General features: G+C 43.3%; 2 protein-coding genes and 1 pseudogene across 3 annotated transcripts; 2 read left to right on the top strand and 1 right to left on the bottom strand.

The window, feature by feature from the left end:
* The first annotated feature begins 16,993 nt into the window (after positions 1–16,993).
* LOC133930385 (putative BPI/LBP family protein At1g04970) lies at positions 16,994–21,065 on the top strand. Its single transcript, XM_062377022.1, has 6 exons — positions 16,994–17,495; positions 18,652–18,791; positions 19,455–19,800; positions 19,902–20,150; positions 20,394–20,519; positions 20,689–21,065. Exons 1-6 carry the CDS (start codon positions 17,088–17,090, stop codon positions 20,884–20,886), a joined length of 1,467 nt encoding a protein of 488 aa, XP_062233006.1. The 5' UTR covers positions 16,994–17,087; the 3' UTR covers positions 20,887–21,065.
* A 1,098-nt stretch (positions 21,066–22,163) lies between these two features.
* LOC133930386 (uncharacterized) lies at positions 22,164–28,187 on the top strand (annotated as a pseudogene).
* Positions 28,188–34,028: 5,841 nt separating this feature from the next.
* Positions 34,029–46,848, bottom strand: LOC133930387 (protein HOMOLOG OF MAMMALIAN LYST-INTERACTING PROTEIN 5-like). Of its 2 annotated transcripts, none has more exons than XM_062377025.1 (7): positions 46,513–46,848; positions 46,316–46,416; positions 43,794–43,903; positions 43,624–43,699; positions 43,319–43,432; positions 35,292–35,363; positions 34,029–35,180 (listed from the first exon to the last, which is right to left on the bottom strand). In XM_062377025.1, exons 1-7 carry the CDS (start codon positions 46,604–46,606, stop codon positions 34,350–34,352), a joined length of 1,398 nt encoding a protein of 465 aa, XP_062233009.1. In that variant the 5' UTR covers positions 46,607–46,848; the 3' UTR covers positions 34,029–34,349. The 2 variants fall into 2 exon arrangements, with proteins under 2 accessions (XP_062233009.1, XP_062233008.1); XM_062377024.1 differs by having other exon boundaries at positions 43,295–43,432; positions 46,513–46,847.
* Positions 46,849–72,089: the final 25,241 nt, after the last annotated feature.

Consider the following 72,089-nt stretch of genomic DNA (forward strand, 5'->3'; position numbering starts at 1 on the left):
TCCTTTATAATGCTCATTTACATACTTCATTTATATACTTACAAAGGAACTTACTTTTTCACTATATAATTTAGGGCTTGAAATAATTTTAAAAATTAGTCCATCACATAAGAAGAATATTAGTGATTTTTTTCTAGATTTTTAGGATTTTATTTGAGGCACTAATAATTGTTAGGTGTTATAAAAATAGTCTTTTTAGAGAATTTTATTTTACATTCTACATAATTTTTAGGTGAATCTAATTAAAATGGGTCGTACATGGATTATAGAACACATACAAGAAGTTCTAGAATTTTTCGAGAAATATAAATATTTTTTAAAATAAATTCAATTAAAATTAGGTTTTGTGTAAAACTGATGCATAATATTTGTAGTTTTATATTACTATACACAATACTTATAGTTTTATGTTATAAATGGTATAATATTTGTAGTTTTATGCAATTAAAATTTTATGTGTGTTCATAAAATCCTAGCGAACAGGTGAAGAAGATGTAACACCAACATTTTGTTGACGAAGAAGTAGCATCAATCAACATGCTGAAATCACGGAAGACTTCCGTAGACGAAGTCCACGCAGCAACGCCACCATAAGTAGAGACAGAGGTCCAACTCAACTATAGGATATTATTGGGCTCCGCATCCGCTATCCACCTTGTGTACAGGATAAGAGTCCTAGACATCAGATGGCTTTGGCCGCTGGTGAATATAATCCAGCCAAACAACCAAAGCAGGTAGGTCTCCAGGTGCTTCGAGACCGAGTACAAGCCGACCACTGAGTGCATGTATGTAGGCTACAAGTAATGCAAATAATGATGAGTAAAATATCAGAAAATTATGAAATAATTGGGAAGTTAAATTGGAAGGTACCTAAAACTGTAGGATCCACTTCTTCGTGGGCCCTCATGGATCTGACAGGAACTCGAGCGCGTAGGCAGGTGCGTCGTCAGTCTGTGAACAGGGGAGAACAGCTGATACATGATGTTCATCTAGTCTGCATCCATGTCAACGACTCCAACGGCAGCTCCGGCGCAAGGTAAGCCTAACAGGTAAGCTACGTTTTGTAACGTTGGAGCCATCTCGCCGCAGGGGAGGTGGAAAGTATGGGTCTCAGGTCTCCATCGGTCAACTAGAGTAGCGATTAGCGAGTGGTCAAAATGGAATTGTCTCACCGCTGCCTTAGGGTTCTTTGTCGCTCGGGCATCCACCAAACGGCACAGTGATAGAGTTCAGGTGCTGCCAACCTGCACCATTAGGAATAAAACGTGAATGTGGGGCATGCAATACATAAATAAATCGGCACATACGTAGCTCCCCAGGGCCATGTGGTCGGAATACCCCTAACTCCGTCTGGTGAACGGCAGACAAGAAGCTGCGGTGCTTCTTGTCCACTGCAGAGTCAAGAAGCTCGGGGGTTAGAGGGTGCGTCATATCTGCATTGAAACCAAATGTACATGAATATATTACAACAAACAAGAAGAATATATATTGAATCCAAATATACATTGCAACTACATACACATAATTACGTGCACAGCATATAACATACACGTACGAAATGTTATATGAATATATTGCAACATGTAGGTACAAATGTAAGGTCCAAATGTAACGTAGGTAACAAAGGCTAAGACCGTACAAATATAACATCAAGATACACTAAATACATTCAATCTTAACCGCGGTCATGCCCCCACCTACACAACAGGTATATTTTTTGGACAATACTTGTATGAGTGACCTATTTCATTACACTTACTGCATCGCTTCACCCTTGGACCCGCCTCAGATTCATCCATATCATTTCGAATCCGGTGAGTTTGTCAACGTCCCGGTGTGTTCTTCATCCTTTTGAAGTCTGGCACATAGATTCATGAGGGACCTGGATTACTTGTAAATGTATTAACAATGTCGTAGCCATACAACTCATGGTTCCATATGTTCAGTATCTGATTCTTCATAAAGTACTTAGAAACATATTGCCTGGGAAGCATATTGTGCTCCGCACATGCAGCTATGACATGTGTATATGGCTTGTGTAGCAATTGTGGCCTCTAGCATATAGATGCATGATCCACTCCTAAGTACGCACTCTTGCACATGCCGCTCACGTCTTCCACCCCTACGACCCTTATCTCGGCACAGGACACTGAACCTGTGCTCCGCAGTCCCCCCTTGATTAGCGCGGTGCATATGTGCCTTCTTTGTGGCCTTCTCCATATACTCACATAGCATCAATCCATACAGCATACGTTTATCTTCCATTGCCTTCGAAGCAGTTGCGTAGCGATCAATAAAATATCTGCAAGTCCCATGCATAATACCTTCTACAATTCCAACAAGTGGGAGGGACCTCATACCTCGCATGACCCAGTTGTAGATCTCAACAAGATTAGTTGTCATTATCCCATACCTTGCCCCACCACTCTCATACATCAAAGCCCATTTTTTTTGGCTCATTTTGTATCCACTATGAAAAGTTCCTGATAACTGACCCTGACCTCCTTACTATCTGAGAAGTATCTGTTGGGAGAGGTCCAAGAGCAATCGGTTCATCACCTGTGGCTGCTAGCTCAGCTATCTGCTTCATGGTTAGTACGTCTAGTCTTGCACACAGGGCATTGAACTTTCTCTGCTGGTTCTGACTGCACAATTTCTTGAAAAGCTTCATCAAGTCTTTATTTTTTAATTATCGCTAAAAGTTTGCACCCATATGCCGCATGCACCACCTGCTCTTCAAGTCGGGTCACTTTGCTGTAACACACCGTCGAACACTCCCATATTGCATATGTAGCAAAGCCTACAACAACCCCGCGTATCTATCATGAATCAAACAAATATTTGGCCGGTCCAGAACAATAGCATGCTTCACTTGCTCAAGGAACCAATAGCAGCTATCCCTGTTCTCACGCTCCATGAAGGCAAACCCCAGTGCCAGGACTTGGTTGTTCTCGTCGACCTCAATTGCAGACAATATCTGTCCTTTATACTTCCCAGTGAGGAACGTCCTGTCCAGGCAAATGATGGGTCGACAGTGCTAAATGCTTTGATGGTTGCCACAAATGCAAAGAAATCACGCTGCAATACTCGTTTCCCGCTATACTTCACATCAGTTGAGGGGTAATGCTTGATGTTATAGTAACTTCTAGGGTTTCTTGCACATATTGTGGCTAATTGACGCGGTAGATTATGACATGAATCTTCATATATCCTAAACCTCATCTCAATAGTCTTCTGTTTCGCCCTCCATGCCTTCGCATAGTTTATTGTATACTGAAACGTTTCCTCAATAGCACGGATTATTGATCATGACTCATACTTCAGGTTGTCCACAATCTACTCATACATAATATTAGTAACAAAAGCAAATGACAGGTTCTGGTGAGAGAACTCTATTTCCTCAATGTGATAATTATGCTCCCTTACTATTGAGCACTGCTAGTAGTCAACCAACTTCTTCCTGAATACGTGCACCCGCCAAGGACAATCAGGCATCAAACACTTCATGTCGTACTCCTTTTTACTTGACTTCACAACCTTGAACTGCCTCCGAAGAGACAGTGACCAGAATTTAACTGCATCAATAACAGACTACTTAGTAGGGTACATAGCACCCTGAGACACCTCATTCTCATGATACTCCCATGGTGTCCGATTAGCCTCACTAACCACTAGCTTCGAAAATTCCTGATTCCTCCACTCTACAGGAACAGGAGTATTTCCCTCCTCGTCAGATGAATCCTTATCGGCACGGCTTCCTCCAGCTCTTGATCCTCCATCTCTTCAATTATGCTAGGGATGTGCTCCCCCTCATTGGCTACACCCATCGGTTGCATCTCACGCATATCCCTAACATCTTGCTTGTCCTCGACATTTACCGGGTCTAATTCATCTACCACTATCTGACTTGTTCCCGCTACTGCTTCAGTAAAATTCTATCTAGCTCTGCGTTGATCACATTGAATAGAACCAACAGAGACATGTGTTGGGTCAATGATGGACGATTATACATCAGGAGGCATAACGGCACGGTGATTGTCAGACATCTCATGCCTAACGGCCAAAAGGGTTCTGAAGTCCTAGTCTCCTCGTGTGTGCTCTCTATCGAGTTCATGTTTATGTGCTGATTGAATGCGTAACTTGATAAAAGTTCGTAGAAAATCCGATATGCTCTAAGCCCTATATTAGCCTTTTTGCTTACTATTATGGTCTTCTCGGGTACTTAAGGGCCGCTGTCGGTGGATGAACACCGCAAGCAGGGATCCTGAGGGACCCCCTTTGAGATTCAGCCGGGGGCCTGATTCTGGATCTACCTCGTACGTGGATTTAATATGAATATATGAGATCTAGGCGGGACGGATGATCGTCGGCTGGTGAGAGAAAATGCTCAAGGGATTTAGACAGGTTCGGGTCGCACGGAGCGTAATACCCTACTCCTGTGTGTATGATATGCTATTAATGCTTTGGAATGCCTTTCTCTGGATCTCTGTATTACAAGGTTTTTTGTCTAAGTCTTGAGCTTCGGTCTTGCTTCGAGTCACCCTGTCTAAAGCTTGACCTCTATCAGTCGTCGTCCTCTTCGAAGTGCTCTCCCCCCCCCCTTTATCCTATCGGGGGAGGCTCGGCGTGCCCAGAACGGGGGCACGAGTTCCCATGAGCCATAAATGGAAAGCAACCGTCATGGGGCTACAATTTGATGTTATCGGAGTTGAAAATGCACCTTTGACCGGTCCCGTCGCCCATTACGCCCAACTTTAGCAGGTGCAGGGGGCCCACCGGGCAGCCACCGAACTGGCCCGCATGCCCGCTCGGTCAGAGCAGATCTGACACAGTAGGGGCGCAGGCGATACACCTCGAGCCCAGCGACGATATCTCCAAGCCGTTTCCCTTATGGGCCCCGCAGGATGACGTGCGATGGGACCCGTCGCATTAAATGTCCCTATGCCTTCCTGCCAGGCGGTGGCAGGGACTGACGTACTCAGTACAACAGGCATGGGGGGAGTGGTTGGATGTGACCGGCCACGCTCCCTCTTAAATGCAGCATCGGACCTCCCACCGATTGACACCTCACTGTGGAGCTTTGTGGGGTCCACCGGCAAGGGGCTTCTCGGGTCCTTGGGGAACTATGGGTGCTCGGGGGCCAACTGTTCATGGCCTCGAGCACCCCTCCCAGAACTGCCTCTTCTCGGGTCCTCGGGGAACTCTGGGTACTCGGGGACCACTGTTCATGGCCCCAAGCACCCCTCCCGAAACTGGCTCTTCTCAGGTCCTTAGGGAACTCTGGGTACTCGGGGACTATTGTTCATGGCCCTGAGCACCCCTCCCAGAACTGCCTCTTCTCGGGTTCTTGGGGAACTCTGGATACTCGGGGACCACTGTTCATGGCCCCGAGCACTTCTCCCGGAATTGGCTCTTCTCGGCCCCTGGGGAGATGGTCCCCGGGGAAAGGCACCACGTGGCATTCTGCTATCCTGGCCTTGGGACTCGGGGACCCCTGGTCCCCATGTCACCGACAGCTGCGCATCTAATGACTTATCTAGCTATGATTTCAGGTATCATAGTATACCATTGATCGATCTCAAGAATAACGATAGCACGCTCTGATCAGTTTTGCATCTATTCGTGCTAAACTCTATTTCATAGATAAGGAAATAGCAGTGGTAGCATATTAGATAGGAAAATATCTTCAGTGCCTCTAGTACAATTATCAAACAAGAAGAAGCCTATTACATATTTAATGGAAAAGCTTAGGAGATATCCACCTACAAGAACACCACTTAAAATTCCCTTCAAGGGATTTGACTGTCCTGGAAACAACGTCGGGGTGCGAAATCTCAAGCACCGAGTATCCATCCTAGTCGTAAGCTGGACTTGTCTGACAGAAGCCCAGAGTTCAACCAGGGTTGGTAATCCCTGGTACTGGAGGGACTACCTTAGAGGTCAAGCCCAACAGAACGGTTTGTCCTTCATCCAGGGGATAACTTTCCAGTCGAGAGGATACCAAATGTCATAATTCAAAGCATGAATGGAAACTAGTGTCTGAGCATTGTGTTCAGCAGGATCATCAATTTGGTCACCCCAAGATTACAAGAAAAATACGTGAGTCTCGTCCAAGATATGTCGAGTGCCCTCCAGACCAGGCTACCAGAGTTCGAACTCTGTCATCGACTTTTCCAATGCTGCAATGACTCTAGATGGATCCCCTGAAGCAACCCCATCTAGGAAATCAGCAATGCACCACCAGAATTTGCTACTGGAGATTTGGAACCACTGCAGTGGACCATCGACAAGAAACACATGCACACCCCTTATCATCTGAAGATGGAAACATGTCATCCTTGGGCAAACAATGACGAATAGCATTTCATCCTTTCGCACCATACATCCCTCCAGGCTTACCCAAAACGCATCATAAGAAAGTGGTGGAAGGTCGGACAACCATCCTATCACTAGGTTGATCACTCTGCCCTTGATCTGGCGCCCTCTCTCGATGACGATCAAGAGCCCACTTGAGCCCCCCCCCCCCCCCCCCGACTATCTCCCAACTGTCACCGATTAAACCTTGGAAATGAAGATTGAAAATTGCTTCGCTCCCCAGACGATGCACCCTGATAGATGAGCCCATGGCTCCTTCGGATATGATCAATACCAACAATAATCCTCAAATCATACAAGGTCCAATTACAAGAGCACGTGCATGATAATTAGACCACCAGGTGAACTCGTTTCTCAGTGTTCATGTTTCCTTGGATGGATTACTACTAAATTCTTGTGATATTTTATTGCTTAGAAATATGGGAGAAGCACTATAACCTTTCCCAGATGTCACCCTCGAAGGCCAAGTCTATTCGGACTCGAGGCTGAGCTCTAGTCGAAGTCGTGGTCATAGTCGAGTCTTAAGACAGCACGTCAGCAAAACAGGCATAACTCTCTCATACGAAATCCATTTTAGGCATTCTTGGACTTGCTGGAAAGCTTATGATGAACCCTTTCCAATGGATCTATGCTCAACAAAATATTCCTTATAGTTTATTTAGAGTCAAAGGAATAAGGTGTTGCATCACCGTTCTGGACCGTGTCGGGTTTTGTAATCATATCGAGGTTGGAGTCCAAGTTGTGCACGCCTCTTTCCATGGCTGCACAACCCTAGGTTGACTCCCTCATGTCCCCTATAAATATACGGTAGCCATCATAGTTTAGGCTAGAGTTTAGCTTAGATTATTCTATTTTAGACAGTTTCCGTTTATCGGTTTGTTGAACCCCAAACTCGAGTACTTCACTAGTAATTAGCAATATTCAAATTGTATCTACCTGTTCTTGCTTGTATTCTTGATTCGCTTGCAGGAAAAGCCTTCTTGGCGAAGTCAACCGCGTCTTGGCACGGTTGATAACCACGGAGTAGTGGTGTAGTGGTTACGAGGGTTCTCGATCTGTTCTGTTCGGAGCCTTTGGATCATCAACGTCGAAGCTCCACCAATCGACTTATCATATTACCTTTCGGAAGATCGGGTAAACGCGCATCAAGTAGTATCAGAGCCTCGGTTGCCCGTTAGGTAATCTCAGTTATCCCCTTTGTTTAGTTTTGTTCCATTACCTAGAGTCCAGAAAAATTGCCAGACAAAAATATTTAGATCATAGTTTTTTCACTGTCCAAACCACTTTGAGCTTTTCGCAATTTTGTTTCTAGTTTTTGCGTTGTTGAGTATGAGTCCATCATCGGTGTCTTTGTTGCTGGTTGAGTCATCGTATTCTAGTTTCTAGTGTCAAGTCTTTGCTGTCTTAGTCGTCGTGTATCTCGATTTGCCCTTGTCTACTTTAGTCGAGATTGTGTCATAGGCCGTGTCGACCACTAGTCAAGTTCGACCATCAACTCGGGTTTAACTACTAGTTATGTTCGACCACCTACTCCGCTTCGACCACTGTCGGGTTTGACCATCAACTCAGGTTTGACCACTAGTTGTGTTTGATCACCTACTCGGATTCAACAATCTACTCGGGTTCGACCACTAGTCAAGTTGACCATCTACTCGGGTTTGATCACTAGTCACTCCGACCACCCACTCGGGGTTCCGACCAGTCACTCTGACCATCTACTCGGGGGTCCAACCAGGTACTCCACCCACCTTCTCGAATCCGACCACCACAACCGAAAGAGAGGTAGCCAAAGTTCAGAGAGAGAGAGAATATCTTTTTATTACCTTTATACCCCTGCTCTTCGAAAAAAGTTTGTGACCCATATACCTCTTTCTACTTAGAAAGGTCAGTAGAAGAGTTTTGAGTTTGTGTCACATTCGCAAAAAAAAAGGCAAGCAAGAAGCAAAAAGTGCCAAAAAAGAAAAAAAAAGAGAGTGCAAAAAGAGAGAATTAAAAAAAAAGAGAATCAGTTTGCATTGCGAAATTTTTATTCCATTATGCTTGTGTCTGATATAGTCTTTGGCTTGCTTGAGCTAGTTCTAGGAACGTTTGGGCCAACAACTGTGACAAGTACTGTGGACTTTTATTCAGCTTTGCTAATTTGATTTCATTAATTGCTATTCTTTGCTACTAAATATTGTTTGTCTAAGCTACATATTCTCTCGATCAGAACGGTATCTTCCCTTGCAACTACCTCACTTGCACCCGATAAGGTATTACGAACCAGCCACCAGTTGTGCCAACTGCGGTGATTGGTAAGAACACTTTCAAGAGCGTGGTAAGACGCTTGAGAGTGTGTGATTCCACATCCACCACCTAGTAGTCGATAGGGATAATTTATCTTTTGTTGTTTTCTATCTTCAACTAATCATGGTAGGAGAAGCATCGGATGCGAAAGAGTGTGTTTTGAGGGAAGAACTCACAATGTTGTTGGATGATCATCGACAAACTATTAATGATGATATCGACAAGAAGCTTGCGGGAACCAATACCGTATTGCAACGACTTAATGAAAACATTGCAATGCTCAATACACACTTTGATCGATTGGTTAATCTGCCACCAAACAATGGTCGAGTGGATACTCATGGTGCAGCCTATGAACAAGAGGAGTCTGTTGCGAATGATAAAATTTTGAGACAAGAACGTGACACCTTTAATGAACGACAAAGGAACCGATTGAACTTCAACCGTCAAGGTATGAGAGGTAATAATTTTCAACAACATAACCCACGTATTAATGATGATTCATTTCCTAAGGTTAAGTTTATTATACCATCTTTTGAGGGTGCTTATGATGCTGAAAGGTATTTAGATTGGGAGATGACGGTAGAATAGAAGTTTAATGCTCATTTAGTTCCTGAAGTGCGTAGAGTTAGGCAAGCCACTAGTGAATCTAAGCAATCATCTGGTGGAATAAGGTATGTATTAACGGATTAGCGCATACTATATGGAATGCTTTAAAGGTTGCTATGCGTAACAGTTTTGTTGCACCCTCTCGAGTAGGGCACGTTCAGTAGTACATTCGACACCGTCACACACTCCCGAGGTAAGCAAATCCGTAAGGGTGCAGGGTCCAGCAAAGAGTTCTTCTTCGATTGCCTCGACTGGTCGCACGACTGGGATTATTTACCACCGATGTAAAGGAATGGGCCATGTTATGAAGGTTTACCCAAGTCAGCACGCGTACATTGTAACAGAAGACGGTGGATATGTAGGTGCTAGTGATGTTGAGGATGAATATGCTCTTGTATCTAACCATGCTGGTGACGAGGATGGACGTGAGATGGATATCGATCATGAGGAAGTGTTCGATGCCACTGCCACGGAGGATTATTAGACCCTCATTGTGCAGCGAGTGTTAAGCACTCAAATGGAGCAAGCGAAATAGCTACAATGCCACAAGTTGTTTCAGATGTTCCTTATAGTCAAAGGTTATCGTGTTCGAGTCATTATTGATGGAGGAAGCTGCAATAACTTGGTAAGTTCAGATATGATCAAGAAGCTTGCTTTGCCAACAAGAAACCATCCTCACCCTTACCATATTCAATAGTTCAACAACAGTGGTAAGGTGAAGGTAATTCAAACAGCTAAGGTGCATTTTCTATTTGTTCATACCATGATTGTGCTGATTTCGATGTAGTGCCCATGCAAGCATGTTCACTTTTGTTAGGATGACCATGGGAGTTTGATACTAATGCAACAGATCATGGTAGAAGTAATAAGTACACCCTTATGCATCAAGGAAAGAAAATAACTTTTCTACCTTTAACCCCTGCTGAAATTGTGAAATGTGAACAAGAGATAACTGAAAAGAAGAGAAACGAGTTTGAGAATGAATCTGAAAATAAGCAAGTAGCGGAAAAAGTTTTTTCACTCAAAAAGGAGAAAGCAACAACAACTTCTAAGTTCAATGGAATTAGATTGAAAGGGTGTGTTATACTTGCTACTAAATCTGATCTTGCTGAAATTTATGTTAATAAGCTGTCATGCTATGCTTTGATATGCAAAGAGGCATTAGTTTCACTCGAGAATATATCTAGCTCTTTGCCTCCTGCTGTTGCTAACCTTTTGCATGAGTTTTTGGATGTATTTCCAGCTGAAGTTCCCCTAGGATTACCACCAATTCGAAGGATAGAACATCAAATTGATTTGATTCCGGGAGCAACTTTGTCAAACCGTGCTGCATATAGGACCAACCTGGAAGAGACTAAGGAAATTCAGCGATAAGTCTAAGACCTTTTGGATTGCGGGTACGTACGAGAAAGTCTTAGTACTTGTGTTGTTCATGTTCTTTTGGTTCCTAAGAAAGACGGTAGTTGACGTATGTGTGTTGATTGTAGAGCCATTAATAATATTACTATAAGATATCGTCATCCTATCCCTAGGTTAGATGATATGCTTATTGAGTTGAGTGGTTCTATAATTTTCACTAAAATTGACTTGCGAAGCGGATACCACCAAATTAGGATGAAACTTGGAGATGAATGGAAAACTACGTTTAAAACTAAGTTTGGCTTGTATGAGTGGTTATTAGTGCCTTTTGGGTTAACTGATGTACCTAGTACTTTCATGCGATTGATGAACGAAGTTTTACGTGCTTTCATTGGAAGATTTGTGGTGGTATATTTTGATGATATCTTGATTTATAGCCAGTCACATGAGTCGCACTTTGATCGTCTACGTGCTGTTTTTAATGCTTTGAGAGATACACTTTTGTTTGGTAACCTCGAAAAGTGCATCTTTTGCACGGATCGAGTTTCTTTTCTTGGCTATGTTGTTACTCCACAGGGAATAGAGGTGGATGAAGCAAAAAATGAAGCCATAAAGAGCTTGCCAACGCCTGAGACTGTTACTCAAGTGAGAAGCTTTCATGGTCTTGCGGGCTTCTATCAGCGCTTTGTGTAGGATTTCAGTATCATTACGAATTGACGAAAAAAGGAGTGGTTTTCAAATGAGGATCTATACAAGAAAAAATATTCAAGTTGTTGAAAGAGAAACTTAACTATGCTCCTTTACTCCAACTCACATATTTTGGTAAAACCTTTGAACTAGAATGTGATGCTAGTGGGATTGAAATTGGAGCTGTGTTAATTCAAGAAGGTAAATATGTTGCTTATTTCAGCGAGAAATTAAGTGGACCAAGTCTGAATTATTCTACCTATAATAAAGAATTGTATGCTTTAGTTCATGTGTTTAAAACTTGGCAATATTATCTATGGCCTAAAGAATTTGTTATACATTCTGATCATGAATCGTTGAAACATATTAGGAGTCAAGCTAAATTGAATAAACGACATGCTAAATGGGTCAAATTTATTGAGTCTTTTCCGTATGTCATAAAATATAAGAAAGGAAAGGACAATGTGATTCCTGATGCGCTTTCTAGGTGTTATACCATGTTATCTCAACTTGATCATAAGATTTTTGGTTTAGAGACCATTAAGGACTTATATGCTGCTGATTTGGATTTTAAAGAAGTGCTTGAACATTGTAAAGAAGGAAAAATATGGAATAAATATGTGCTGAATGAAGGATTGCTCTATTATGCTAACAAGCTATGCATTTCAGTTAGCTTCATTCGTCTTTTGTTGTTACAGGAGATGAATGGAGGAGGATTGATGGCACATTTTGGAGCAAAGAAGACTAAAGATGTGCTGGCTGCCCACTTCTTTTGGCCAAAGATGAGACGAGATATCGAACGCTATATGTCCCCATGCACCACTTGCAATAAAGCTAAGTCTCGCTTGAATCCATATGGTCTTTACATGCCTCTTCCTGTTCCTAGTGCACCATAGGAGGATATTTCTATGGATTTTATTTTAGGACTGCCTGGGACAATGAGAGGGAGGGATAGCATATTTGTAGTTGTGGATAGATTTTATAAAATGGCATATTTTATACTTTATCACAAGAGCAATGATGCTACAAACATAGCTGATTTGTTTTTCACGGAAATCGTTCGACTACATGAAGTGCCTAATACTATCGTCTCAGATCATGTCACAAAATTTTTGAGTCACTTTTGGAGATCACTTTAAAGAATAAATTAGGGACGAAGCTGTTGTTTTCTACTACGTGTCATCCCCAGACCGACGGTCAAATAGAGGTCGGTACACTTCACCACCAAGATTTGAAGCCCTACTTGGGAGAAGGAGATGAGCTTGAGTCGAGAACGACTCCAATTTAAGAGGGGGGATGATGAGCCCATAGCTCCTTTGGATACGATCAATACCACCAATAATCCTCAAATCATACAAGGTCCAATTACAAGAGCACATGCACGACAATTAGACCACCAGGTGAACTCGTTTCTCGCTGTTCATGTTTCCTTGGATGGATTACTACTAAATTCTTATGATCTTATATTGCTTAGGAATGCTGTAGAAGCACTATAACCTTACCCAAACGTCACCCCGCGAAGGCCAAGTCTACTTAGACTCGAGGCTGAGCTCTAGTTGAAGTCGTGGTCGTGGTCGAGTCTCAAGACAACACGTCAGTCAAACGGACATAACTCTCTCAAACGAAGTTCGTTTTAGGCGTTCTTGGACTTGCTGCAAAGCTTATAACGAGCTCTATCCAATGGATCTATGATCGACCAAATATTCCTTATAGTTTAGTCAGAGTCGAAGGAATAAGGTACTGTGTCACCGTTTTGGACCCTATCAGGTTTTGTAATCGTGTTGAGGTCGGAGTCCAGGTTATGCACGCCTCTTTCCACGGCTGCACAACCCTAGGTTGACCCCCTTATGTCCCCCTATAAATATATAGTAGACATCATAGTTTAGGCTCGGGTTTAACTTAAATTATTCTATTTTAGATAGTTTCACTGTTTTATCGGTTTATTGAACCCCAAACTTGAGTACTTCATTAGTAATTAGGAATATTTAGATTGCATCTACCTGTTCTTGCTTGTGTTCTCGATTTACTTGCAGGAAAAGCCTTCTTAGCGAGTTCAACCATGTCTTTGCAGGGTTGATAACCACAGAGTAGTGGTTTAGTGGTTACGAGGGTTCTCGATCTATTCTGCTCGGAGCCTTTGGATCATCAACGTCGAAGCTCCACCAATCGACTTATCATATTACCTTTCGGAAAATCAGGCAAACGCGCATCACAGATCAAGCCATCATTATGCACAAATGGTCCTTCATGATCCATGGCACAAACTCTGCCACCCTGTGTACTTCACGCCAAGAAGTGCAGACATAGCGAAAGAAAGCGAAATCCTCCGGGTGCAACAGCTTGTTGGAGATGATATCTAGTACTCCCAATGGCAGAGCAGCCCAATTGGGATTCTCGGCAATGAGACTCAAGGAGGGCGACAAAAATCCTTGAACAAAAGTAGATGATGCCAAAAAACTTTGGAGAGGAGATCTAAAGGCAAGGTTTTGGCAAAGGCGAAAAAGATGAAGGTCTCCGAGTAGAACGGAACAATGGTGGATGAGATCGAAGGGCAGGGTTGCAATGGATGTCATGAGAGTAGGACGATAGAGCTTTCTACTCAGATAAATAGGCTCTGCGTCAAGGTATGACACAGAAGACGTTTCCGCTTAGGAAAAGGAAGATTTACCATCTCTTCGACAACAACGCCCGTTTTTACCATGCTTCGACTGGCGTGAAAAGCAGTATGATGACGACGTGCGAATCTCTACATGCCCTTCTGCCCGCATTAAATGTGCCTACACCTGTCATTTCAAATTTTGAAAGGTTTTTTAACTCTACTCAGAATCGGGTGTTGATCAGTTGAGTTATTTAGTCTTTTCATTCAAGTCTCGAGTGCGGTTAGCCACATGGCGCTCGACCCGACTGAGCTTCCACTCGATACTCGAGTAAGGACCTGCCTATGCTCGATTTCTTCGACCATGAGACTGATCCACTTTACTCGACCAAGCTTAAACTTGGCGATACTCGAGTGGGCGCTTATGAAAACCTCTCCTCCTGAGTAGAGTTAGGGGGCTACTGTCAAATATCTAATTATGAGGTATATTTGTATAAGGAATATATCATATATGAACAGGGTATGTACAACACGTATTAAGAAGCTTTAGATATCACAGAACCGAATCAGCGGTACCTGATACACCTGGAATCACGAAAGTACATATCAGGAAGGTTTCGATTAGTTACCTAACTCAATGTGGTTAGTACTCAAAACAGATCTATCTACTTGAACACACACGGAAAACACAGGAAGAGAGAACTCGATGCAAGCATCAAGACTCTAGCAGAGAATGTACTCGGCGACCTTAGCGTTAGGTTAGATCAGATCTGGTAGACTCTCTGTAATAGATTTAGCCCCATTGCCTATACTCAAGTTCATCAATATATGGCAGAAACACCCCCCACAGGACGTAGGGTATTACTCCAATCGAAGGCCCAAACCTGTATACAACGATTGTCCCGTCTCGTGATTAATCCCTGCACTCGGAGGTACCCAGTCAATTTACGGACACATTGTCAGGAATTAATCTTCGTCAGCTTCCAACTTTGTTGTAGCTAAACTTAAACAATTCATCACAAAAAGTATGGTGAACAAAATAGCCACCGTATTCTGGTAAAGTTTAGTAAAATAATAAATCTATATATGGAGTAGATGGCTAGAAAAGTTTTACAAACTATAATTATAGCGTTAAACCAAACACATATTTAAGAATATTTGATATGCCTAAGATATGGTTAGCAACTAAACAGATCTTAGTTTGTGACTTTTGAGGCGCCTATAAACCAAGGAGAAGGTGAGTATAGAAACTAGGGAGTGACAAGGGTAGTACAAGCAACATGAGGAATTTTTGTTGCACTGTTGTGTTCCCCTATTAGCCTCCACCTCCTCCTCTCTCTCTCTAGCCTTTCACGTCAACAGTCACACGAGAAGCCTGCCACAAGGAGTAGTGAGGATACAGTAACACAATAGGTAGTGAGGATGCAAAAATAAGATCAGACATATGCACACTCCACCATATGAGACACACTTAAATCCCAGTTAAACTTACTAGTTTAACGACCCAACACTTTATTGGGTCCATGAGATATATGCACTTTCTTTCCTTAGATCATGTACATCTATTACCCCTAGCGAGTTGGGTGTTAAGGGTTGTTATCTAGCATCATCTCTTAGCAACTCGTACTTCCTTTATCTTTATAGATGCTAATATGGTTTAAAATATTTAATTGTATTACTAAAATAAGTTAGCACCGATAGCAAATCTTATTATTGATGTCATACATTCTAGCCTAAACACACATATCTACATCTCTTAGCACCAATTCTAATTCATTTCTCTATGGTTTAACTTCTTAGCAACCAATGGATGAACGTGCTATTAGAAGTATCAAGTAAATAATGTGCCTTTCTATAGTAAGTGAATAACTTTATTTACCAGTTTTAGCTGGCATATGTGAGAGTATATTTGCGGTGCGTTATTATATAAGGTGCAAATGTAGTTTACTGTTTAGCTTGATATGTCGGACGCATTTCGTATGTCGATCTTAGTTCCTCCTGGCTTCGTTAGGATTGACTAGACATTGAAGTTGGAGAAGCACATGTAGGCTCACTTGTATTGAGACAAAAGCCCAGATATTTCCTTGAAATTGGTATCATTTTGATATTACGCTCAAACCTAGCTAGGTCGATTCTTGGCCCCGAGATTGCAAAACCAAAAAAAAAAATATCACAATTTAGCGCTTGGTCAATCCCTGTACTTAGGCTCATGGACTAAAGATTGCCTAGCCTTGCAAGCTTCACTTCCGTGGGCTCATGGACTAAAGATTGCCTAGCCTTGCAAGCTTCACTTCCGTCGTACATGAAGACCAAGATTGTTGTTTATAAGTCCCAGTAAGTATAGAGAATGATTAACGCCAAGATTGTTCTTTATTCTAATTATGGATTTTAATCCTAAAAGCAAAAAGAAAAATAAATAATTATAATATAAAAGTTGATTCTCACAACCTATATTGTACTACGAAATTACACAATCCACGATCTGATAAGAAGATGATTCTCCATAAAATTCAGAATGTGATAATTCATAGAAAAAACAAATAAGATCTAACCCTTCAATAATACTTTGGTGATGTTAGCGTACAAAATGTGTTTGGAGCTCGTAGCTGGATATGGCCTTGCTCACAAAGCCACTAGCTGGATTTATATTTACCCATATAAATCTTTGCATCTTCATTATTGATCGTACTGTTTGTTTGTGTCCAATTCCAATAGAACCTTATCTCTAGGCTTCTAAAAGTCAAACAGACACAATCATTATCGCCATTCCAAGATACACGTTGAGATTATCTTTGCAACACTAACATCACGCAAAATAATTCGATACCTGCTGGAAACTGAGAAATACCGAACAGGAACTCATTTATATAGACAGGCTAACTCTTTTGTGCGCAACTCAAGATTTCAAAAATAAATGGTCTAAACAAATCAAAAATAAGCTCAACACTCAAAATACAAAACTTTATTGGAACAAGAAAAATACGTGGTATACGAATGTACAATACATGTTGCTGAACCGTATGTCCGTATATACCGCCTCGAAAAAATTCCAAATACTTAAACAAATATACATAGCCGTCGTCTCGACTCAATCAGTACCACCAGGCAGTACCAGCCTTCCTCCTCCCCTGCCCCTACCACCCTTCCACCGTCCGCCCCCACCCATTGACCCACCATGGCTCATCTCCATCTCCTTCCCCTCCTCCTCCTCCTCCTCTCCGCTGCCGCGGTGTCCGCTGCCGGCGACGAGGCGCACGTCTCCGCAGTGGTGGCGGAGACGGGCCTGGCCTTCGCTAAGGACGTGCTGATCGGGGAGGCGGTGCGGTCGCTGACCCCGCTCCGCCTCCCCGGGGTGGAGAAGGCCGTGCGCGTGCCCTTCCTCGGCGGCTTCCGCGTCGCCGCCTCCAACATCACGCTCTTCCACCTCGACGTGGGCGACAACTCCACTATCTACCCCGGATACTCGGGCCTCGTCGTCGTCGCCTCCGGCATCACCGCCAACCTCAGCATGCACTGGAGCTACTGCTACGATTCGTGGCTCTTTCCATTGGAGATCACCGACAGCGGGACCGCCTCGATCCTGGTAATTGGAGGGGGTTCTTTTCCTGGTTGTTGCTGGTTAGAAAGGTCGGATTTTTATGTGAATTGTGCTAGATTTGGATAGAGTTAACTTATAACCAATTGTAACTGTGGTTCTATGAATTGCTCTAGAATTGAATACTCACAAATCCTTGATCATCAGGACAGTTATATAGTAACTTTACTAATTCAGTGAACTGTTAAGTTTATTGCATTATGAATTAAAACCTCTCGGTCATTGCCTCAAGTAATGGGAAAAAATAAGCACAACTTTTCATCAATTAACGTTAATGTACATAGGATAGGAAGGGCATCATCTGGCTTCCATGCTTCTACTGAACCAAGCTGCTGGTCTTTCTTCCATGGACCTTCTTTTGTTTCCATATTTAGCTACTATACTTACCCGTCTTCCCGACAAGAATAGTTTTTTGATGAGGTGGTAACCCAAATGGTAAATGCTGCTTCCTTTTTAAAGTTAGAATGCTAGATCTCATTGCAAGTCTGCAAGTGTCTTATCTCATTGCAAGTCTGCAAGTGTCTTATTTGATTCAAAAATATGGATTGTCAACCAATTCTAGTCCTGTTTGTGTGGCTCAAACAAAGAACGTTATTTCACTGACCTGCTATGCAGACAACGATTTAAACAGTCATTAACTCATGAGATAAAACAGTCCTCAAGGTCAGGGTTTTTAAATCATTATTTGGACGGTCATTGTTGGACATTATTAGTTTTGTCTGTTTTCCGGTGGTAGGAAGGAACCATCTAGTGCCAAAATTGTAGTAAGTATTGTGGACAACTAATGATACGGTTGGCAATAACTCGAAACCATAACTATTGACTAGTTCTGGCTTATTTATGGTCGCTCCATACAATCTTCATTTTTTCTTAAATAACACTTCTTAGACAGTTTGACCCACCTTTTGGAAAAAAAAGTTCTTAAATCCTTTGAGTTTAAGCATCCTACTGTTAAAATCAACCCCCGATGGATAATATTCATCATTATTGAGGAAATTCCCTAGTTATGATTTATGGTACTCTACCATATCTGAATCATGTAACCTTGGCCGAATACACTATTTTAGATTTCTTTTTACTCTACTTTTTAGTTTTGACTTCTTTTGTTGTGCTCATTGAGAGGAACCCCTTTTATGATTGTAAGGTTCAAGGAATTGAAGTTGGGATAACCATGGCAATAAAGAACAGCAATGGGAGCTTAGCTCTGTCTGTTTCTCAATGTGGTTGTTACGTGAAGAACCTAGTGATATCCCTGGATGGTGGCGCATCTTGGTTTTATCAAGGGTATGTTTTCCCTTTGCATCTCTATTGATGAGTTTGTGCAGTGCTGCCTTTTAAAATATATCGAGGTGAAATCGTATCCTTAACATTTGAGGATTTAGGATTTAGTGTTCTGAAAGTGATCTATCTTTCATTGGAGAATATTGTGTATTCGTACTTCTGTTTTGCTGAAATACTTAGCTGTTTTGATGGTTTTACAAACATTCGAGTGAGATCTGGTTTAACACATGTTTTATGCACCTCTCGCAATGTGCTACAAAGGGAATAGCATATAGGGCATGTCTCAGGCTCCTGGAAAATTAGGATATATATGACCATTCTGATTGTTGTTGGTAACAGTTTCTTTGCATTTATTTCACTATACTCAGAAGAGGTGGCATATTAACCAAACCAAGGATAATATATCAAGTAAAAATAATCTCTTCTGTTTAGTGAGGATTTGTATTTACTTTTGAGCCCTTTCCTTGGATTCTGACAATTATATGTTTGAACAGAGATCATATTATTTATTTATATTGATAACTACGACTTGTCTTCACGCTTGTGTATTCATGTAAAACATACATAATTTTACATGAGTTTCTCTGGCTTTTATATAATTTAAAACATCAAGGGGCAACAGTTCATGCTTTAATCACTATGTCATCTTGCCCACTTTGTCTGAAGGTTTATAAATGCCTTTGAAGATCACATTAAAGCTGCAGTTGAGAAGGCAATACCGGAAAATATTATGGAAGGCGCTGGGAAACTGGACTCATTTCTGCAAGGTCTTCCTAGGAGTGTCAGTCTGGACAATGTCGCTGCCTTGAACATGACCTTCGTTAATGATCCACACTATGGCAATTCTTCAATTGAGTTTGATATCAATGGGTTGATTACTTCAGCAGTTGCTAAGACAAACAAATTGCAGATGCATCCGCACCTTTCTTTATCATGTGGTGGTGCATCAAAAATGCTTTTGCTTTCACTTGATGAAGACGTATTCAATTCGGCACTAGAAGTTTATTTCAAGGTAACTGCAATATTTATAACATTTTGCTTCAATAATTTTTTCTTTGCATTCTACAGTTATTTATTGCCTGGATTTTACATGAACGTTTCTTTTGGCTTCAGGCAGGTTCAATGCACTGGATTGTTGACAAAGTTCCTGATCAATCTCTACTGAACACAGCTAGTTGGAAATTTATCATTCCTCGCTTGTACTGGAGTTACCCAAATGATGACATGCTGCTAAACATTTCGATGGCTTCATCCCCAGTGATAAGGATTACATCTGAAAAAATCGGTGCTACCATTAACGCAGACATGATAATTGATGTTTTAGATGGCAAGGAGACAGTTCCAGTTGCATGCATTTCAGTGGTAAGAATCATCAAATGCTAAACTTAGCTCATGTTGTTTTGCTTTTTGCTCCATTGCTCCAAGAAGAGAGAGAAAAGAAAGAAGATTTTCTTTTTTTATCAATACTTACTTTTAACGGACTGTCTTAATTTCAGCATATCTTTTTTGGTTGATTTTTTTTTTAACCAATCTTTTTTTGTTACTTCCTAGTCATACATTTGTATTGTATGTTCTAGTAGGATCTAATCCTATCTTTCCTTGCAGGTTGTAAGTGCTTCAGGCGTTGTGGAGACATCAGGCAATAAAGTATACGGTAGAGTTAGCTTAGATAATTTCTCCCTTGCGTTGAAGTGGAGTAAAATTGGAAACTTCTATATGTCTTTGATTCAGGTAGTCAATCACAGCAATTTTTATGCAGTTTTCTCTTGTTTATTTCGCCTTTTCTTTTCAGCATCATGATTTTTCTAGCCATCTGCAGAACCTTGTTGTCAAAGAATGATTTATTCTAATTTATGTTTTGTTGACTAAACTATACCATAACACAATGCTACATTTGCAGGGAGTGATTCGGGTTTTCTTGAACACGGTATGCATGCCCTATTTGAACTCACGGCTAGGGAATGGATTTGTCCTGCCCGTGGTCCATGGTTTCACTCTTGAAGGCGTCTACGTACGTACTTCGGCTGAGCAGTTAACGCTTTGCTCTGATGTCACCGTCACCAATGCAAGCAGCTTGGCGAGTTTACCAGTTTTGTGATGCAGCGAGGTTATACATGCAGATCGTGTACCTTCTGTCTGGGCCACAAAGCAGGCCTTGAGCATCTTATATTTGAAGTATCGGACATAATCTCTATCAAAATTACCCACATTCATTTGTACAAATTCATTGATGGTGTACATATGATCTACTCAAAAACATGTGTGTACATTATTGTACACATTCTCTCCTTTGTCAAAATTACCCACAACTCTTAACATCTTTTACAGCTTTAGAATAGAGGTTGGATAAGATGGGCAGACGTATATTAATTTGTTGAAAGGTTTAAGTGCCTCTTTGGAACAAAGGAATCTTGGGGGAGAAAATTGAGGAATTTGATTCAAAAGAAGAAAAATTATGGAGTGTTGTTAGGACTCGGATTGCTTAAAAATTTGTAAAATATGAAAAAAAATCTCCATATTTTACAGGACTTTTAATATGAGGAATAATTTCATGTTAAATATTTCTTTGATAATTATAATGCATCTTCTTTTATTTCTCCCTCTGTCAATAAATATCAACACTCAAAATTCCGATGAAACATCCAAATACCTCTTTTGAACAATTCATGTGTTTTTCTATAAGTCCTGCCGCTTCAATTCTGTATATTTCCTATTCTTGCATTTTCGATAATCCTATTTTCTAACAGAGACCCTAAAGGTAGTGCTAACATGCAAGGCTGATCCAACTTGATGGATTGCAAGGCCCCATTTAGAATTATCATAAAGGAAGATAAATTACAGACCTAGCTGTATCAAGCTAAGATTTAGGGAGTAATCTCGCACTTGTCTCGTTTTATAACCAGGCTTAGAAGGTGCAGAAAGTCAGCTCATTTACGGTCTAAAAAAAAGTCAGCATGTTTACGTCAAATCAAGGCAAAAGTTGATATCATCCTTAAAAAAGATCCAGACGACTTTGGGATTCTGGTTCCAAGAATTTTTCCCCACCTATGAGACCTTTTGAACATAGGATGATGAAAGCAAAAATCACATACAATGCCTTCATATGCCTCAATTCCATGTGAAAACAAAGAGGCCTCTTGAAAGAATCATATGGTACTACAAATCCTAAAGAATCCTCATTTAAGAAAAAGAAGCCTTGCACTACAAATCCAAGAAGCCTAATTTTTAGTTCTCATAGGATCCAAGAAGCCTTGCACTACAAATCCTACATTTTCCCTGTTATGTGCTGTTGTTGTACCAACTCATTTAAGAAAAGATCCTTGAAAAAAAAAGGGCCTTCAAAGATTTCCTTGATGCCCAGGACACATCTCTCCCACGTGTACCTCATCCCACCGTCCACCGCTCCGCCCAGCGGTACAACTCGAACGGTGATCCCACACAGGCAAGAGCCAAGAGGCAAAAGAAATCTACCCTTTCCCTCTCCGCTCGCGTCGCTGCTGCCTTCGATCCTCCGACAAATTCCACCGCCACCTCCTCCCCCTCTCTTCCAAGCAGGCGCCAAGTGAGCTTTCCAAGCTCTCCCCGCTCCACTTCCGGAACCTTCCAAAACCCCTCCTCGCTCCTAGGGTTTCGCCTCCGCCTCCTCCCCCGCACGCTCGCGCGATGGGGATCGGGCGGAAGCGGCGGCGCGGGAGCGGGGAGCTGTCGCGGGTGGCGGAGATCGTGATGGTGCTGGTGACCGCGGGGGAGGCGCAGGGCGGGCGGGCGCCGACGGGGGCGGAGTTGGCGCGAGGCGCGGGGCTCGCTCGCTGCCGCGGTGGAGGAGGTGGCACGGGCCAGGGAGCTGTTCCAGAGGGAGGACCTCGTCGAGGACCTCGGGCTCACCCGCGCCGGGGACCCTGCCGCCGTGGGATACCGCCCGCGCAGGGCATCCATCGCTGAGAGGGTCCTCCTCACCAAGCGCAAGGTTTGGCGCCTCTTCTCTTCTGGTTCAATCTGGCATTCGCTCCCTTCACAACCGCGTATCCTTGATTTGATTGTTTCACCCTCACCTTGCCCGGTACCTGGTATGATGTGATGAGTTTACAAGAATAGCTGTTTTTATCTAGACAATGCCATAGAGTGCAGCAGTAAGCGGGTTGCCACACCCCCAGGTCACCACTTGATGTCCACGAGCGATATGCTGGGCCTTAGTACCTGCGAAGTACTAAAACCTACAAGTGTTTAGTTCAGATGGTATACATTGTGTGCTAAACAAAGAAAGCAAACAGTGCCTTGCAATTCACTGGATGAAGGCTAAATATAGTATTTCATATCGAGATGTGTTAATTTGCATAAGTTTAAAAATTATAAGCATACAAAATTACCTCCTTGAACTGAAAGCTTACGTATAACAAAAGGGGGTAATATACGTGCATCGCATAACAAAAGGGGGTAATAGAGAGCATGAATACATTTCTTTTGGATATGCCAGTGTTTTTGACTTTTCGTGTTCCATTCAATTCCCTTATATGTTGTGATAGATTTAAGTATGGGAGTACATATTCTCTCGTCACGTTAGTTCAACATGTTAATGTGTCATTCATACACACACACACACACACACACACTAATCTAGTTCTAGTTAAATTTTACCGGTTGGCTCAGATTACATAAGAGCAGTTTATTCATCTTTAATGACTTTTTTTACTCTTTCCTTATTTTTCCATAAGTAGATGGAAGAAGTCAAGGAAGCTCTCACGCATTCAACAACTAATGTGCCTAAAATGACACCCTCGAGTGCAAAAACTGGATTCCAGCATGGAGCTTCTAAGTCCACCACTGGATCACCTAGGAACCTATCAACCCCGATGACATCCTCATTTATCTCTAATCCGCCCATCTTAAATGGAACGGTGGGAGGAGCATCTTCTGTAAAACCAGCTAACATTTCCCCAATTGTTTCGCTGCCACCTGTTGGCTCAGCAGATATCAAAGTGGAAAAAGGTGTTAATGGCTCTAATTTCACACAAAGTGGAGGTACTGTAACATGTTTTTACATCCCACTATCCATGCTATAACTGATTTTCCCTTAAGACCACTCGTGCTTATTATTTATCTCTTGAGATGTGTCTAGGTCAGGAGCTACTTGCAAGTTAACAAGCAGGACTAATTTTAAATTAAGTTTTAGGTTGATTCTCAATTTATTGTGCCTCTATTTTAACTTTTAAGGTTGAATCCATTTGTAGGAACAAAATGCAAAATCCTGACAAACTACAAAATTAACAAAATTGGGGAAAAGACAAGCGTTGCTCACAGCGAACTTCTTTTGGTTTCCTTCTCTTCCTTTTTGTAGTTTAAACTTAGTAGAAAGATTGACACAATACTTGAAGAATATCTTCTTAGATTTGTTCAGAACATTTCATGTTAGTTCGGTGTTCAAAACAAATTGATTACAATAGCACCTAGCTCATGTTTTGTGCCTGACATGCCCCGCATAAAAGTATAGCCATGCACAAAGATAGATATGTTTCTTAGGAAGCTGATTTTGTTCTTCTAGGAGTAGTTACTTCCATTGGTATCTACATTTTAATTCTACAGCATTACATCATGTAAATTAGCATCACACTGAAATCTGTACTGATCATGTATATTTTGCAGTACATAAACTGGATATTGTACATGCGATATTAGAACATGCGATATTGTACATCGCACTGAAATATGTGCTGATCATGTATATTTTGCAATACATAAACTGGATATTGTACGTGCGATATTAGAACATGTGCCTACTGTGTTGTGTAAGAGTACGTGGACACTTAAACATAATGAGCAGAGTTAGGAGGAGTAACTACTCTTAGGAGTGCGAAATGTTTTCCCATGTTTCTTGACCTAAAGAGCGATACCTTGCTTGCATGATTGGTTATTCAGAAGTTATGCAGAAACCAAACAGCAGTTACATTTGACAATGCATGCTTGCTAGTCTGCGAATGGCAACCCTTTGATTCACACAGCATTCATCTTTCTAAACAAATCCCAGTCCTCCCTGGCATCCAAAATATTAATATGTAAATATATTTACAGAATGACTACAGTGCCAATAAACAAATAATTGCACAATCTCCTACCCATTCTCTGAATAAGAGTGGTGAAAGCAGATTAGCAGAGGGAGATAGAAACTTTGTTTAAAATTGATTTGCACTATAGCCATAGAAACTTCTTTGTTTAAAATTGATTTGTGCTCTAGCCATAGAAACTTATTTGTTTAAAATTGATTTGCACTATAGCCATTCCCATACATTTAATCTTGAATGTGACCTTTTCGAGAAAAAAATTGAATGCAACGTATTATTTTAAATCTTCTACACAGCAACAACAAAGCCTTTAGTCCCAAACAAGTTGGTGTAGGCTAGAGATGAAACCTGATAAGAGCCATGTGAAATGAAAGAGAAAGAAAGAATAAGATAGTAATAAAATAAAATAGTGATATGTTACTAGTAGTAATAATAGTAGTAAAGGGTTTTTGAATCTGCTATATCTGAAAATAATATTTCTATGTCATCTGTAGGCGCAGCAACTGCTAATCAGGCAAAATCAGATCGTCATATTGCTACTAGTTCCGATCAGAATTTCGTACAGAGTTCCAGTCAGGCAGAAAAATCTCTGGATAAAAATACACCTGCTATTCACCCTGTGACAGGAAGTGTTATTATGGGACATCAAACTCCACGTGGAGAGTTGTCTGTTAAGAAACAATCAATCTTCCCCAATCACAAGGCAATAGCGAAAAACGTTGAACGGATTCTGAACCAACCAGTTATTCATCCTAGCTGGGCTGTGCCTTCAACTGAGTATATGTATACTCGACTGAACTGTCAGATATGTAAAGTTCATATCACCGATATGGAAAGTTTGCTTGTTTGTGATGCCTGTGAGCGGGGCATGCACATAAAATGCCTTCAGCATTATGGGAATCAAGGTCTGCCTAAAGCTGAGTGGTATTGTCAAACATGTGTGGCACATAGTAGGGGCAAACCCCTGCCTCCAAAATATGGCAAGGTTACAAGAACTATTGTTGCACCAAAGACTAGTATGACTAGTGTTGTTACACAGCCTTCTTTGCAGGTAGCAGCAGGAAACCTAACCAAAAAGGATAGTAGTAAACAAGTAGCAGCAAATGAATGTGTTACCCATCAGAACTCCAACGAAGTTGGCAGCACTGTTCACAAGAGTGGTACACTGGCTTTAGACACTACTGGTTTAAAATCACTATCGATCTCTGTTGCTGGACCTCAAAAGGAAAATGTTAAACATAATGAAACCCCATCTATACAAAAGGAAGGAAATGGCCAACCTTGCGGTGGCATACTTGCAGTTACAGAATGTGCAAAATTCTGCAATGAAGTTCAAAGTAGCAGAGCATCGACGTATAGTTCTGGCAATCTGTCAGAGCAATCTCATATGCATATCGAGAGCAGTTCTTTGAATTCAGTAAACAATTCCACCCTGCAATCGTCCGCATTTCTGACTTAAAACATTCGGACCATTCTTCCATTGTTTCTTCTGTAGAGAACTGTGAGAGCGCCGGAAACTCTTACCAACATCCAAGCAAAAATATACAAATGGCCAGCACTAGAACACATCAAGCAAATTGCAGATGATGCCATCAAGCAGATGAAGTCGCTAACTATGGGATAGGAAAGCCACATGAACAACAAATAATTGCAGATGATGCCATCTCAGATCATGGCAATGTTCATCAGGTGACTTTAAATGGGCACATTTGTCCTCAGCATGAAGTTATAGGGGATCTTAAGGATGAATATGTAAGTTGCAGCATGGCTAGTGTTATGGATTGGGTTGGTGATGCCCTCGAAGCTGTTGAAAACAAAACTTACTATAACTCTTGTAAAATTGAGGGTATAATATACAATGTTCATGATCAATTTTGATTGCCTCCGAAGGTAGCAAATTTGTTCTGTGTAAGCTGCAGGTATCTTTCATTTTTCTTTCCCCTTAATTACCTTGTAAACCCCTTTGCATGTGTGGATGTTGCAAGGCTATCATTCCTCTCTGAACCTACCAACCATTGTTTATAGCAGAATGTGTCGTAGCATATCTCTAAAACACAGGCAGGATTGCTAATTATGTTATCTTTTTGCAGTCACTGTGGGAAGAGCATGTCTCTGGATCTAGACTGGCTATGGTCAATCCCTATTTCTTTGGCTCCGACGTACCAGAATCTGTTTGCAAACCATGTACTGATGAAGAAATGAGGTGAGCCAACTAACTATTGATATGAAGCTACAAATCATGATCGGAAGATTTACTTTTGGTAATATATATTATGGGATTTCACATGTGTCAATAGTTCTTTTAGATGACATACGCAACCTATATACTGTATACATTCCCAGTTATTAAATCAACAAGCCAGAGAGAAACCAATCAAATTATAGAGTTTATATTCTCAATATTCAATACTAAGAATCTTCTACCAGTAAACTAGATCTGAGCGTTCTCATGCTTTTCTCTTGTGGTAGCATATTTATAAATTTTTCATGAGGAAAGGATTGCCCCTACTGTGATAATTGACAAGTGTTAATAAATTTTCGGATTTGCTGCTGTTTTTTTTTTCTTGCAGGTATATGTTTCAAATAATCAAAGAATTGTATTGGTTTCTGCTATTTGTGGCCCTTCTGAGGTACTAAATGTTGACTAGTTTAGAGAAGAGGCCAAGAGAAGATGCCAGCTAGATAGTTCAGATGGTAGTTTGCATCCAATTTTCTTCTGCAGGCCTGTTTCTGATTCTTCAATATTTTCTCTTGCATAGTTAGTCAACAAATGTATATTTGTGAAACTGGTTGCCCGGCTAGTTTGTTGTTCATAAACATAGACGTACCCTACTATGGCAAAAACATGTGTAGTAGCAGAAATAGTTCATGCTGCTGCTGGTTTGGTTGGTTTGTTAATTATGGCTTTCTTCGTGGATAGTATCACATTGATAAAACAATTGAGGACATATGAGTATATGACTGCTAATTAATAACTCAACCCAAAATTATAGATGGTTGAGTTTCGTTAAATTCCTTCCTCTAATGCACTGACTTAATTTGCACTGTAGTTTTTTTCGTCCTTAAAGAGGAGAGTTGCACAACATTTGAACATTAACTGTCTGTCAGCGGTACTATAGCACAACCACCTTGGGCTGGCTGATAATTAGTAGCTATCAAGTTTTGTTATCTAGTATGGAATCTTACCTCCTCTAGTTGGAATGTTATCTTCGTTAGTTGGAAAGTGAGATTGAGGTTTTAGGGGCTGGTCTGAAATGGGTGGTAAGATTAGTAAAGAATGTATAATAAATCAAATGGATGTAAAATGTAAGTGTAGAATAACACAGAAGTAAAGACTGCGGTTAAGTTAGGGTGTCCAACAATCTATATCAGCTAGCTATAAGGGAGGTCATATCAGATTTTTGTCTATGTGGAGGAGAAAATGAATGAAGAGTGAGAAAAACTAGCGACGGATCAATAGATAATCTACTTATTAAAAAAAAACTCGATCACGGGGAGAAGACATCCCCTGGCTTTGACTTAAAAGAGGGGAGTACCGAACCATTTAGGAAGATACTCACACGACCTGCGAGCATCTAGGTTCGAGCTCGGATGGGCAATCTCTCAATTGGAGGCTCTATCAATCGAGCTATCACTCAGTTCTCATAGTCTACTTGTTAAATACAATAATATTATAATCTAGTGCATGTAGGTCTATATTAATTTTATAGGTGGTGCTATAATTATGATGTTAGATAATTTGACTATTGTACTATCTATTGGTAACACTTACAACTATCATAGAAAGTAGCTACCTATATTATTAGAGATGCTCTTATTGTATTGATAGTTTTTATCCCATAAGTCGTTAAGGACAGTCCAGGTCTGTGTTGAAACTTACCAAATCAGCGGACTTCGCATTGTCTAATCGTCTAATCGACAGAGAGCCCGCCACTCTAGCGGAAAGTCCATGGTCCTCTTGCCCAACGGTCAATCAGATATCAAAGAATAATGAATTTCAAATCAAACCTCCCGAATTCAAATCAGTAGAACATTAAATGATATAAAAAACATATTCCAACAAACAGGTTACATGGATCACAAGAAAGTTTGAAGCTTTATTTGATCCACTCAGCATCTGTAGGCTCACCTGACTTTGTTTGGGTGCATATATAGTTCATTGCTCCATGGCAGATGGTCCTGGACATGGCCAAGTCACAACTTGTTGCAACATAGCCAAATCACGGCGTGGTCCAACACCACGAGAATCGGTCATAAAAGCCATCAATAGCACAACTTCGTATGATGGGAATGGGTACTTGGCTACATGCATAACACAGGGCTAGTGATGCATGTTCCTCAAAGCAATCACATGCATCGATGGTAGTTTCACCCGTTACCCTCATGGGTTAAAAACCATGGTAGTGGTGGGCATTGCCTCAGCCATAGATTTTTTGGCAAGCATGTGTATCGGTGGGCAGTACCCGTCACCACACCCAGTTGGCATATCCACACATGTTCTTGACACCTTTTCCATCCCCCTGAAGCATAACCATGGTTTTTAAGGCGTGCCTAAGCAACAAGGCGTCGCCCATGCCTTACCAAAAACAGTGAAGAATAAGGGAGAGAAGAAGAGAAAGAGAGCGGGAGTGGGGGGGGGGGGGGTCGGCCAGCAAGGCCAATCAGATGTCGCCTCTCCCATCCCCGCCGGCTCCAACATCGGAGGCCAGCACAACACCCCCTACAGTTAGAGGCGGTGGTCGATCTGGAAGGGGCGGCAGCAGCCGTTGATCTGGCAGGGGGCAGAGCAGTGAAGCATGGGAGCACCTAGAAGATAGAATGGCTGGCTGGCAGAGAGAGATGGGCAGTGAGCAGCGGTGCTGTGAGAGAGAGAAGGGTAGTGAGCGGCTGAGAGAGAGAATCAAGCATCCAAGGCTAGTACAAGGCATCACCGGAGGAAAGGGGTATGAGCTGGTTAATGGGATGGGCCAGACCGCTCCCTTCTCCCCTTTTTTTCTTTTTCTTTTTTCTCCCTTTTTATTCCTCCTCCCAGCTACGGTTTTTCAGTATAGCGTCACTTCATAATCGTCTAGATGTTGTAAAGGGGATGGGTCACCACACCTCGCCTTACCGCTTTAAAAAGCATGAGCAATCAACCATATCCCAATCCCATGTGTCTTGCAATCAATGCAGTGATACCTCTCTGTGAGTCACACGTCGCACTGCTTGTACCACATTAACTCGCCTCCGTGTTCTTCTCTTTCTTTGTTGCCCACTTTGGGGACCATTGACGATTCTGGACAATAGCTCCCCTTTAGTCTCAGCCTCGTAGCTATTCACCATTGTTGCCTTCAAGCATATGCACACACCGTAGACCAAGAAACCATTTCCGTGGCAGAAGCTCTGTGCAACACAACTTTTCTAAGTACCCACAAGGTGAAAGCAACAAGTTCATATAGTACCTGAACTTACCTTCACATACATCAATTGTTTCATATGCATCATTGTCTGTTTTTGCGCATGGGTGAACTGACCGCTGGGCTGCATTTTCACTTGGTTCACAACTGAGTCCTTGGACTCATCACTCAGTCTGTAGTACCAGACAGTCTGCATTTTCATGTTAGCACGGACAGAGTCTTCTCCGCATACAAAAATATTGGTCCATAGATTTTAAGTATAGTTCCTTAATACATTTATGATTTTACTTTGATGTTGAATATGTTTAGTTTGAAACTTTATCATGGGTTGGCATTTGCAAATTTTGTTTATTACGCATGGAATTTATATGCTTTCGATGCAGTTCTGCTGTTGTATCCTTTTTTCAAACCTATTGGAATCTTAGGTAGTTCACACCATAATACAATTTTTTGCTGAAGTAAAAAAACTTAAACTAATTCTATTTCTTATTTTGCAGATGGTAGTATGATGAATCCACAAGCAGTTTCTACGAAGACTAATGTTGATAGTTAAATGGGTTCCTGGCATTCTTTTGTGTGAACAAATTGTACATGTAGCTATTTTCCTAATGCTAAATGAAGAAGCCGAACTTAGGTTTGTGATATGTCACCTCGATCTCAAACTTGAGCCCTGAGAGAATCATGCATCACATTCTCAGTTCAAACAATACTAATTGTTTGATTTCAGCTCCATTCAACAGTATGTGCCCATTGATAGGAGGTTTTCTCTCTCTTTTGCAGGCTCTGTAAAAGCTTGGAAGGAGGGGCAGCTAGAAGAAGATATTTGGCACTAGTATGCTGTAGCAATCCGTAGTTGTTCCTTTCATATATCATGACATGTTCTAATCTCCCTTGCTATAATTAGGTTCAGCGTAGTTGTAAGAAAATTAGTTATCAGGATGCTTGCTAAGTTCCTATAATCAAAAGCTTCGTTTAATACAGCAGTGTTGCAGTACAGGTGCGTTGTTGCTGGCTGTCAAAATCTGCTGGCTGGTACAAGAGTGTTCTGAAAAACGTAAGTGGATGTTTGGGGTGGGGTGGGGGTTATTTGTTTACTTCCTACTCATTTCACAAGTTTCCTTTCGATCGCATGTGTTGAATTCTTCTCTGCGTAAGTTGTCGAAGTATCCTTGATGTGACCCTACAGAAGTTTGTTTTGCCGTTGTGTTCGTTGTTCAAATACTCACTAACCCCACAGAAGTTTTAAGGTGAGACGGGTAGGTTCATTGTCACAGACGAATGTGTATTGCATTAATCTCCCTGCTGTGAGAGGCTCGTTGACATGTTTATTCAGAAACAAGCCGAGCGGGTGGCTGTTGTCCAACACTGGTGTATCGAACGTTTCTCCAAGAAAGGGGACTGGTGAGTGCTGTAGCAGCAAGTGGAGCAAAACTTTACAGTGTTTGGTTAGTGGTACGAAGTTTAATGGGATGAAATCTTTTTGGATGGATAGATAATTTTGGATGATATGTTATAAGTAATATGTTTGGTTCATGTATAAAACGATACATAAGAGTATTTAGTTGGATATATTAGATGTACAGATAAATATGTTTAATTGCTAAAAAGGTGAGCACTATATTTATTTATAACTTAATTTCTTTATAATATGATAATTTTATAATTATAATTATCATCAAATTATTCTAATTAGTTATAATCTTTACTAATTACATTTAATTATAACTTAGCATGTCACTATTTATCATTAATTACCCACTATAATAAGTAATTATAGTTAATAACATCTAATTGTAGCTAATGCATAACTAATTATTCTTAATTCTCACTAATCATCAAGTACATATAGTTACAGGAGTTGACAGAACTTGTACGAGATCATTAGGCCAGTTTTTACGTATGAGATGGTCTAACATTTTGATATAATATTTCTAAAATCTGTATCACCCTATCATTAGCGAGTTAGTACCATTTTCCAACATATTTAGCATCATCGCATATATGTATCATCTTGTACATGGAACAAATACTACCGTAGGATCTGTTTGGTTGGTTGAACCAACCCATACATGCACGGGGTCATACGGGATCTGAGCAGGTCCAACTGTTTGGTTTGTTAAATCATATCTTTCAGGATGAAATAGTTTAGATTCTTAGAATATATTGAGAAGATGTTATACCGAGTCGTGCGACAAAATCGGTCGAACGACCTGTACAGGTTCTGTCAACTTCGCTACACTTGCAGTTAGTGATGATTAGTGACTATTAGTGGTTACTAAGGATTTTTAGTTAAACATTAGTTAGATGTTATTAACCACAACTCATTATTATTGTGGATATTTAGTGATGATTATTGATAACTTAAGTTATAATCAACTAGAATTAATAATGATTAGTACTAATTAACATAGTTTGTTGATAATAACAAATATAAAATTATTATTTATGTAAAATAATTAAGTTATATATGGCTATAATACATGACTTTTAAGTAATTAAACATGTTCTCGTACCATCTCATATATCTAACCAAATATATTCTCACATCATTCCATATAACTAACTAAACAACCTACTTATATCACTTTATGACCAACCTATCCTTCTAGAATAATCATATCTCATTTAACTTCGTTCAACTAACCAAACCAATAAAACACATCCTTAGTGCATCCAAGTTTCTTGAGATTGTACTGGCCTTGTCACCACGGCCGTAGCCAAGGCGAGAAATGCTTGGAATCAGGCGAACCACTTGTCATGGAGGAGAATATTGACGTTGGCAGTCACATTGTCGATTCTGACCCAGCCGCCAACAACAGCACATGGCTTTTGCCGGCACTTAGGGTGCGACGCGATCTATTTAAGAGAAGTGGTGGTCCTCAGCGATTCCAGGCTACATGGACAGATTTTCGTTTCAGAGTGAGAACCCATACAACAATCTTAACAAGGGTGAAAAAAGACTGGTAAAAAACAACAAAATAGCTGCAGATGAGCAGGCTTTAATCAAAGGTGATGCAATGGACGATACAGGCTATCACAGGACTTTGACACATGTTGGATTGCCGCAAGCATTGTCACTAAAAGGACTTGAAATTCGGGGCTCTCGTGGGAACTTTACTGGACTCCTGACAAGACCGGATGAAGCCGCTAAGGAGTTTCAGAAGTGGACGTTACAAGATCCAACGCGTGCTTCAAGAAACTCATGAAAGTCGACACATTGTGATGAGCATTCAGCACAGATCTTGCAGCCTTCCAGGCATCGGCAATCCTCTGGTCAGATGCCGAGACAAAAAACAATATGGCATGAATCGGTTTTTACTGTTGTTTTCGCGGTCGAAGTAGGTTTATTTTTGTTGCGCGAGGTCATTCGCCATGTTCCACCAATACCTTTTGTGCCGTTGAACAAGGTCTATTTGAAGACTGAGGGCATTTCATTTTTTAATTCAAACAGTTCAACCTAACGCATAAAAATCCATCTGCATGACATCACTCGTATAACACTCTGGAACAATTCAACCTAACAGGTACAACAAATCAGTTTAATTCAAACCAATTTGACTCGGCATTCCTAAATTCAAAACAATCCAGCAGAACGATCAGAATAATTTAATTTGTTTCTGCGTTTAAGTTGACACTGTTGTGGCATTTAAACAAAGAAATGGTAGCCCTTAGCATCTCCAGTGACCAGAACATGTAAAAATCTATCTTCCTGAGTGAAAACCCGTACCATTCTAGCAAGGTAACGAAGAATATGACAAACCATAAAAATAGATATACAAGAGTAGGCATTGCAGCAATCAGTACAAACCCAAAAAATACCATACCAGCCCTCAAGAATGTGAAATAAATACAATGGGTTACACAGCCTTATTACAACAAAACTCTGATAATGAATCATTGAATTTGACACAAGAAACTGGTTTCCTGCAAACAGTGTCACTGCTTGGAAGTCCACGCGGAAAGGTGCCCTTGCTATCTCCTAGATTTGTGTGGCCACCCCAGTATCTTGTATGTATGCAACCTGGTAACACTTCCATGGGGTAGTATACAAATGTAGTATATGTACAGAACATGCTTTTGAGAAGACCACAGGAAAGCTCTAATGAGTTTCAGCAGGAAGGGTTCGTCAGAAAATCCAGAGCACGCTTCAGATGATCCACAGCAACAGACACATCATCGAATGCAAGAGCGCCGACCGCAAATCTTGCTGCCTTGTGAGCCTCGGCGATCTTCTCAGCTGCTGGCTGGTAACTGCTATCATACTTATATTGGCTAGCTGGTGGTGCAGCTGGAGTAGTAACTTGATGCGCAGAATCAGCACTGGAGTATTGTGTTGGGTCGGAGGGATTCGATGCAGGAGAGTATGATGTAGGGGCAGGACCATCACCTGCAGGGTAGAATGGTGATTGATGCGTTGGCACAGAAGGTAATGTGCTGTCCTGGAAGCTTGGAAACGACTGGAAATTAGGGTAGTTGTATGGAGCAGGTGGGGTTTCCATAGAGTAGTAGTTTTGAGAGCTGTGTTGGGGTTCAATTGTGTAGGGTGGGGGGTGGTATGTCTGAGGATAAGCTGAAACATCTGGTTTATCATTGCTATGAGGACTGTAGCCATCATTGGAAGTGTAGTCTGTTCTTGTGTAAGGGGGTGGGGAATAATTGGATGGTGGTTTGTGGACCTCATTGGTAGGGTAGTCTGTGCTTGTGTACGGGGAAGATGAATAATTTGGTGGTGGTTTGTGGACATCAGAAGAAGGGTAATCTGTTCCGTGGTATGAGGGAGAGGAATGAGATTGTGATGGAGATGGATGCTGGGACTGTGGGGGTGGGGGTGGGGGTGAATAAGGTGACTGGGCAGGGGAATGATCATGGAACTCTGTACTTTGTCGAGGCAAATTATTTCCTGGCTGGACAGCAGAAAAGCTATCGCACCTACTAAAATCCTGCGCACAAGAAGATAAATCAAGAAATTAAAGTTACTACGTTGAAAGAAACTATCTAACCATGTAAAAAAGATGCAAGCTACACGCACTGTAAAAAGTGGAGGAAATAACCTTGTCTACAGGTTGGTATGGTGCTTCACTGCCATGCTGCCTGCTGCTGAATGACTGGCTTCGCCCCATATCCTGATTAAGGGACCAAACGATTCAAATAGTTGTGAATCAGTGAATGTCAAGGCTGCACAAAGTACTGCAGCACAACTGCTGTTAATTGCTTATTGCCCAATCTAAGGTTTTCCACTTGTTAAGTTTCATAATGAAACATGTTGAAGCATTAAAAAAAACTAGAAGGAAATCCTAACTGAATAAAAAATAGTTGTGGCTTTTGGAAAAGATGATTTTGGATTGGATTTTTATGTATATGAAGTGTATAATACATCTAATACCCCTACTGCCAGCTTCAAAACATCATCACTCAGAATCCACAAAAGCAACTCAAGATCAGCTTGCGGATTCTAGTAGTAAAGGTAGCTTTTGATTCTCAAAATCGGTTTCCACAATCAGGCTGTTTATTTCAGCTTCTGACTGTGGGCCAAAAGCTGAAAAAAAGCTAAAACAAGGAGGTCCTAAGTTTTAACAAATAAATTTTCATGAATTGTTGAATGCCTGGTAGTGGCTGTAATTTTTTTTTTATCGAACGTGCAGGAGAGCTGCGTATCATTTCATTATAGGAGAAGAAAAACAAAGTATAAAAACACACCACAACGCACACACTCCACACCCCACTAGCAAACAGAACAGTCGCGTCACTAGCACTAGATTGGGCGGCCAACAACTACCATCTATGGACCAAGGACCAGGCTCCCAAGGTCCTTAGCTCCGGCAGTGACCCATAACGAGCCTTCCTCTGCCACTGACCACACCACCCTATCCACCTTTGGGCCAACACCGTTAAAAACTCAGTCATTGCGGTGCTGCCATAACTCCCAAGCAACAAGAACAAATAGGGAATTGAGACATTTTCTGTGATGCTTGCCGACCGTTCTAATTGACTGGCACCACCAGCTCGAGAAGGTCGTTGTATCCGGCTGAGGAGTCATGGGTTGCAGCAATCAAGATATGATTGATGGATTCATCTAGACCTGTCCAAATAGGCCTACCGGGCCAGCCTAGCACGAGCCTAGCCAGGCACGACTCAGCCCAATAGGCTCGACTAAGCAAACGGGTCGTGTCGGAGGCGCGACCCACGACATGGCCCGTGGTTGACTGTGTCGAGCCGGGCCGGCTCGAGCACGGTTGCGCCACGGCGCCAGGCGGCACGACGGGGGTAGCCGACCGGGCGGAGGGGAAGGCAGGGGCGAGGAGGCAACCGGCCAGTCCGTCGGCGGGACGGGGGCGGCCAAGCAGCGCGGACAGGGGCGGCAAGGGCGAGGGCAGCCGAGACGGGGCGACCGTGCGGTGGGCGGCACGGCCGGCAGGGCAGGGCGGCCGGGGCTTGGCCGCAGGGTGGCGGTGGCCAGGCCAGGCCGTGCCGACACACTGTGCCGAGGCGTCGGCCCAAGCACGGCCTAGCTAGCCATGTCGTGTCGGCTCGGCCCGCCTACCCCTTAGGTCGTGTCGTGCCTGGGCCGTGCCTACAGTGCTGTGCCTCGGGCCGGCCCAGTAGGCGCGACTTAGGTGGCCAACACTAGATTCATCCGATTGATAACAAAACGGACAAGAAGCATGGTGGGGCAGTCCTCGCTTGGCTATTCGATCTGCTACCCAACACCGGTTCAGCATTACAAGCCAAAGAAAAAACTTAGATAGTAGCGGTGCCCAAGTCTTCCATATGTGCTTCCATGGTGCAAATCTGATGGAACTGACAAAGAAAGTACTATATGCATATTTGCTTGCGTAAACGCCTGAATCAAACAGCTTCCAATAGTGATGATCTGGCACACCATGTTGTAGGGTGATAGCCTCCAGCAAGTCCCATAATTGCAAACTCAAGCACTATCATAGAGAGAGCACCCTTAATGTCAGTTACCCAACTCCTGTTCTCAATCGTTGAGCCACTGTCCGTTGGTTAAAAACGTAGCAAGGGACAAGAGCAACAAGGTTGGGAGCTACTTCACAGATGGTCCTGCCCTGCAGCCACCTATCCCTCTAAAATCTTGTGTTTGTCCCATATCCAATGATAGTTATTGTTGCCATGTCAAACAAGACTCGCGCATTGGGATGGACTTTCACCTGCAATTTAGTCCAAGGGCGTGATGGATCAGTTTTTTGCAGCCACAACCACCGTATACAAAGAGCCCATCCAAGGATTGCCAAATCATGTATGCCTAGGCCTCGGTACTGGATCGGGCAGGACACCCTTTGCCAAGAAACTAGACAACTGCCACCATTAGCTTGCTCACGCCCTTTCCATAGGAAACCTCACCTCCTCTTGTCAATTGCCTTGATGATCCACCTAGGGAGGTCCATTGCGATCATTTGTAAATGGGTGTTGCAGTGAGCACCACACGAACCGTGATTAGCCTCCCAGCTCGGTTCATCAAGGAGGCTTTCCACAACGGCAATTGATCCGCCACCTTATTGACCAAAGATTGCAGCTCGGCTTTGGAAAGTTTCTTGATAGATAAGGGAAGTCCCAAATATGTGCATGGAAATTTTTTTACTTCACACAGCAGTTGATCTGTGATGATTACCATGTCCTCTTGGCACTGAATGGGAGACACAGAGCACTTTAAAATATTAGTCTTGAGCCCTGAAGCTTGCCCAAAAACCATCAGCACTTGCTTGATCAAATCTAGTTCAGCAGCAGCTAGTCGGAGGAGCAAAACAACATCATCCGCATACAAGGACACTCGGTGTTGCGATCCTCTGACCGAGAGTGGTTGTAGGAGGCCATCATGGCAGGCTCAGCCAATAAGCGAGCTCAGCACGTCCATCACTAATATGAACGTGGGAGAAAGAGGGTTCCCTTGATGTAAGCCTCGACGGTGCATAATTACCTCTCTCAGCTCACCATTCATTAAAACCCGTGCGGACGAGGTTGATAGCAAGCCGCAAAGGAGATTGCACCAGCAGTGACCAAACCCCAAATATCGTAGCACCTCTAGTAAAAAAGGTCAAGATATGGAGTCGAAGGACTAAGAAATATCCAATTTGAGGTTCACGTGTGGTTCCTTCTTCCTATGCAAGCATCGGGTTGTTTGTTGAACAAGAAGGAAGTTGTCATGAATGCATCGTCCTCGAACAAAGGCACTTTGATTTGTTGATACCATGGATGGTAGACAATTTGGGAGCAAGGCGGTTAGCTAAGATTTTTGCATTCAGCTTTGCGAAACTGTGGATTAAGCTTATGGGCCGGTAGTCCTTCACTTGTATAGCATCAGTCTTCTTGGGGATGAGGGTGAGAAAAGTTGTGTGTAGCAATCTTAGTTTAGAAACTCTTCCTTGCTGCACAGCCAATAGAGCCATCATGACATCACTTTTGATGGTCTGCCAGCAAGACTTATAAAAACGACCGGTAAAACCATCCGGGCCCGACGCCTTGTCCTGCGGTACTTATTTGATAGTTGCCCAAACTTCATCTTCCGTGAATAAATCATCTAGAGAGTCCAGGTCGTGAGGATGAGGATGGAATGACGATAGGTCCAAAGTCGTGCTCCTATGTTCCTCACTGCCCAACAGATCAAAATAGAAATCATATGCAGCAGCCTGCTTCTCCTCTTGAGTGGTGACTCTGATTGTTCACAAGGAGCTTGGCCACAAAATTCTTTCTTTTCCAAAACCTGGACTGTTGATGGAAAAAGGAAGTATTGGTGTCCCCTTCCTTGAGATAGAGCACACGAGAACGCAGTCGAGCAACTGTACGCTCAAGGGATGCCAAGCCGAGACAATGCTGTTTTAACTTCCGGCGCAACCACTCTTCCTCAATTGAAAGCTGCTGCAAGTCTCGGGCAATCTCAATGCAATGAAGGACTACCTTTGCCATGGCAAGTTGTGTCTTAATATTTCCAACTTTCCACTGAGTCCAACTCTGAAGCCCTCTGCTTAAACGTTGCAGCTTGACGAACATTCATTCAACCGGACAGGTCACAGCAACTGGAGCTTCCTAATTCGATTTGACAGGCTCCTAAAATCCTTGGAGGTTGGGCCAAAAACTCTCAAAGTGGAAACGTTGTTTCCCTCTTGTGCTGACCTTGAGACCAAACAAAAGTGGACAATGATCAGAGACAACCGCCGCACCACTCTGAAGGAGGGAGTCCGAGAAGATCTCCCAATTGACGAAGAAAAATGCACGATCAAGTCTAACCAAGGTCGGGGAGTCGCGTTCATTCAACCAAGTATATATGCGGCCTAAAAGAGGGATCTCCTTGACTTGACAATCATCAAGCAATCGTCGAAATCGGCGCATCATTGCCTGGTTCAGATTTGCATTATTCTTGTCTACCGCTTGATAAATCATGTTGAAATTGCCTGCCACAAGCCATGAGCCAGTGCATAGAGCACGTACATCACGCAGCTCCTGCAAAAACAGCAGCTTGCTCTGGTCATCTTGGGGGCTATATACATAGGTGAACCACCAATTGCGACCCTCTGGCTCTGCAAACTGAACCGAGGCAGAAAAACATCCACCTGGGAACCAAGAGCCTGACAAACCGTCCCTTTCCAAGCTATGAGAATGCCGCCCCTAGTGCTCTTGGCAGGCAGGGCCACATGCTGGTCGTACTCAGAACCAAGCGTGGAAAGGAAGATGAGTCTAGACAGGGGCAGCAACCTTCGTCTCCTGAATACACACAATATTAGCCTTTGAGGACAACACAACATCTCGGATAGAATTGCGCCGATCAGTCTGGTTGAGACCTTGCGCATTCCAAAAGAGAATAGTAGATGGAATCATAAATAAACAGTGAGGAAAATCCAAACAACAAGGAGCAACCGCTCAGCTTCACACGATCAGTTCCTCCACTGATCGCACCTGATCGGTTTCATCAGTTGTCCATCCGAAGATGGCCGCAAGAGCAGTGAGGTGCTCATGGGTAAGAACCCTCTCAAAGAGCCGCTATAGGCGTCTTGAGCCTTGTGACCCACCTGCTCTTGGTTAGAAATCAACCCAAGGCTCCTCATCACTCTTATATGAGCATATGTGACCGCAGGGACCAGAAAACAAGGTACAACGCCCGCAATTCGTCTACCGCTTCTGGACGCAAGGTTGGGGGAGGAGACGCTCCACCGGCTTGGAGTGCTTAGCGATGAAGGGGTGCGAACGAGGGTCAGGAGTGCGCGGCGAAGAAGGCCTCGCGGGAGTCTGTGTAGCGTCACGATGTCGCCGCCTGGAGTAAACTCTCAAGGACTTGCTAGCATCACCGACGTCGCTTCCAGGAAGCAGTGTCATACAGGGGGAAGCGACCGTTCTGGGGGTGTGATCTTGGTGCGTGATCAGCTGTAGGCTGATGTCTTGTACCCGTTCTGCGGGCGGCACTTAAGCCACAACGTTTGCGAGAGCTTCCAGGTTCCAGTGCGCGTTTAGATGTCGAGTGACGTCCTGCACCTAGTCACTAGATGGGGTAGCTAGCCACGGGGAGCGCAACATAAGATGTGACCACGAAGGAAAGGGGCCCAACATCTAGCACCAGCCCATTAGACGGAGGGACGTCTTTAACAAATGTAGGCTCACCGGCATGGAACCTTACACGATCAGCAGCGCTATAGTCAACATTGGAATCCACGTCCGAGGAGCTAGCGGAGCAGGCTGCCGATCCAGTGACAGATTGAGGTACGAAAACCTTCTTGCAAACTGCCTCTGAATGGTCCTTTGTCATCGGCGCTGGGTCTTCTTGGGAAGGGCCAACAGCCAAACCGCCATTAATGCCACACAACCGCGTCCAAGGTGGCCGCTTCGACTCCTGTGGAATCTGCGATGGGTGGCTCGTCGGGCTGGGTCCCCATGTCGCACGCCGTGGGCCCTGAAGAGTTTATGGGCCCTAGCCTGCTCTTCACCGGAACACGGGCAACGCCGTCGTCAGTAGCATTGACAGTGGCTAAAACACCGCGGTGTGCCGCCGGCGCTACCAAACGTTCTTGTCCAAGGGAGGCGATGAGTCTGGCGCATCATGATCGAACTGGAAGGCCTCCAACACATTGATCTCAATTGGGTAGGGCAGGGCTCTCACCAGCGAGCCATCCTCAACGGTCACCGGCAGCTCAACGATGACAAGGTCCTTCACAGGCGGGATTAGCTCCGGCCGGAGGGACCAAGCCAAGAGCCGAAACGAAGATAAGTCGCTTCGGGTCACCGTGGACGGGAGGAGCCGATGAATCCAGCAATAGGGGTTCAGAAGCTGCTCGGCCGTGGACAACTCCCAAGCATGAGCCGGGATACAACGTAGCTCGAGCTCGACCATGAAAGGCAGTGACATGTCGACAACGTTTGCCAGACAAAACCACCGCTTGATGAGGAGCCTGAAGAGGGGTGTGGATCGGTTGCCCGCGGTTGCAGACCAGCTCCACCGTTGATTCGTCTGACAAAACGAGCAGAACAACTCCCTGCCTGACATGATAGACTCCTAGCAAAACATTTTGCAATCTTCACAGCCACCTCCCGCGGTGAGGTCAGAGGCCTACTACTAATCACCGAGACGAGAACCACACGGTGCAGATCCTCTTTAGCCCGCTCAATGCTTCCAAAGCGATCGATCACGCAGCAATCCCTAAATGGACGATCTTCAGCAGCCGCGACGGTCGCCTCGGATGGTATGCGCACCGAGGGCTCTCAGGAGACGCCGCCGTTGTGACCGCCGACCATCGGTGGAACCGACGTAACCCCACCCGCCGAAGAACAACGCTTGCGGCCACAGTGATGCGGGCGCTTGCCCTGACAGTCGTTGGACCCAACGCCAGAGGGGCCTTCACCCGCGGCCGTTACCGGCACCGCGACGTTGGAAGGATCCGGGTGCACCGGTGGCGACAAGCGACGCCAGACTGACCGCCTATGAACAGGCAGGGGCTGGCGCACACCCGAGGAAGCCTACTCCATGGAAGAGCTTGTGCCGGTGTGAAAGCACAGACACACGTAGGAATGGTGCCCAGGCAAACAACGAAAACGTGTGCGCTATCGACATCGGGCTGCACAGTGAGAAGGCGAGAAGCAGTTGAAGCACTTCCCCCGTAGATCATCGAGAACCTGGCCAGCAGCCGGCGCGGCGGCCTAGGACGACTCCTGCAACATCGCCGGCATTTGACCACTTGTGAGTCGTCCGCGTCTGAACCGCACCTCTTCACGACACGATGTAGCTTAGAGCAGGCAGCAGGACGGGGACCAGGAGGTTGCGACGCAGACGGGATGGGCCGTCACGAGGGAACCTGGACAACCACTAGCGCGGGGACGACGATGCATGCCGCGCCTGACCCATCGGAACCACGACCACACACGTGACTGGCAGCACCGAGGGAGGGGCCGAAGAATTCACCGCATCACAGTAGGAACTAGGGGCAGGATCCCACCGCGTCAAGGACCGGATGCCGGAGTCGGGGAGGAAGGGCTAGCGTCCCGCCAGCGCAGCTCCTTGGAACAACCCACAACTGGCACGAACGGCCGGGCCAACGGCGACAAAGGAGGAGGGGAAGGGGAAGGCGGCGCCTGGGAGGGGAGGGGGTCTAGCTTTGGGGGCAGCTTGGGAGGTACGGTGGCCGCCGGGCCTAGGAAGGATGTCGGTGTGGGGCTGGGGAGGGTGGAGGCGCCACCGGGAGGCGAGAGGTTGGAAGGGGAAGCGGAAAGGGCCATCTTGTACCATGGCTGTAAATTTCAAACTGAAAACAGAGAGGTAGCATAATTCTCCAGAATCTATGATTGCACGAATTTTTCAGAGTGTTGGCAATATAGATTTTAGGAAGTGGGATGTATGTTGCATGGATAATTTACATTACGATGAGAGGGCTTGATAAGTAGATTTAATCTCTAGATTTTACTAACTTTCAAAAAGGAACATCAGGAATGGTGATAGTACCATGGAAGCACGTTGGACTGCTGTGAAAAATACAAAGATGCAAATTCACACTAGTTAAGAATCAGGAGCATGGCCAAGTTCATTACGAAACCATTACTAATGAGTCAGGATAGTTACATGAGGAATTGTGGTGGTACTGACATGTGCTTCATCTTTATCCCCACCAGGAGGTCCAGCTTCAGGCTTCCGTCCTTCTTTGAGAGCTTTCCTTATTTCAGCTGCTTTCCAGATGGCATATTTCTGCTTCTGCGCAACCTGTTAAAGGCACAAGAAAATGGGAGGTAAAACATGGATACATATACATACATCGAACCTTTCAGCATGGGTCAATAAGATCATATAGTAATTGATATAAACATAAACTGACAAAATAGCTGACATCAATATTATATAACATCAAGATTATATAGTAACAAATGTATTAGGCAATAACATAGTAAACCTACATCAGGTTGAAGCTCGCCAAACTGGTTAAGAATCTCAAAGAAGATGCTCGCAGCATAGAAGGTTTTAGCAGTATTTCTGCAAAATACGCAGATTTGCATGCATTAGTGACACTGTAAATAGATAATAACACCATGAGTGAAGCAGAATGAGAATTCGGGAAGTATGATACATGTCAGCTCGTCCAGCACGGTCCTGTTTATCAGCTTTAGCAAAGACATTCAATGCAAACCCCTCCACATGAAGATGATCATCAGGCCCCAAAGTCAAAGATTTCTTGTCCTGGAAGATGAGAGAACATATTTAGGAGTGGGAAAAAGATGCTCTAGAGTGTAAATGAAACAACCAGCAGTTACAAAAACTCACAAAGATGCATGATATGGAGATCATAAAGAAGACAATATGTGATTTGGTCTAAAAAAAATCAACATACACAATTGAGGGCATCTTAACAGAACATATAAAAGTCCAGGTAACTGAGCTAAGTGATGAAATGGAAACCATAAGTATCAGAAACAAAGGGCATAGCAAAACTATTTGCATGCGATATAGTTTGTATGCGTTAATTGGTGCATGAATAGGTAAAATCTGGTGCTTAATGTCTTCTTTTTCTTGTTTTATTAATATACATATTGCCAACATAGCATTAATCCTTCAGCATCATATATACAAAAAAGTCATTTTTTCATAGTTAACCCATAAGACTCTGCATACTGCGAAGTTACTAAAGGTAGGGTGACTGCTGAAAACCTTATTGCAATTATTTATAATCACGAGTCCCAAGGTCAATCAGCATCTAGCCAACAACATCTAGGGGACGCAAAACTACAATTATGAACCAGAAACTAGTTTAGACTTACAATGATGCTGGTTCTATGCAAGTCAATGACAAATTGAAATCAGTGCTTCTTCCATCACAAACACGAAAGCTATCTAAATAAGATCATACTGTTTCTCAAGGTATTGTACAGAATTTGGATATAATATGTGGATATGATCATCATCAGAGCCACGCCACATATACATCAGTTCAACGATTGCTAGAACTTGGACGTGATTATGGGACTACATAGATTTCTCCTTTCAACTCATAGAATGCTTACCAAGGGCATATAACCACTATCCTATTTCTTCTAGCAAGCCACTGCGAAAATGGGTTTTAGCCCCAAGATATCAGTGTTCCAATCTCTAAGCCGTTGCCAAAATTGGTTTTATCCTTTTCTTCTTACAAAATATACATTGGAGGTTATTTGTGGTTGAAACTTGTTTGTTCAGTATCAACGAGTGTTTTATAGAAAACTACTACCTCCAGTTTTTTGCAAAAAGCATGTATAACTTATGTGTGCTAGTCTAAGTTTCAACGATACGCGATACGCCGATACGGATACATGTATGGCGATACGGCGATCATCCAAAAACAAGGATACGCCGATACAGCAAGTATATATAAATATATATTTAATTTTTGCCAAAATATAATTATTTTTTGCCAAAATGTAAATAACTGAATATGCTAAAGAATGAGATTGATACAAAACTGCAGGTGTCCACAGGCAGCAACATAACACAATAAAATAGTTCAAGTTCAAAGGCTAAAACATTACGACGTTAGTACATCACATTACATAAGGATACAAGGCACAAAGGCCAAATATAATTGCTCCACAAGAGGTAAATATGGGGGTTGTTCCATCAACCACCTCTTCACGCTGAAGATCCTTCATCTTCAGTTATCATCACCTCAAACGGTGACTTGTTTCCTTCTACCAAGAAGAACGATGACTTGTTTCCTTCCACCAAGAAGGAGAGGATCTAGAGGAATGAGAAGGCAAGGAACTTGCCATGGCTAGCGATTTGGATCTCACATGCTGATAGATTCGTGATGCGGCAGCTTCGGATCCAGGCGGTGGTGCGCGCGCTCCTAGTGGCGCCGCAGGAGATGAGGGGAGAACGAGAAGAGAAACAGAGTTGTGGTGTCCTGCCTGAGGTGTTTTAGGGTTGGAAGAGCCAATGGGCCGATGTTGTTTACCTTCACTTGGGCTTTGAAATGAGATGTCTGGCCCAAACGTATTGGCTGGGGGTATTGCTAGGTATCAAAAACATATCGTGAATTAAATGAATTTGTTTCTAAATCACAATTCCCTGATACTTCCCGATATCCGTATCGCGCCATATCAGATACAGGTATGGCTACCTCCATGACGTGTCGGTGAAACATAGTTGCTAGTTATGTCCATGCCACACAAACTTGGCCAGGTACACACTATGGTGGTCATAGTCTTCTCCACAGACTGTTATACAGCATTCCACCAAGTCGAGCTCAGTAATTCTACTTAAGTCATGATGCTATGAACGCTAGATGTAGTTGATAGCCCCTGCTCAATCGTTCTCCCACTCAGTGGCGTCCTTCAGCCAGACATAAGACTTCTTTAGTTACAACATATGATGCATATCCCAAAAAGAAATTAGGTACAGAATCAACTGAACAACCCATCGTTGATTTCCTAAAAATTCTACAAAGACTGGTTTTATAGAAACGTTTTACTAAGACACAGCATCCAAATAATACCTTTCTGGTTGCTGCCACAAAATTATACTGTAACAAGTAGATCTAAAACTACAGATTAACCACATCAACTGCTGCTTTCTTTTCCAAGTGAACAAGAGAAAGGAGATCCAGATGCACGTACAGACCTTCTCCAGCTGGTTCATGAGGGAGACGAGAACGGAGTTGGTGGTCTTGGTGCGCTCCTTCTGCGGGATCATCAGCCCCCTCTCCATCGCGAAGAGCCGACCTGCCAATAACCACACCAAATTCAAATCCAATCAAAACACTAGCAATCAGCGGCGATTAGGAGGAAGGAACCTAGGAGGAGAGCGGCTCATCTCACAGTAGTATGCGACGAGGGGCTCGTGCTTCTGCAGCTCATCGGCGCGCTGCAGGTAGGGCAGCAGCCCCTTGGCGGGCTCCGCATCGCTCCCCATCGAAGGAGGGAGGATTCGGGACTCGGGGTGCGAATACTGGAGGCGGCGCCGATCGCCGGAGGAAGAGAAGGCGGCGGCGGCGGGAGCTGGGGATTGAGAGGCGGCGGATTGGTTTGGTTTGGGGTGAGGAGTCGCTGCGGCTGCTGCGCCTTCGTCGGAAGGAGACAGAGGAGAGGGAAAAGCTTGGGATCGTGGAGGGCAATTTCGCAAGGAGGTACCCCGAGGTTGTTGCGCGTTTGCATCCCAGTCCTCCCGTGGCTGCTGATGACATCTCCTCGCCGTCCGATCCCACGATGGGCGGTCCGCGCAAAAGGCGACGATAAAATAGAACCGCCCACTATTTGTTTATGCTGCACTATTTGAACCACGGTGTACAGATCATCAAGCTATAATAATTTTAGATTGGAAAATGCTATATTTCATACCCATGAAAATGAAAGTTTTTTGGTCAACGATCTGACACGTTGGATTTGAATCCAAGGTGGATCTTGCTTCTTCTACCTTCAGCTATGGTTGCTTCTTCTGCCTTTAGTTCTTTCTCTCTCTTCAATCAACAATGAGATCCTACTTCCCGCCAGCTTGTCTCTGTCTCCGGCGACGTCACCTTCATCGTGCTAACTAATCGATTTTCAATGCCCTCACCGCCAACCCCGTCCATCGCTCACTTGCCGCCCGCGGCTTGGCGCTGCTGCCATCGCCTTATCGCAGCCCACTGTCAGTCCGGCCGTCGCCCCAATCTCCCTGTTACCCCTGGGGTCGTCTGTGAACTCTAAAACCCCTCCCTTAAACTTGTCGGCACAGTCATGTTCACATCATCGCGATTTTCAAGGTGACTGAAGTATAGGAAGTGTGTTTTAGATTAGAGCAAGGTATTTATAGTGTGGTGTGCGGGTGTAGACTGTAGTGTTGTACTTTTTGTGAGTTCATGTGCTGAAAATTTGTTGAATGCATAATTGGTATAATTATGAAATTGTCAAAAGGCGTTATATTTTAATTACTCGCTTTTTTTTTAAACTTGTTGTTGTGATGATATATGTTGGAAAGGTATGTATTCCGATCTTAAACACAAAATGCATGCTGGGACTATCAGGATGGTATTCCAATTAATCATCGTGATCATGATTAAGTAAATGATCATTCTGATGATTAATTAGAATACTATTTAGACAGTTCCTCACAGCGTCTCAACATGAGCTCGGGAGGAGGTCAAGCCAGGTTAGCTCGAGTAGGCGGCTAATGGACTCGTGGCCCATGCGGATTAGTTGGCCAGCTAGGCTAAATAAAGTGGTGGCGCCCGGCTACAAGATTGAGGGGTTTTACTGTAGAGGCGAACAATACTAAGCACCGAGAAACAGTAGCCGACCTTAGAGAAGAATAGGAGACTAGAGGAACTAATCTAGATTTTCATGAGGAAACTTTTGGGGATGTTTTGGAGACACATCTTGTAACCCATCTATATAATAAAGTGTAAATTTCATAAGTTTTCCATTGAGTTTTTCATGTTTTGATCAATCCATAATTATCCTAAAGCATCTAATTCCGTGAAAAGTTCTTTTGGTCAAAATTTAGTAGTTCTCGAGATATTTACATTTCATCTATTTTCATCACAATTTGTCACAGTCTGGTTGTGAATTTCGTATCTTTCGATCCAGAGTTTCGATTGACCTGATTCTTATGGAAATAGTTTTGCATGATTATCTAGTTTCTATAGTAAAAGATTTAGAGCAATCCAATAGTTGGACCTTTTTTAGCATCACTTTTAGCGACGTGATAGCTGTCTGTCCCGAACTGAATTTTGTGAATAAATTAAATATTTGATTAGGGTGGTTTAAATTTTGAATTTAGCTTCTGCGATCATTCACACCTTTCTGATTGAGTATTTTACACGTATTCAATCCTACAAGTGGTACTATAGCCAGATACCTATATAATTGATCTTAACTAGTAATCAGCCATATGGCGTCGGATAGGTATTTGGTAAAACCTTGTGTAATCAATGGTGTTGATTTTTTAGTTCTAGAAAGCTAAGATGGAAGCGTACATCCAAGCATAGGGTTTTGCAATTTGGTAGAAAGTCTACAAGCCAGACGAGGTTCCAGAAAATAATAAAGTGACAGAGCAGAACATGCCACACATCGAGGCGAACAACAAGGTGAGGAACTTGATCATACAACGCTTAGCAAGGAGCGAATTTGATCAAGTTGTACAACTCAAATTGACGCACGAAGCATGGAACACACATTGCGACTACCATAAGGGTTCAATTACTATTAAAGAGGTACATCAAGATTTATATAAAAAATTACATAAAATTTGAGATGAAGACTAGTGAGTCGCTTGATGATTTCTTTGCTCACTTTATTAAAATTCTTAGTAATTTGTGTGCTATTAATGTTATATATACTGATGTTGAGAATGTATGTCAATTACTAGGTGCTTTAGATATGTTAATTTGTGAGATGAAAGTGATATCTATTAAATGATCTACTGTCATGAGCATACTTACATTAGATGTTATTTATTCTAAATTGAAAACTCATGAATTAGATGTCTTTACTAGAAAAAATCTGAATAAATCAATTGCTTTGATTTCCCAACATAACATGTCTAACTCTTACTCTTCTTCATCAAGTGTTGTTCTATCATTTTTTATCTTGGCTAACTGAGGAATAGCTTGATAAAATTTCTGAAAGAGTTTTAGCACTACTTTCTACTCACATGAATAATGTTTTGCAGAATGTGAGAGCGAGGAAGAAAGAGAGAAGAAAACCTCCAAGATGTTTTGAATGCGGTGAGCTTAATCGTAAAAAAAATAAATTATCCTAAGCTTGCAGGTACATCATCAAATGAGAAAAAAATGTGTTCTTTCAACAAGAAGAATGAAGGCTTTCTAAATCGCAAGGTTGTGCATATTTTTCTTACAACACTTGAGAAAGTTGATTTGAGCGATGTTGATCTAGAGAGTAGCAAAGATGGCACAATATTTAAGGGTAAGATGGTACGTGATTTGACGGGTTGTGTCTTATGGCCCAGCTCGACAGTGAGGGTATGATGCTACGAAGCCTGCAGGCCGATGCGACTTGGCCAGGTCATGGGAGCACAGGCCCAGCAGCAGTTGAGCGGGCGTTGGCCCAAGTTGGCTCCTTACGAGAGTGGCCTAACGCGGGCACTGAACAGGCGTAGGGAGCAGGCCAAGGAGTCCCACGTAGCAGGCCGATTGGGCTGGCCAGAGGCTCAGCGCGGGCTCAGGAGGAGTTCAGGCCGAGCTAGCCCGAGCGAACGGCTGAAGGACCCATGGCCCATGCGGATTAGTTGGTGGGCTGGGCTATAAAGCGGTGGCATGCGGCTACAAGGTAGGGTTCAACTGATCATTGGTAACCGGTCGAAAACCATAATTACCGAGCTTACCGGGCCGCACTAAATTCATTATACGAGCGGTTTTCAAATTTAAATTCAAAAAATTCAAAAAAATAAAATAAAAATCTTAAAAAAAAGTAGAGACAATTCTAAGATCTTCTGCTATTTTTTTCAAAAATAATGTCATTTGCATCATATTTTATAGGGAGAAAGTTTAAAAAAAAAAGAAAAAAGTTGAAGCGTAACATGCAAACACATATGTTTCTTGTGTAGGGTGTACTTTAAGAGGATCTTTAAAATTTATTTTGCTTTATTTGGAGTTTTATTAATTTTTTCATGATTTTTACAAAGTTCACAATAATAAAGTGAATATGTTAAGAAACAGTATTGTAAATAACTTTTTCATGTCTATCATTATTTTTCTACATTAAGCATAGTATAAGTAAACTAATAAAAGTGGTTTCATTAATTTTTGAGGTGTGAGTGGTTAGTTATGAATTAATCTAGTTGCAACATATTTATACAATCATGCATGTTACAATAACTATTTCATGAGTTCATGTATTTTTAAAATATATAGGATCATGTAAAGAAAACTAACATAATTGGTTCCTTGATTTTTAGATTAGCAAAGAGATAACTATGCATTTAACTAGGTTTAACAAATACATTTTCTCACTAAAAATATTCAACTTTTTTATGAGTATAAATACTTTTATCATGTAAATCATGTTACAAGGAAACCAACAAAAAATTTTCACTGATTTGAAGCTCAGATGAATTAGTTATTGATTTTACAAGGTTGAGTCATTTTTGGTTTTTTTTTGTTGAATTTCACTGAAATTCGAGAAAATAGCTCAATAAATCAGGAAAACTAAATGTTACCGAGCAATGTGGTCCATGCAAAAAATGCGAAAAAAACCGATCGATAAATCGATGAATTTGCTCCATAACCAGTCCAATTTGAGTGGTTATCTAATTCGGTCGATTTTTCTTCAAATTACAAATTTGACCGAGTGAATTTTAAGCGAATTCTCAGTAAATTTTGAGCAGCTTTTGCGATAACTGCAAATTTTCGGTTACCACCGGGAACCAGTTTTCGTGCTTCAAACGATATTGTGGACCTTGCTACATGGGCGAGGGTTTTTACTAAGAGTGACGAGAAACAGTAGCCTACCCGACAGAAGAATAGGAGATTAGAGGAACTAATCTAGGATGTCGCAAGGAAAATTTTGGAATGCTTTGCAAATGCATCTTGTAATCCATCTATGCATTAAAGTGCAAAGTTTGTAAGTTTTCCTTCGTGTTTTTTGTGTTTGTCATTTTGCGGTGATTTTTGGTGAATCCTTAGATTGTCACAATTTGCTTTGGTTTGATTCATCCAAAATTATCCTAAGGCATCAAGGTAACTCTATGAAAAGTTTGTTTGGTCGAATTTTAGTAATTCTTGAGGTATTACGTTTGATCTATTTTCTTCACAGCCTATCATGGTCTGCTTGTAAATTTTATAACTCTAAATCCAGAGATCTGATTGACCTAATTCTTATTGGACTAGTTTCGCATGAATGTCTAGTTTCTACAATATAAGTTTTATTGCAATCCAATGGTTGGAACTTTCTAGACATTGTTTTTAGTGACATAATAGTTGTGAGTCCCAAAGTGAATTTAGCGAATAAATTGAATATTTACTTAGGGTGATTTAAATTTTGAATTTAGCTTCCACAATCATTCATCCCCTCTGATTGGCTATTTTGCGTGTATTCGATCCTACACTTTTTTATTACTAGGATGACACACAATGTAAGACCCCCACTCTCGGGATCTCCTATGCTTCCTGTACCAGCCCTTTTGGATCAAGTAGCACCACTGAAAAAGGCATAAGAGTGCCAGTTGAAAAATGACTTCAGTGCCGATTTTCAACCAGCGCTCTTTACTCGGCACTAATACTCGGCTAGTATCAGTGCCGGTTCTGAAACCAGTATAGGAACCCAGTATAGGAATCAGTGCTCGAACCAACAATGATAGGTGGATCGGGAGCTAAAAAAAGAAACTGAGCCGGCTCGGCTGCCGGTACCACCGGCGTGCTCCGCTACTGCGTCACACGCCTCCACTGTCCTCCTCCCGGTGCTCTTCCGCTGCACCAATTTCATCCAAGACACTGATTTTCTGCTCAAATCGTGGAGTGCTTCAAGAGTGCTCGTTTAGATATTACTACTACTAGTATAACTATGGCACTACTGTCCATTGATCATTGCCAGAAACAAAGCAAAAATTAGCTGCAAAGGAATCCTTGATCTACTGCTATCAGAAGAACACCACTATCTAAGGCAGATTGGGTGGAGCATCTGAATTAGCCCACCGCCGCACTTTGCCTTGGGTCATAATCTTAGGATGCCCTGCAGGTAGAAACATAACACCAAACATCAACAAACATTTAAAGAAGCAGACATTTCAAGGAATTGAGAGTTAGCTGCCTGTTCTGGAGCAGAGCAGAGGAGAAGAAGAGTTGGCTTGCTTACTTGGGACTTGCTCGACGAAGAACCTTCTGGAGATGTCCTTGCAGAGCATGTGGCTCATAGAAGAGCGTGGCCATGAGGTACACCTTGAGGACGCAGCTGGGGGAGCCGTGGGAGCCCCGCTCCACGGCCTCCATCTCCCGCACCACCTCGAAAATCTCGTCAGAGGAGAGAGCGGATGAGAGAGAGATGGGGGTGAGGACGAGAGGATAAGGCCATAGGAGAGACCGGACGAGAGGATAAGGCCAGAGGAGAGACCGAGCCGAGCAGACGCCAACGCAAGCCAAAAATCTATTGCATAACAATTTTGGGTCCAATTGTAGTATCAGTTCCGGCTGTATTACGAACCCAACCGGCATTGATACTAGTTACCAGTGCCGGTTTTTATTTGAATGGACGACTTGATGCTTGATATTGCTACCAACCGGCACTGTTGCTATCAGTGCTAGTTTTGATTAAACCGGCACTGATAAAGCGACACTTATGACTAGTTCTGTAGTAGTGTAGCTGATACGTACAACATAATAGTTGTAGTATCATAGTCAACTTCATGCATACATATTAAGGTTCTGAGTACAAAAGGTTATAAACCATATTGTATATTGTATATTACAAACCTGGCCGAACAGCCAACAAAACATAGCGGAAAGCGAATACCAAAATCCACAAGCAGTTAGGGTGTGAAAGCGACTTCTATGACTACTCTTTATCCTCGCCTTCACCTCCGGCGTTGGCAGCATCTGCTTCCTCATCTTAATGACAACAAGAGTGAGTACGGAATGTCCTCAGCAAACCCTATACTACTTCAAGGTGTTGATAGATGCATAAAAGAGAAATTCAAGGATAAGGTTTTATGGTTTAGTTTTAAGCTCAAAGTTGTTTATGCAGGTATTCAATTGTGTCATTTACTATTGACTTTAAAACAATTTAAATAGTACAAAACAAGGCCACAAGTTATATCTGGAAGATTTTTGGTCCTAAGAGGGGCAACACCTCACTCCACAATCCCCAGTATCACATATGGTGTACCTCTAGTACCACATAACTTCTAGCGGATCGAGCTAGGAACCTCATCACATGGATATCTAGTCCACACACACACACTCATCATGACATATGCAACCGGAGTCTAGTCAACATGATTACTGTTGTTGCATATCCATGACCGTGGACACGGTTGCTCGAATAGATTTACACATAGCAGAGGTTGTACAGTTTTACCCACCCGATATGCCTAACCTTCAACCGTTGCAAGTGGAGGAGAAAATCATATCGAGACCCTCCAACACCTTTTCTGCCGAGCTTTTCTACGAGACACCCCAAGCTCCAGAGGCCATGTACTGAATGCTAGGTCCCCTTTTAAGCCTAGGCTGATTCTTGAAGCATTAAAACAGAGAGACAAATGGACACTTGAGCTCTCATTGCTCTCATCCTCCTAGTATTATGTTCAACCTGATTTGATGAAAGAAAAGTCAAGTCCTGCCCATTCAGGACGTATGGCTGCACGGGTGGCTAGGCTAGACGTTGCAATGATCGGTCCTTAAGCAGCCGAGGTAGGTATCTTTCAGCAATGAACACCACATATGTGACTCAAGCCCTCAGGAGCATCCTCATCTAGTCACCTGCCCTCGCCAAATCAGTTTTCACTCATTTTTACATATCACCTTCCATATCCCACATGCCCTTAAGGATTTCACAACCATCACAGAATTCATGACCATCAAGGATTCATGGTATATGAATTAACATTGATAACAGTAAATCGTCACCTCTGAAGAGATGCAGTTCAAGGCGACGTCTCCAAGGAGACATATTTAATCCTAAGCATGCTAGTCATCAATGCGTCATCCGTCATTAATATAGATAACAAGAGGTAATCCTAACGCGATATGTATTTTGGATGATAATATTCAAGGCATGGCATGTGTTTGATAGAATTAACTATTATTAGTAGTTTGTAAAGGTGCAATACATAGCACATGCGATAATAAGTTCGGTTTTAGTTGATCATGTATATTATTTGAAAATCATAGGTTCAGTATGACCAAGGATATAGGACTTGTCTTCTCCGGAGTTTCCTTCAAAGTCTTGGTTGTAGTTAGGATCTTTTTCACTCTTGACGCTTCCAGCACAGCACTCGCAAAACTCAGGTGACTCTGCAATTGCAACTATGATAAAAAAAAAGAGCTATATTAGAGAATAATCAAATAACACCAAACGAAAAGCAAAATGAGCCCTACTAGATATCATACCGTGATAGATGGGTAGATCCCGAATTTAAATGAATTTTGGTGAAGAATCACCGAAATCGGAGCCAAACCGGAGAAGTTATGAATCCCAAAAGATTTAATCTAAAATCAAATAAGAAAATTATGAAATTGCACTATTCAGCCCACGGGTGGGACCCACTGAGTAGTAGCTCAAACCCACACAAATAGTGAATCGATGGGACCCACATAAACAGTACCAGATGGGCCGAATTGGGCTCAGATTTGAGCCGGGTCTGGGCCTAGATGGGCGGGGCCGTGCTTGGTCTACATAGTGCTAGGCTGCACAGAACAGGCTTGCTCGGGTTTGAGATGGTTGGGTTTGCAGGCTACAGAGTTGGGTCAGCCCACTGGGACATGGCCTTTGGGCGATTGGGCTGGCCTAGCAGGCCAATCACCACTAGGCCGAGCTAGGCCTACTTGGCTAGGCCGAGTAGCGGTGAGAGATTGCGGTGGAGTGTCACAGGAGAGCTCATCGGAGTGGGGTTTTCGCAGGGGTTTCATGAAGACGAAAGTGTGATGGGCTTCTACTCGACATGACGAGTTCGATAGGGAGCTCATCGACGGTGGCCGGTGGTGGAAATTATGGCCGGAGTAGAGAGCAGCGGTGCGAGGAAATCAGGTAGCACCTCCCTTGCACTAGGAGGGGGGTCAACCTACAAGGAAAGGGGCCTAGCGCCCCTAGACTTCACGACATGATGATCGGACCACAACCACATAGCACAAGCACACCGGCGGTGACCACAACATGACAGCGGAAGGAAAAAACACGCGGCTACACGCGAGAAGGGAGCATGGTTACATCTACATGCTACTAAGAGGGGTACTAAGGGACCGAGGGGGCTCACAGAGCTCGAAGCTAGTGAGAATCAGACGGCGACTGGTGGAGCAACGATGTAGAAGCAGCGGAGTGGCTCGGGCTTCTATTGAATGGATAGCGGCATAGGGACGATGACATCCTCCTCGAGCTCCTGGCCAACACATGGACGGTGGAACGACGATGGCGAGCTGTGGTGGCATGCAATGGAGACGGTGGTGGTGCAATTGGAAAAAGAGGAAGGAGAGGGGCCAGGGCTGCGCTATTTATAGAGGGGAAGGGAGCTACAGGGAGGCGGTGAGATCACTTGCATCACATGGTCAACGGTGGCAGCGCAACGGTGAGGTGGTGGGTTAGGGCCCACCATTTTCCTGCAGCATGGGCACGCTGTGCCATCCACGAGCATGCATGGGCGACGCGAGCATGGGTAGAGAGAGAAGAGAGATCAAGGGAGTGGAGGATGTGCAGGGATATTTTCCCAGAGGGAAAAATGGCGGCCGGTGTGCAGCGGTGGTGAGGTGGAGGAGAGGAAGATGGAGGTCGAACAGGCGACAACGGGATGCACAGCACGTGGACGCTGAGCGCGCTCGAGTAGGTCGGCACGAGGCGAGCTGGGTCAAGCCCGTGGGAGGGAAGGAATGACCAGGTAGGCCGGACGGCTGGGCTGAGAAAGAGAGAAGGGAGGGGAATTTCGACCCAGGGTAAAAAGAAAAGGGAAAAAGAAAAGGTAAAAGAAAAAGGGAAAAGAGAAGGGTTTTGGGATAAATTCAAAAGAGAGTTTTTGAATTTGGATTTGAGTTTGGTCTTGACATAAATTGAAATGGGGACATTTGAATTGTGATTTGGATTTGGATCTTGAGATCTTGAAGATGATTTGAATCAAAAGATTTGAATTCAATTTCAAATTGAGCTGAATATATTCTATGAATAGATTTGAAATTAAGAGACATTCAATTCAATTCTTCACACAAGGAACCATAAAAACCATAAACAAATTCATGCAGGGGTAATTTAGAAATAAATTTGGTGCATTTGGAATACTTAGCCCATTTAATATATATGAATGTATGTATACTAGTATATATATATATATATATATATTCATATACATATTTCCTTGATTTTAGTTAGCTTAATTATTCACAAAAAGTTTAATTTGGAGTGAAAATTGTAATTAAGTAATATGTTAAAACTTAGAATGTTACAAACCTACCACACTTAAACGAAATCTCGACCTCGAGATTGAGAAAGCTCGTCAAAGAGATTTGAAATCTCCTTCATCGGATCCTCTTCTTGTTCCCTGTAGCTTATGCTTCTGTGTGATTACTTCAGTGACTTGGTAGAACCTGACTACAGTCCTTCTCGTTTGATAGGTTTCCATGTCCAAGATTTTGATGGGTCTTTCCTCATACGAAGATCTTGCTGCAGATCTATGACTTCTAAGGGAACTTGTTCCTTTGGAACCCTCTAACATTTCTTTAACTGTGATACATGGAACACATTGTGCACATTGGACATTTCTTTAGGAAGAGCTAACCTGTAGGCAACTGTTCCAATTTTATCGCGAATCTTGTATGGTCCCACATACCTCGGTGCCAGCTTTCCATGAACTTGGAATCTCCGTGTGCCTCTTATTGGGGATACCTTGAGGCAGACGTAGTCTCCAAATTTAAAGGTCAAGTCTCTCTTTTGGTTATCCGCATAACATTTCTATCTGCTTTGAGCTGCTCTCAAATTTTCTCTGATCTTAGCAACTTGATCTTCTGTGTCTTTAATCAACGCAGGTTCGAAGAGTGAACGCTCTCCTACTTCTGACCATAGTAACGATGTTCTACATTTCCGTTCATATGAGGCCTCAAAGGGTGATATTTTTAGACTGACTTGAAAACTATTATCGTAGGAGAACTTTGCAAATGATAGACTTTTTTTTCCAGTCTTTTCCATAGGTAATCACACAAGCTCTCAGAAGAACTTCCAAGATCTAATTTACTCTTTCAGTTTGGCCTTCAGTCTATGGGTGATAAGCATAACTAAAATCCAGTTTAGTTCCTAGGGCAGCGTGCAGACTTTTCTAAAACCTTGATGTAAATTGGGGTCCTCGATCGGAGATGATCCCTATTAGGAACTCCGTGTAGTTTTAGAATATTATCAATATATAGGTTGACCAACTTGTCTCCACTGTATTTTGTCCTAACGAGTATGAAGTGGGCCACTTTAGTTAGATGATCCACTATAACCCATATGGAGTCATTACCCTTTTAAGTTCTGGGTAACCCAACTATGAAATCCATACCAATTTCATCGCACTTCCAAGTTGGGACCTGCAGTGGCTGCACTAATTCTGCTGATCTTTGGTGCTCTTCCTTGACCCTTTGACATGTGTCACATCGAGCGAGAAACTCTGCTATGTCAAACTTCATTCCCGTCCACACATATTTGGTTCTCAGATATGTGAACATCTTGGTACATCCAGGATGAATGAAATAAGGGGAGTTGTGGGCTTCATCCATGATGAACTCCCTAAGATCTTCTTGGTCCGGTACACGCAACCGATCCTTATACCACACAGTTCCTTACTGATCCACTCTAAACCAACCCTGGTGCTTTATTCAACATGAGATTCTTTTTGATCTCCAGAACCTCTTCATCTTCTGATTGGGCCTCACGAATTTTATTCTCTAGTGTTGGATGTACCACTACGATATGAACTTGTCCTTGTGTTATGTGCAGATTTAAATGTTGCATCTCTGAGAGAAGTTCTGATCTTAGCTCTTGCACTGGTAGACTATTGCAGTAAACTTTTCTGCTCAAGGCGTTAGCCACAACATTAGCCTTGCTTGGGTGACACTGGATACTCATATTGTAATCCTTTATCAATTTTAATCATCTTTGTTGTCTCAGGTTCAATTCTAACTGAGTGAAAATATACTTTAGGCTCTTGTGATCTATATAGATCTTGCACTTATTCCCAAGAAGATAGTGTCTCCATATCATAAGTGTGTGTACAACTGCTGCTAATTCCAGGTCATGAGTTGGGTAATTTTCTTCATACAGCTTCAATTGACTGGATGCATAAGCCACAACATTGCAATCTTGCATCAATACAAAGCCTAAACCTGGCGTGATGCATCACAATAGAACACAAAGTCCTTTTGGATATCTGGCAACTTCAGCACTAGGGTTGTAGTCAGTCTCTTCTTGAGCTCTTGGAAACTCTCTTCACAGGCTTCGTCTCATTCAAACTTGGCATCCTTCTAGAGAAGTGTGGTCATTGGCTTAGCCAACTTTGAAAATCCCTCAATAAACTTGCGGTAATAACCCGCCAATCCAAGGAAGCTTCTGGTTGGCGTGATATTGATTGGTTGCATCCAATCAACCACTGCTTCAACTTTTGAAGGGTCCACTAACACTCCTTCAGCTGTTCGAACATGTCCAAGAAATGCCACTTCTTGAAACCACAAATCACACTTGCTGAATTTGGCGTAGAGCTGGTGTGCTCTTAGCCTTTCCATAACCACTCTCAGATGTTGTTCGTGTTCTTTGGCACTCCTTGAATAGATGAGAATATCATCAATGAACACTATCACAAACTTGTCCAGTTCTTTCATGAACACCTTATTCATCAGAATCCTAAAGGATGTCGGGGCATTTGTCAGTCCAAATGACATGACTGTAAACTCATACAACCCATACCTTGTTACGAAGGTGGTCTTCTGGATATCACTCTTCCTGATCTTTAATTAGTAGTATCCTGACCTCAAATCTATCTTAGAGAAATACTTGGCTCATCTTAGCTGATCAAACAGATCATCGATCCTTGGTAGTGAATACTTGTTCTTGATGGTCATCTCATTCAAGGAGCGGTAATCCACACACATCTTTTGACTCCCACCTTTCTTCTCCACAAATAGGATTGGTGATCCACAAGGTGAAGAATTAGGTCTGATGAAATCACTTGCTTGTAATTCTCTAATCTGCTCCTTCAGTAACTCCAGTTCATTGACTGTCATTCTATAAGGTCGCTTGGCAATTAGGGCTATTCCAGGTAAGAGATCAATAACAAACTCGATGTCACAATCTGGTGGCATACCAGGTAATTCCTCTAGGAATACATATGGGTATTCACATATCACTGAAACATCCTCTATGAACTGGGTATATAAGTTGCATGACATTGAGTCAGACTTGGGTCCTTTAGGCTCAAACTCTACTTTGATTCCTTTATGATTGACCAGGGTAACTCTTCTACTAGTACAAGCTATATTGTCGTCCTGCTTGGTTAACCTATCCATTCCCAGGATGACATCTATTCCATTTGAATCCAGAATTACTAGGTTTGCTAGGAACTCTACCCCACTTAAATGGAGTTTAACTCGGGGGCATCCTAGATGAAACAAAATATTTCCCGCAGGGGATCAAACTAGCTTAGGATTCTTAAGAACCACAATAGGCAATTTATGAAGTGCAGCAAACTTTGAAGAAACAAACAGATGTGAAGCTCTAGAATCAAATAAGACTATTGCAAAGGTTAAGTTGACGAGGAACTCATCGAGTATGACTTCCGGTGCTTCCTGGGATTTCTGAGCGTCAATATGGTCGACACAGCCTCATCCATAGTTTCATGATTGTCCAGCTAACTGATTCCCTCCTCTTCCCACTATCGGGGCTCTGGGAGCTAAACAAGGTGGTGCATTGTTCTGGTTGGCATTGTGGCAATCTTTCATGTAGTGACCTGGCTAAGGGCAGATATAACATGTTCTCTATGTAATTGCCGGAGTTCGGGGTGCTACTTTGCTGAGATTGCCATGTGTTGGAACTACGGGGAGCTGACACTACTATGCGGGTTTGATACTGCACGATTTGTTGTTTGCCGATATTGGGTTCTCTGCCTCTGGTTGAGACTGGTCCCCTAGGACCTACTGCTCTACTGCTTATGATCAGAGAACTTTCTCTACCTTTTTGCCTCTATGGATGCTCAGGCCTCTTCTAGGAGGAGGGTCCTATTCATCATAGTATTGAAGTCAGGATAGATGGCAGACACAAGTTGGACATACAAGCTGCATTGCAGTCCCGTCTTGAAGTGATCCTACTTTTTCTTATCCATTGACACCTCTTTCGATGCATAGAAGGAAAGGTGGATGGACTTCTAGATGTACTGGTTTATTGTCATTGATTCTTGCTTTAGATCACGAAATTTGTCAACCTTTATTTTTACGATCCCTTCTGGTACATGGTACCTCGCAGTAGTTCTCCCACCATTCTATTGCTGATCCAGTGAATTGATGGGTGGCAAGATTTACCCTGTCTTGGCCCTCACAATTGATGACCTTGAGCTTCCTGGTGATTGCCTTAAGCTAGTCATCAGGTTCTAAGGGGTCGTTAGTACTATCGAAGGTTGGAGGTTTGATCCACATAAATTATGCCATCTTGTTCTGAGGCCCATAACCTCGATTGTTGTTTCTTGCTTGAGCTATAGCCTCCACTAGACCAATTTGATTGGCCATCACTGCCACCAGATCATTCTCTAGTGGTGGGGGTAGTGTGGTTCCTTGACTGCTGCGGTGGCTCTGGTGGGCTTCCTAGCTAGGCTGAGAGTCGGTGACCCTGCCTTTTCTTCTACCTTGACCCGTAGAGGCCCTTCCTTAGGACCCTGTTGTACTTCCTGCCTCAGATCCCATCTCAGGGGCTACATTGATAGTTACGAGCTGGTGTTGTTGGCGAAGGCACAAGGATTGCCTGGATGACTCCATCTATTCTCTGAAGATAGAGAGGAAGCAAGAGCTGAGATAAGTCTCAAGATTAGGGCAAGCAAGATAGGAGCAAGGGCAGCCTTTCCAATCACGCAATCAAAGATACAACAAGAAACAACACCACACAAGAGTACAAGCAGCATGTATTACACAACCTAGGACTATCTTCGCTAGGTTACTAGTACAAAAGTTTTCGATGTACAATGACAAAAGCATGCTAACAGAGCATCATACTACAGGGTTACCTACTGAAGGATTGAGATACGCCTAGAGGGAGGGAGAATAAGCGTTTTTTCAAATATTATAATAGAACATCAGACTACAGGGTTACCTACTGAAGGATTGAGATACGCCCTAGAGGGAGGGTGAATAAGCGCTTTTTCAAATATTATAATAGAACAACACAGCGGAAATAGATATCAGATGTTCCGATTTAAACCAGAAGTTCTGATGTGTACGATCGGAACTTCCGATATGCCTGAAAAATGAACTTAGCTAGATCTACATGCAACAATAAGTAAAACTATGAAATGCTTGATGCAACAGGGTATGATGCTATTCAATTTGAAGTAAAATCAGCAAGCACAAAGTCCAACTCAAGATAGTAAATGAATTGCTCAAAATTGCATAAGAGATAAGAAATAACCAAAGAGGGAGACACTATGAATTTGTTCCCAAAGTTTAGATCATTTTTGGGGATCCTATGTCTCTGTTGAGGGGCTCAGTTGCACTTGAGACGGGTCTGTTTCAACCCTTTTCCTTACGAGGTTGCACAAAGCACTCTTCGACTCCACTTGATATTTCTTCCCTTTCGGAGGTGGAATCCGACCTTCACAAACTCCTCACGGTGCACCACAAGTGAATCGGTGGCTCGTGAATGACTCCTAGCCGTCTTAGAGACCTCAATCTCCAAGAGTAACAAATGCACACGAAGCAAAGCTTGGAAATGAAACCTAGTGCTCAAAGATGAACTTGAAATCACTTTCACTAGATCTCTCACTCAAATCCCTTTCTCAAGATGTAGCACAAAGCAAGGGAGAGGAGAGGTGAACTTTAGGGCTCTAGAGAGGTGTTTTCTTGTCAAGGCAGCAGGAGCTCGGAGAGGGTAAGGCAAAGGGGTATTTATAGGGTATCCTCCAAAAACTAACCATTATGTACTTTTTTAGCCCACATCGGAACTTCCGACCTTAAGATCGGAACTTTCAATCTATTCAAAGTAATAGCTACGCCTTACTCTACCCAAACCAAAACTGAAAATATACACACATCAGAACTTCTGACTAAATGCATCAGAACTTCTGATTCAATAGAGAACTTCCCGAGCACTCAAAACTTTAACACATCAGACACTCCGATCAACATCAGAACTTCTGATCCAAAACATCAGAACTTCTGATTCAATAGAGAACTTCCCAAACGCTCAAAATTTTAACATGATGGACACTCTAATCAACATCAAAACTTTCGATCCAAAACATTAGAACATCCGGAGAACTTCCCGAGCAATCAAAATTTTAACACGCTGAACACTTCGACATATATCAAAACTTTTGATATCAACAAAACATTTGAAAAACAAGTGTCTATGTTGTGGATTGTGTCTCTTATTCTAAGGATTGACTTTGAGAACTAAGATCATGACAAAGCTTTCAACGTTGCATCCATCTTAATAGTACGACATTCCTATACTCAAATAAAGTAAAATGCTATAACTATAGGAATAACCATGCACTGTATTCTTTCTTCATTTTAGGGATCGCCAACGTCGTTTAGCTTTTATCATCGGAAATTTTACCTATTCAAATACTCATTGAATATATTAGTCCCTTAATCATTTATCGGCAATCATCAAAACCTACATATGGGGCCTAGATGCACTTTCACCTACAACAAAAGCTACCAAAGGATATACTCCTACTACTAACTATCCACGACACGTTGTCCTCTAGCATCGTCTATGAACATGTCAATGGTGTTGTCAGCATCTGACTCAACAAGTGAAAGGATCCCTGCTGGTGTCGGGGTAGAAGCAGGATTGGAGATCCTGTCAATGCTGTTGTCACTGTCCTGGTCACTAACGAGCTCACGCTTGCTAGGGTCCTCCTCCTCCAAGTCATTTGTGGGTATCACCATATCTCCATTCTGGATCAGCTTGGCAGGCACTAAATCCCCTCTCACCGCTGGAACTGGTGAGGGGCCATAGGATGACGTTGCGGTTCTGACTCACGGGTAGCCTGAAGGTACTTTTCCTCATAGTCTGCCTGACTCGAGAGCCATCCATGGCATTTTGTCTATTGAGATCCTTGAGATGCGCATGTACTGCTCTCTGCCATCCTTAGCGGTTTCTTACGGTGATGTCTTTAACAGCTACGGCCTGGACTCTAATCGGATCTAGCATCACATGAAGGGCTCTCTCCCATGTCTCTAACTCCTTTGCCCTTTGGTGACTCTCCAGAAATAGCTGGTAGCTCTCATTATGCATGGCTCTAAGGCATGGAGGTACTGTGACTGCTACGGTGGTGTCATCCTCCTCTTCCTCCTGTACTAAATCCTCCATGGCAGTTAAGCTTGCGCACTAAGCGGCTTGCTAGCGTGCAGTAGCTGGAAAGTGCCTTATGGGAGTGTGTGCCACCTCTCTGACATGTCTCCTACACAGGTGCTGAAGTGTCTCGTAGGCTGCCAACTGGTACATGTTAGGGTATCGAACTCCGTTGGTGTTGACGTGCCATGGCCGCCAGCTGGGGTGCCTCAGGCAGTCGAACATCTGGAGAAAAACCTAGCACTTCTGGGTTCCATTCTCATCGTACTCACGCCCGGTGTACTCGGGGCGTCGGTTATATCCCAGGCGATAACAAACTTCCCACAACAACTTGGGAAAGCCATTCACTCCTAGACATCGTACTGTGTTCCAGTCCTCGTCTTCCATCTACCCGGGAAAAAGGGACAACTTAGATCCAGCATAATAAGTTTTCAAAGGTAACAAGACAGAAGGTAAGTATGGAAGCAATTTTAATAATATAGTTTTTGGAAAATAGACAGACACGAGCAAGTCTATCCTAAGGTCATGTCCTACAACCAAGCATGGATAATATACTCCTGTAAGACCCCTAATTGTGGGATCTCCTATGCCTCCTATATCAGTCCCTAGATCAAGTAGCTGATATGCAAAATATAACAGTTGTAGTATCACAGTCAACTTCATACATACATATTAAGGTTTAGAGTACAAAATGTTACAAACCATACTGTATATTAAGAACCTGGTCAAACGGCAAACAAAACATAACAGAAAGCAAAGACCTAAAGCCATAAGCAACTAGGGTGCGAACGTGACTTCTATGACTACTCTTCATCCTCGCCTTCACCTCTAGCGTTGGTAGCATCTGCTTCCTCATCTGAATGAAAGCAAGAGTGAGTACGGAAGGTACTCAACAAGTCCTATACTACTTTAAGGTGTTGATAGATGCATATAGGAGAAATTGAAGGATAAGGCTTTACGGTTTAGTTTAAGCGCAAAGCTGTTTATGCAGGTATTCAATTGTGTCATTTACTATTGACTTTAAAATAGTTTGAATAGTTCAAAACAAGGCCCCAAGTTATATCTTGGGGTTTTTTAGTCCTGGGAGGGGCTACACCTCACTCCGCAGTCCCTAGTATCACACAACTTCTGGCGGATTGAGCCAAAAACCTCATCACACGGACATCTAGTCCACACACTAACTCATCAAGACACACGCACCCGGATTCTAGTCAACACGATTGCTGCTTTCGCATGTCCATGACCTTGGACACGGCTACTCGAATAGATTTACACTCTGCAGAGGTTATATAGCTTTACCCACGTGATATGCTCCGCCTCCAACCGTTGCAAGTGGAGGAGCGAATTATACCAAGACCCTCCAATACCCAAAACCCTAGAGGCCATGTACTGAATGCCAGCTCCCTTTTTAAGCCTAGGCTGGTTCTTGAAGCATTCAAACAAAGGGACAGAAGGACACTTGACCTCTTGTTGCTCTCAACCTCATAGTATTACGCCCAACCCGGTCCGATGAAAGAAAAGTCAAGTTGTGCCAATTCAGGACGCATGGTTGCATTGGGTGGCTAGGCTAGATGGCGCAATGACTTGGTCCTTAAGCAGCCGGGTAGGTATCTTTCGGCAATGAACACCACAAAGGTGACTCAAGCCCCTAAGAGCACCCTCGTCCAGAGTACTACTCTACCTGCCCCCGCTAAATCAGTTTTCACCTATTTTTACATATCACCCTCCATATCCCACACGCTATCAAGTATTTCACAACTGTTACAAATTTCACAACCATCAAGGATTCATGATATATGAGTTAACATTGATAACAATAAATCATCATCTCCGAAGAGATGCAGTTCAAGGCTATGTCTCCGAGGAGATGTATTCAATCCTAAGCATGCTAGTCATCAAGGTGTTATCTGTCATTAATATAGATAACAATAGGTAGTCCTAAGGTGATATGTATTCTGGATGATAATATTCAAGGTATGGCATGTGTTTGATAGGATTAACTATTACAAGTAGTTTGTAAAGGTGCAATACATAGCACATGCAATAATAAGTCCGGTTTTAATTGATCATGTATATTATTTGAAAACCATAGGTTCTGTATGATCAAAGAGATAGGACTTGCCTTCTCCGGAGTTCCCTTCAAAGTCTTGGTTGTAGTCAGGATCTTCTTCGCTCCTGACGTTTCCTGCGCAGCACTCGCAAAACTCTGGCGGCTCTGCAATTGTGACCACAATAAAAAACGAGCTATACTAGAGAAGAATCAAATAACACCAAACAAAAAACTAAACGATCCCTACTAGATATCACACCATGATAGATGAGTAGATCCCGAATTTAGATGAATTTCGGTGAAAACATCACCAAAATTAGAGCCAAAACAAAGAAGTAACTCCTAGATTTAATCTAAAATTAAATCAAGAAATTACAAAATTACACTATTAATAGGTGGGGCCCACTGGTGGGACCCACTAAACAGTGCCTGGGCCCACACAAATAGTGAATCGGTGGAACCCACATGAATGGTCCCAGATGGATTGAACTGGGCTCGGATTTGGGTTGGGTCTGGGCCTGAATAGGCCAGTTCGTGCTTGATATGCATAGTAATGGACCGCACAGAGCAGGCCCACCCAGGTTTAGGCTGGTTGGCTTTGCGAGCTGTGGAGCTAGGTTGGCCCACTAGGGCATGGCCTTTGGGCAGCTGGGCCGACCTGGTAGGCCGATCGCCACTGGGCTGAGCCAGGCCTACTTGGCCAGGTCGAGTAGTGCGGGGAGGCGACTCAGCTGCGTGCGTGTGGGCACACGGCGACGAAAGGGGAAAAATAGGCGGCGGTGAGGGATTACAGTGGAGTGTCGCTGGAGAGCTCGTCTGAGCGGGGTTTTTGTCAGGGTTTCACGAAGATGAAAGGGAACCAAGCTTCTACTTGACATGGCAAGTTCGGCGAGGAGCTCATCAACGGTGGCCAGTCGCGAAAATGATATCAGTTGGTGGCCGGAGTAGAGAGCAATGGCACGAGGAAATTGGACAGCACCTCCCTTGCACTGGGAGGGGGGGTCCACTTGCAAGGAAAAGGGCCTAGCACCCTTTCACTTCACGGTACAATGGCCAGACCACAACCACATAGCACAAGCACAATGGCGTGACCACAACACGGCGGTGGAAGGCAAAAACAAGCGGCTGCGTGTGGCTACGCATAAGAAGGGAGCATGAGGACAACTATATGCTACTAGGAGGGGTGCTAAGGGACTAAGGGGCTCACTGAGCTTGAAGCCGGCGAGAACTGGATGGTGGCCAAGGAGTGACGGTGTAGAAGTGGCAGAGTGGCTCGACGTCTTGTGCAGGTGGCCTCCTGTTAGGCTTCTGGTGAACGTATGGTGGCATAGGGACGGCGACGTCCTCCTCGAGCTCCTAGGCAACACGTGGACAGCGGAACGACGATGGTGAGTTGCGGTGGCGTGCAATGGTGGTGGCGGTGGTGAAATGGGAAAAAGGGTAAGAAGAGGGGCCAGAGCTGCGCTATTTATAGAGGCGAAGGGCGCTACAGGGAGGCGGTGCGATCGCTTGCGTCATGCGGTCAACGACGGAAGCACAGCAATGAGATGGCGTGGTAGCACCCAACATTTTTCTCATGGCATGGGCGCGATGCGCCGTACACACACGTGCATGGATGCGGAAGTCGCGCAATGCAGAGGCATGGGTGACGTGAGCATGGGCAGAGAGAGAATAGAGAGAGAGAGAGAGAGAGAGAGAGAGAGAGAGAGAGAGAGAGAGAGAGAGAGAGAGAGAGAGAGAGAGAGAGCGAGGGAGCGGAGGATGCACGGGGATATTTTCCTGGAGGGGAAAACTGTGCCTAACATGTCGCGGTGGTGAGGTGGAGGAGAGAAAGACGGAGGCCAAATGGGCGACGGCGGGATGCACAACACGTGGACGGCCGAGCGCGCGTGCAGGCGCTGGCGAGCGTGTGCGAGCAAGCTGGTGCGATGCGAGCTGGGCCGACCATGTGGGAGGGAAGGAACGGCCAGCTGGGTTGAGGAACAACCGCATGGGAGCGCGTGTGCGAATGGCTGGGCTGAGAGGAGAGAAGGGAGGGGAATTTCGGTCTGGGTAAAAAGCAAAGGGAAAAGAAAAAAGAAAAAGAGAAGGGTTTTTGGGATAAATTCAAAAGAGAGTTTTTGAATTTGGATTTGAGTTTGGTCTTGACATAAATTCAAATGGGGACATTTGAATTGTGATTTGGATTTGGATCTTGAGATCTTGAAGATGATTTGAATCAAAAGATTTGAATTCAATTTGGAATTGAGCTGAATAGATCTACGAATATATTTGAAATTGAAAGACATTCAATTTCAATTCTCCACACAAGGAACCATAAAAACTATAAACCAATTCATACAGGGATTTATTTAGAAATAAATTTGGTGCATTTAGAATACTTAGCCCATTTAATATATATGAATATATACATACTGGTATATATACATTCATATACATATTTTCTTGATTTTGGTTAGCTTAATTATCAAAAAAGTTTAATTTGGAGCGAAATTTGTAATTAATTAATATTAAAACTCAAGATATTACAAATACATACACACCACCACACGCCCACACCCACGAGTGCGTCTTCTATCACATGTCTACTAATGAAAACACGGAAAGCAATATCATGTGTGTAAAACATGGGTACTAAGATTTTAACCACTACCGTCCTAAGAGATGGTTCCTGATTGTTGTGTTGCACTGGTGTGTGCCCTCTTATGGAAAAATGTCAATTTCACTACTCCTCACTATTCGCTCCAACTATTTGATTTGTCCATTTAACCCTCATACAAAATTTCATCTCATTTAAGCCCCTTGAACTATTTAAGTCAGCCCCTAACAAAGTTTTTTTCTGCACAAGTTGAGTTTTAGGTTCAAATTTTGAGGGCTGAAAATGACATTGTACCCTATGTTAGAAAAATACTTTAAGATTTTTTGGAAACTATTTTCATGCATTTTCCATATCTCAAGAGTTAAACAAAGTTCAGATGCTCCCAACCCAATGTAAGAAAATAGTCAGAAAAAATTAGAATATATTTTTGTAACATAGGGTACATGTCCACTATCACTCTAAAAAATTAGAACCTAAAACTTGTATAAAGAGGGACAAAAAGACAAACTTTATTAAGGGGTGAACTATCCCAACTTAAATAGCTCGGGAAAGTTAGATGAGCCGAAACTTTGTATGGGGTTAAGTGGATAAACCGAATAATTATAGGTAGTAAAATGGTTGTTTTTTTGTTGCGATGAGTCACATTCGATTATTGATATCGCTGTTGTCTCCATAGCGCTCTATATCATCTATCTGTTGGGGATCATCTCCTGCCATCCCCGTACCCGAAGACAACTGCGAAGTTACTTGGAGGTGCTGCGGGATAACTGCTGTGTTGGTTGCATCTTCCCATAACCGAATTGGCGTATGCGAAGATTGATCTGCCTCGACTGCTTCGACGCTTTGGTAACAGCCGAAGTTGACAGATCCGAAGGATACTGGAAGGAAGGTCGTTGAAGAGCAATGTGATGGTCGCAACCCGTCATCTCCATAGACTGAACAAGACTCCGGGCGGCAACCATGGCGCAGAAGTCGCCGTAAAGCTGTGCAGCCGGAAGGAGGCTACTGCTGGTCTCGTTGATCCAACCGATAAGCCCACCCAGTCCGACGAGTTCAAGTGATGGAGGAGTCACCGAGGCGCCTATACCTTCGAAGGTATGGCTGATTGCTTCGCAGGCAGCAACCGCCTTCAGCTCAAGCTCCCCAATGACATTAAGGGCATCGTCATTGTAAGCCTTCGCTTCGCTTAGTTCATTCTGCAGCCGCTCCGCTCTCTCTCTCTCTCTCTCTCTCTCCGATGCACAAAGTGATTGCAATTCGCAAACTTGCGCTTCGGAAGATTGCAGATTCTGGCGAAGGCAACTCACTTCGCTGTCAGCAATCCCCTTCGCCGAGCGAAGGGCGTCGAGCTCCGTTTCAAGCCTCTCCGATCGTAACTCTGCATCCTTCGCACGCCGCGACAACTCGCGCTTCTGGCTCTCAGCTTTTTCCGCCCGTTTTTGTAGCAAGTCAATCTGGGCCTGAGCGCTTCGGGCATGGACTTCGGACTTTTCTGCTTGCTTACATTGAGCTCGAGAGAGAAGCAAAACCTGAAATGTCAATTACAAGTTAGTAAAATACAAAGTTTTCTTTCTGTCACTATAAGAAAATATTCGATATACCTTCGCTATAGCCACATCGGATGCATCAATCAATTCGCTTGAAGACTTCTGAGCAAGCGGGATCTCGACCTCAGGAAGAACGAAGGTACTAAAAATCTTCTTCGCATCACTTACCTCCCCGACACTCGACTCAAAAGCGGCGGGCCGCAAAGCCTCGGGCGCAAGGGCCTTCGCGTCAAGCAGCCCGCCGAGACCCATCAAGCCCTTCCCCCTGCGACGGGGCGCACTTGGCGTGGAATCTTCGCTCTTGGAAGATGAGCTCGAAGATGAGGAGGGCAACGAGTGCGCAGCCACCTCTACGTCGTCGCCACCTTCTTCAACAGGCTCCTCTGGAACACCGGGCTCGGATGCTGCGCCCGTCCCCGTCAATTCTTCGTCGTCGCTCAGAATCAACGTTGGAAGATCGACGCACGAGCAAAATAGGGATTTCGGCGCCTGGGCCTCCTGCGCTCCTTCGGAAGTCTCCCGACGGGTCAAGCTGCGCGAGGCAGCGGAGCCCTTTGATGACATTTCTGCGTGAGACTCAGGCGCGGCTTCGCGTGGTTTTTTACGGAGTGCAACAGCCTTTTTGGTACGGCCAGTTTTTGGCGATCGCTCCGAAAGCTTCCTTTTCGTCGGAGGGCAAGCGACGAGTTCTTTGCTCGCTTCCACTGGTGGGGAGCCTCCCGCATTGCTTTGCAGAACAGCGGAAATCTTCGTCCGCTCATCATATGACAGACCACGATAGTCGAAGATTCTGTTTAACCTATGGTTAAGTCCCTGGTCCGCGCACAGCTGCGCTTCGCCAGGAGTAACCTTGCCAACTAGCATCACAGCCTTCGCCTCCACTTCGGCTACTAACAAATCTAAAAAAAAAAATTAATTAACAACTGTTAGATGAGAAGATTTAAATTAAGTAACAGTACACGATCAAGAGGGTACTTGCGAAGCCTTCTACAGTAGGATGAGGACGGCAGAGCCCCTCGGGCCCTTTCTCCCCGAAGGCCGGAATACTCTAGCCACGGCTAAGGGGCCAGACCCCGGCCGCCAAAAACTCCTCGACCAGATCACGAGTTGATAGATGCTTCGCGCACCGGGCGAAGGCTTCAAGCGCCGTTTGCTGCGATGGTTTCAACCGCACATCTGGTGCACGGTTTCCCTTGACCCCTTCGCATTTCGAAACAAGGTAATCTTCAGCTTCAACCTTGTGGTAAAACCACCTTTGAGTCCAGTCGCTAGGCCACTTGTTCTTGTATACAACTACGGGAGTAGACAGGCCGGCGCGATAGGCGAAGTTTAGACAACCGTTGTGCGCTTCGCTCTGTACTCCGCGGACAAAAACCGGTTTTGGTTGATGGTGCAGACGGTGCGCAGCAGAGAAGGCCCTTGCGGAAGCCTTAACCCCCTCCGATCGAGTGCCCCAGGCAAAAAGACTCATCCTAACTATGGCGTTAGGCGTTAATTGATGCAAATATACTTCGAAGAGCTTTAACACCTTGATTACCATCTCGTCACAGGGAAGCCGAAGGCCAGCCCTAAAGTAATGCACAAACACGATGGCTTCGTCGTCAGCGGGCTCCGGGGTCTCCTGCTTCCCGGGAAGCTGGACCTTCGATACATCACTAATCAGCCCTTCCCTGACAAGGCCAGCTAAAACTTCGCCATCTACCTTGGACTGTCCAATCCAGTATGTCTTCAGACGCGACGATCTGTGTTTCGGAGCCATCTAGTTCAAGGAAATCCTCTCGCAGCGTGAAGACAATCGGGGGCTAAGTCTAAGGCGTCCGAAGGACTGAAACTTACTTTGTACGAGAGCAACAACTTTAAGCGAGGGCACGGTAAAAAATTTTTTGACAGCTTCTGATATTTATAGGAGGAATCGGGCGCGGTTAACACTACTAGCATCGAAAATTGAACCGGCGCCGGAAACCGTGCTCAGATAACTACTATGAACATTAAATGCAGGTAGTTACACATATCGTTTCGACACCGAAAATAATAATAATAA

Source organism: Phragmites australis, chromosome 10 (genome assembly GCF_958298935.1).
Source record: "Phragmites australis chromosome 10, lpPhrAust1.1, whole genome shotgun sequence".
Taxonomy (NCBI): Eukaryota; Viridiplantae; Streptophyta; class Magnoliopsida; order Poales; family Poaceae; genus Phragmites; species Phragmites australis.

Coding starts and splice junctions, on each gene's coding strand:
- LOC133930387 (XM_062377024.1), bottom strand. CDS start 46,606: ATGGGGAGCGATGCGGAGCCCGCCAAGGGGCTGCTGCCCTACCTGCAG. Junction 46,417..46,512: donor GCCCCTCGTCGCATACTACT/GTGAGATGAGCC, acceptor GGTTATTGGCAG/GTCGGCTCTTCGCGATGGAG. Junction 43,433..43,623: donor TTGGCGAGCTTCAACCTGAT/GTAGGTTTACTA, acceptor TGCCTTTAACAG/GTTGCGCAGAAGCAGAAATA.
- LOC133930385 (XM_062377022.1), top strand. CDS start 17,088: ATGGCTCATCTCCATCTCCTTCCCCTCCTCCTCCTCCTCCTCTCCGCT. Junction 17,496..18,651: donor GCGGGACCGCCTCGATCCTG/GTAATTGGAGGG, acceptor TATGATTGTAAG/GTTCAAGGAATTGAAGTTGG. Junction 18,792..19,454: donor GCATCTTGGTTTTATCAAGG/GTATGTTTTCCC, acceptor CTTTGTCTGAAG/GTTTATAAATGCCTTTGAAG.